The sequence below is a fragment of the Neovison vison genome, chromosome X (assembly GCF_020171115.1).
Source record: "Neovison vison isolate M4711 chromosome X, ASM_NN_V1, whole genome shotgun sequence".
Taxonomy (NCBI): Eukaryota; Metazoa; Chordata; class Mammalia; order Carnivora; family Mustelidae; genus Neogale; species Neogale vison.
The window spans coordinates 19,499,429-19,571,517 of NC_058105.1; the positions used below are offsets into that span (position 1 = coordinate 19,499,429).

General features: G+C 42.9%; 1 protein-coding gene across 2 annotated transcripts; it reads right to left on the reverse strand.

Moving 5' to 3' along the window:
• Window positions 1-27,918: 27,918 nt before the first annotated feature.
• Window positions 27,919-58,045, reverse strand: ARHGAP36 (Rho GTPase activating protein 36). 2 transcript variants are annotated; one of them, XM_044234989.1, is made up of 12 exons: window positions 57,988-58,045; window positions 34,939-35,097; window positions 33,692-33,757; window positions 32,922-33,157; window positions 32,469-32,661; window positions 32,202-32,257; window positions 31,797-31,947; window positions 31,195-31,343; window positions 30,818-30,994; window positions 30,485-30,582; window positions 30,243-30,349; window positions 27,919-28,214 (listed from the first exon to the last, which is right to left on the reverse strand). In XM_044234989.1, exons 1-12 carry the CDS (start codon window positions 58,043-58,045, stop codon window positions 28,057-28,059), a joined length of 1,608 nt encoding a protein of 535 aa, XP_044090924.1. In that variant the 3' UTR covers window positions 27,919-28,056. The 2 variants fall into 2 exon arrangements, with proteins under 2 accessions (XP_044090924.1, XP_044090923.1); XM_044234988.1 differs by lacking the exon at window positions 57,988-58,045 and having other exon boundaries at window positions 34,939-35,374.
• Window positions 58,046-72,089: the final 14,044 nt, after the last annotated feature.

Sequence of the window (72,089 nt, forward strand, 5' to 3'; positions counted from 1 at the left end):
CAATAGCAAAACTGTGGAAAGAGCCAGGATGCCCTTCAACAGATGAATGGATAAAGAAGATGTGTTCCATATATACAATGGAATATTACTCAGCCATCAGAAAGGATGAATACCCAGCATTTGAATTGACATGGATGGAGCTGGAGGGGATTATGCTAAGGGAAATAAATCAAGCAGAGAAAAACAATTATCGTACGGTTTCACTCATACATGAAATATAAGGAATAGCACAGAGGACCACCAGGGAAAAGAGGGAAAACTGAATGGGAAGAAATCAGAGAGGGAGAAAAACCATGAAAGACTCTGGACTCCAGGAATCAAACTGAGGGTTACAGAAAGGAGGGGATTGGGGGGATGGTATAACCAGGTGATGGGTATTAAGGAGGGCACATGTGGTGATGAACACTGGGTGTTATATGCAACTAATGAAACATTGAACACTTCATCAAAAACTAATGATGTACTATATGCTGGCTAATTTAACATAATAGTAAAAAAATAATAAAATAAAATAAAATTTAGTAACAGCTATAAGACTGAGAAAAAGAAAGAAAAGGAAGCCAGTTAAAATCTTCTGAAAGACCATCGACAGATGAATGGATAAAGAAGATGTGAGATATATAGATGTGAGATATATAGATGTGAGATATATATATATCTATATATAGATATATATATAGATATGAATACTATGCAGCCATCAAAAGAAATGAAATCTTGCCTTTTGCAATGACGTGGATGGAACTAGAGGGTATTATGCTTAGCAAAATAAGTCAATCAGAGAAAGACAACTATCATATGATCTCCCTGATATGAGGAAGTGGAGATGCAATGTGGGGGGTTTGGGGGGTAGGAAAAGAATAAATGAAACAAGATGGGATCTGGAGGGAGACAAACCATGAGACTCTTAATTTCACAAAACAAACTGAGGGTTGCTGAGGGGAGGGGGGTAGGGAGAGGGTGGTGGTGTTATGGACATTGGGGAGAGTATGTGCTATGGTGAGTGCTGTGAAGTGTGTAAACCTGGTGATTCACAGACCTGTACCCCTGGGGCTAAAAATACATTATATGTTTATAAAAAATAAAAAAAATTAAAAATCTTCTGAAAGAGTTCAAACAGAGGATAATGGAGCAGAATCTGTGAGGTTGAAGAGGAGATTGATCAAAGACGTGTCAGAAAGGTAGAATCTAAGAAGCTATTGACTTTCTGTATGTGCAATAGACATCAAGAATGGATTCTAGAGCCGCCTGGGTGGTTCAATCAGTTAAGCATCCAGCTCTTCATTTTGGCTCAGGTCATGATCTCAGGGCTGTGAGACTGAGCCCTGCATTGGGCTCCTTGCTAGGTGTGGAGACTCCTTAAGATTTTTTCTCTCCTCTCTCTGCCCCTCATCACATCTCTCTCTCTCTCTCTCTCAAAAGAATGGAGTCTAAAGATAATTTTCTTATTTTTTTCTACAGAAATAACTTAATGGCACAATTTTATTTATTTTAGCAACATTTACATGAGGAATAACATGGAGGACATTAGGAAAAGGAAAGGAAAATTGAATTGGGGGAAATCAGAGAGGGAGATGAACCATGAGAGACTGTGGACTCTGAGAAACAAACTGAGGGTTTTGGGGGGAGACAGTTGGGTGAGCCTGGTGGTGGGTATTCAGGAGGGCACATATTGCATGGAGCACTAGGTGTGGTGCATGAACAATAAATCTTGGGGACGCCTGGGTGGCTCAGTTGGTTAAGCAGCTGCCTTCGGCTCAGGTCATGATCCCAGCGTCCTGGGATCGAGTCCCACATCGGGCTCCTTGCTCGGCAGGGAGCCTGCTTCTCCCTCTGCCTCTGCCTGCCTCTCTGTCTGCCTGTGCTCCCTCTCTCTCCCTCTCTCTCTGACAAATAAATAAATAAATAAATCTTTAAAAAAAAATCTTGGAACACTGAGGAAATTAAATTAAAATTTTTAAAATTTTTTAAAAAAGGAAATTAAATTTTTTTAAAAAGGAAAAAAATTTTTTAAAGAAATAGCAAAAAAAATTGAAAAGAAAATTTAGTAACATTGCAATACAGTTCTGTGTCCACTTAGCTAAGTTATAGTCCCCAATTATTCAAACACTAAATGTTGCTGAGAATGTATTTTGTAGATATGATAAACATATATAATCAGTTGACTTAAAGTAAAGAAGCATATCCTAAAAATGAGTGGGCATGACTGAGTCCACTGAAAGGTCATAAGAGTAGAACTGAGGTTTCTCTGAAGAACGTATTCCACTCTGGTCTGCAACTTCAGCTGGTGCTGACAAATTCCAGTCAGCCTGTCAGTCTTCCCTGTAGACTGCAGAATTCCTAGCCCCATTTTATTTATGTGTGTGTGTGTGTGTGTGTGTGTGTGTGTGTAAATATATAATGTATACAATTATACTATATAATTAATATTTATATGAATGAATTTATATGAATTTATATAAATATATATATATGGAAAGAGAGAGAGTGAGAGAATTCCTTTTCTCTAGTGCAACCCAGACTGATAAAAATATTTCTAGAAATAGATCTGATGACAGATGCAAAAGACCTTTATACTGAAACTTGAATCACATTTTAAGAAACATTCTAAAGACATAAATGGAGAGGGAGACTGTATTATGGACCAGAAATTATTGTTGGGGGGGTGCCAGTGTGGCTCAGTGGGTTAAAGCCTCTGCCTTCAGCTCAGGTCATGATCTCAGGGTCCTGGGATCGAGCCCCACATCGGGCTCTCTGCTCAGCAGGGAGCTTGCTTCACCCTCTCTCTCTGTCTGCCTCTCTGCCTACTTGTGATCTCTCTCTCTCTGTGTCAAATAAATAAATAAATAATCATTTTTTAAAAAAGAAATTATCGTTGAGATTAAATATTGTTAGGATATAAAAATCTCCCTAATTAATGGTACAGATTCAACATTATCTTAATGAAAATCCAGTGTGTTTTGGAGAAGTTACTAGGTGATCTTAAAATTCATAAGGAAAAACAAAAGATAGGAATAATAGGGGTTTTGTAGAAGAGGAGCAAAGAAGATAAATTCACTACCAGATAAGAATACCTATTATATAGGGTTATGGACATTGGGGAGGGTATGTGCTTTTGGGTAAATTGGAAGGGGAGGTGAACCATGAGAGACTATGGACTCTGAAAAACAATCTGAGGGGTTTGAAGTGGCGGGGGGGTGGGAGGTTTGGGTACCAGGTGGTGGGTATTATAGAGGGCACGGCTTGCATGGAGCACTGGGTGTGGTGAAAAAATAATGAATACTGTTTTTCTGAAAATAAATAAATTGGAAAAAAAGAATACCTATTATAAAGGGATAGTAATTAAGAAGGTGTAAGTTTAGCAAAAGGATAAGCAAACTAATTAATGGAACAAAACTAGAGTCCAGAATAAGACACACACATATATGATTATCTGATTTATGAAAAGAAGACTGATTCTGTAGTATTTTAGAGAAAGATTGGTCTGTATAATAAATACTTCTAGGTATGGTGAATATCCATATGAAAAAAAATCAGTTTTGAATAGACTTCCAGAATCATAATTTGAGAAGCAAAGAGGACACTATTCCCAGCAAAGCAACCTTCTAACTACTGGAAATTATTTTTGGAAAAAAAACATTTAAAGCCCCTGCAAATCTCTTAAGTTCCTAAAGCAAATGGTGAAACATCTTATTAAGAAAATCATCGAAATCTCAATAAGAACGATGAGATTTTGTGGCATTTGAGCCTTGATATGTTTATATCCCTTCCACTACCAGCTCAGTGGGATGGAAACTCTACTCCAGGCATCTGCAGTCAAGAAGATGGGCTCCCTCTCTACTTAGCCCCCAGTGTAGGACCACAGTTTTATCTTGAGAGACATGAAAAACCAGCATCACTTATCACCCCAAGCTCCATATTACAGAAATTATATTCTAGGTAGTCATGCTAAACCAGTTTTCCTTTCCTCCACCAGTCTCTACTCAAAGAATGGAAACTCTGTTCCAAGCATGGCAGGCAAAGTATGTTTGAAGCTGAACAAACTGGATCCAACTCTCTAGAATGGCATAGGTTACAAGCTAAAAGGGTCAAGGAGAGAGTATCAGGACCCTCTCTGCTTCATGCCCAGAGCTCTGTTCCTTGAGTTGGGGCGAAATTCTAGGAAAAGATCTTGTTCCTACCCCTTGCTCCCTTGCATTGGCACATAAGTTCTCCCCAGGGGGAAAAGGCAGACAGAAGAACAAAAAGCTACATACATCAGACTAAGGGGACTAATTGTTTTGGAAAGAGTGTTGGGAAGTTCAAGCACAATAACACTGTTGAAAAAATTTAAACTTAACTGGTGACCAATTAAGGGAAGACTGGTAGCTCCATGATACAACAACAAACTAAAAGGTAGACCAACTACAAGTTTATCAGAGAGAACCAGAAAAAGGTACAAAAAGAGTCTCCCTTCAGTCCTACAGCAAATGAGGTTAGCTGTGGATTTTAATAGATGCCCTTTTATCAGATTGAAGAATCTGCCTTCTATTAACTGCTTGTCTAGTGTTTTTCTTATGAATGTTGGATTTTGTCAAACTTTTTTTTTCAACAACTAAGTACATGGCCATGTGATTTTATCCTTCATTCAATTAATATGCTGTATTATATTGATTGATTCTTACATGTTAAACAAAGCTAGAATTCCTGGAATACGTTCCACTTGGTCCTAATGTATAATCCTTTTTATATGTTACTCAATTCACTTTGCTAGTATTTTGTTGAGGATTGTTGGTCTATATTCACAAGGAATATTGGCCCATAGTTTTATTTTCTTATACTTTCTTTTCTTATACTTACTTTTTCAAGGTAATATTGGTTTGAAATAAATTAGTTTGGAGTGTCCTCTTCTATTTTTGAAAGAGTTTATGAAGGATAATTTTTTAAATGTCCAGTTTTCGATAAAAAATTACAAGGCACACAAAGAAGAAATTATGGCTTACTAAAAAGAAAAAAAATTAAGAGGGAGCATAGATATAGAACTTCCTAAACAAATACTTTAAATCAAAAGTCTTAAATATGTCACTTAAAACGATGGATAAATATCTAGAATGAAGATCAGTAAGGAAATAGAGGATTTGAACAACATTATAAACTATGTATCTATAGAACACACACCTATCAAAAACAGAATATACACTCTTTTCAAGGGCACATGGAACATTTTATATGATAGAGAACATATTGGGCCATAAAATCAGGCTCAAAAGTTTTTAAAGCTTAAAATCTTACAAAGTACCTTCTCTGGAAACAATGGAATAAAACTAGAAATCAATAACAGAAGGAAGACTAGAAAATTCACAAATACATAGAAATGAAACTATGGACTCTGAGAAGCAAACTGAGGGTTTTGTAAGGGGGAGTGGATGAGCTTGGTGGTGGGTATTAAGGAGGGCACATTGCATGGAGCACTGGGTGTGGTGCATAAACCATGAATCTTGGAACAGTGAAAAAATAAAATAAAAAAAGAAAATAACACACTCTTCATCAATTGGTCAAAGAAAAAATCAAAACAAGAATTAGAAAATACTTTGAGGTAAATGAATATAACATACCATATACCATATATGACATGCCAAAACTTATAAGCAGTCTTGGAAGAAAATGTTTAACTGTAAATACCTACATTAAAAAGAAGGAGATCAAAAAATTTAACTTTTCACTTTAATAGACTAGAAAAGGAAGTGCAAATTAAACAAAAGTTGGCAGAAGGAAATAATAAGTATTTTTTATTAACATACAATGTATTATTTGCTTCAGGAGTACAGGTCTGTGAATCATCAGTCTCACACAATTCACAGCACCCACCATACCACATACCCTCCCCAATGTCCATCAACCAGCCACCCTATCCCTCCCACCTCTCACCCCCCCCAACCCCCGGCAATCCTCGTTTATTTCCTGAGATTAAGAGTCTCTTATGGTTTGTCTCCCTCCGTGGTCCCATCTTGTTTCATTTTTTCCCTCCCTACCCCCATGACCCCCCTCCCTACCTCTCTCATATGATAATTGTCTTTCTCTGATTGACAATTGTCTTTCTCTGATTGACTTATTTCACTTAGTGTAATACCCTCTAGTTCCATCCACATCATGGCAAATGGCAAGATTTCAGAATTTTTTGATGGTTGCATTTTATATATATATATATATATATATATATATATATATATACACACACACACATATAATCATATCTTCTCTACCCATTCATCTATTGATGGATTTCTAGGTTCTTTCCATAGTTTGGCTATTGGTGGACACTGCTGCTATAAATATTTGGATGCACATACACCTTCAGATCACTACATTGTATCTTTAAGTAGTAATACCCAGTAGTGTGATTGCTGGGTCGTAGGGTAGCTATATTTTCAACTTTTCAACATACTGTTTTCTAGAGTGTCTGCACCAGCTTGCATTCCCACCAACAGTGTAGGAGGGTTCCCCTTTCTCTGCATTCTCGCTAACATTTGTCATTTTCTGACTGGTTAATTTTAGCCATTCTGTAGAATTGGAAAAAAAAAAAAGAAAAATTAAAAAAAAAAAAGAAATGGGTATTGGACATGAACAGACATTTCTGCACAGAAGACATCCAGATGGCCAACAGACACATGAGAAAGTGCTCCATATCACCCGGCATCAGGGAAATACAAATCAAAACCACAATGAGATATCACCTCACACCAGTCAGAATGGCTAAAATTAACAAGTCAGGAGATGACAGATGCTGGCGAGGATGCGGAGAAAGGGAAACCCTCCTACACTGTTGGTGGGAATGCAAGCTGGTGTAGACACTCTAGAAAACAGTATGTTGAAAAGTTGAAAATATAGCTACCCTACGACCCAGCAATCACACTACTGGGTATTACTACTTAAAGATACAATGTAGTGATCTGAAGGTGTATGTTCATCCAAATATTTATAGCAGCAGTGTCCACCAATAGCCAAACTATGGAAAGAACCTAGAAATCCATCAATAGATGAATGGGTAGAGAAGATATGATTGTGTGTGTGTGTGTGTGTGTGTGTGTATTATGCAACCATCAAAAAAATCTGAAATCTTGCCATTTGCCATGATGTGGATTTGTATTTCCCTGATGCCGAGTGATGTGGAGCACTTTTTCATGTGTCTGTTGGCCATTTGGATGTCTTCTTGGTAGAAATGTCTGTTCATGTCTTCTGCCAATTTCTTGATTGGATCATTAGTTCTTTGGGTTTTGAGTTTGATAAGTCATTTATAGATTTTGGATAACAGTCCTTTATCTGATATGTCATTTGCAAATATTTTCTCCCATTCTTTTGGTTGTCTTTTGGTTTTGTTGACTATTTCCTTTGCTGTGCAAAAGCTTTTTATCTTCATGAAGTCCCAATAGTTATTTTTTACCCTTGCTTTGCCTTTGGCAATGTTTCTAGGAAGAAGTTGCTGTGGCTGAGGTCAAAGAGGTTGCTGTCTGTGTTCTCCTCAAGGATTTTGATGGATTCCTGTCTCACACTGAGGTCTTTCAACTCGATGGTCAACTAAACTTCTGCAAAGCAGGAAAGAATGTCCAATGGAAAAAAGGCAATCTCTTCAACAAATGGTGTTGGGAAAATTGGACAACGACATGCAGGAGAATGAAACTGGACCATTTCTTCACACCACACACAAAAATAGACTCAAAATGGATGAAAAAGTAAATGTGAAATAATGAGAATTAAAGCAGAGATAAATTAGATACTACAAAAATAGGTAACACAACCAACAACAAGTATATTGAAAAGATCAACAAAATTGACAAAACTTTAGACTGAGGGGAAAAAAAGACACAAATAACTATAATCAAAAATCAAAGTGGAAATCAGAGGGGGAGACAAACCACAAGAGACTGTGGACTCTGAGAAACAAACTGAGGATTTTAGAGGGGAGTGGGTGGGGGATTGGGTGAGCCTGGTGGTGGGTATTAAGGAGGGCACATATTGCATGGAGCACTTGGTAAGGTGCATAAACAATGAATTTTGGAGCACTGAAAAAAATTAAATTGAGTTAAAAAAGATAAGTGGAAGTGGAGCTTTACTATTCATATTATGGAAATAAAAAATTATAAGAAAATATTATGAACAACAGTAAACTAATAAATAACCTTAATAAAATAGGAAAATTCCTAGAAACACAGAAACTACCAAAAGTGACCTCAAGAGGAAATAGAAAATCTGAACAAAGGAAACAATCAACAAAACTAAGAGGCAGCCTATGGAATGAAATACTGTATTTGCAATGACATGTCTGATAAAGGGTTAATAACCAAAATCTATAAAGAAATTACGAAACTCAACACCCCCCAAAAACAAATAACTCCATTAAGAAATGGGCAGAAGACATAAACACTTTTCCAAAGGAGGCATCCAGATGGCTAACAGACCATGAAAGGATGCTCACCATTACTCATAATCAGGGAAATACAAATCAAAACCACAGTGAGATACCATATCACCCCTGTCAAAATGGCTAAATTTAACAACACAAGAAACAACAAGTGTTGGTGAGGATGCAGAAAAAGGGGAACCATCTTACACTGCTGGTGGGAGTGCAAACTGGGGCAGTCAATGTGGAGAACAGTATGGATGTTCCTCAAAAGGGCAAAAGTAAAGCTACCATATAATCCAGCAACTGCACTACCCTGTGATCCAGCAATTCACTAAATTGTGTTTATCCAAAGGATACAAAAATACAGATTAGAAGCGGTACATGCACCCTGATATTTATAGCAGCATTGTCAACAATAGCCAAAATATGGAGAGAGCCCAAATGTTCACTGACTGATGAATGGATAAAGAAGATGTGGTGTATATACAATGGAATATTACTCGGCCACCAAAAAGAATGAAATTTTGCCATTTGTTATGACGTGGTTGGGGCTAGAGTGTATTATGTCGAGCAAAATAAGTCAGATAGAAAAAGACAATTAACATATGATTTCACTCATACGTGGAGTCTAAGAAACAAAACAGATAAGCATAGGGGAAAGGGGGGGGGAAGAGAGAGGGAAAGAAACCATAAAAGACTCATAAAGATAGAGAACAAACTGAGGGTTGATGGAGGGAGATGGGTAGGGGATTAGATGGGTGATGGGTATTAAGGAAGGCACTTGTGATGGGCACTCGTTATTGTATGTAAGTGATGAATCACTGAATTCCACCCCAGAAACCAATATCACACTATATGTTAATTAACTAGAATGTAAATAAAAATTTAAAAAGAAAACTGAAAATCTGAACAGACTTGTGACAAGTAAGGAGATTGATTCTTTTCCCTAAAAAAAGAAAATCCAGGATGAGGTGTCTTTACTAATGAATAACATGGGTGTTCTGCAAATAAAAATAAAAATACGATCCAGTAACTCCACTACTGGCTATTTACCCAAAGGAAAGAAAAACCCTAACTCAAAAAGACATATGAACCCATATGATTATTGCAGCATTATTTATAATAGCAGAAATATGGAAGCAACGTAAATGTCCACTGACAGATGAATGGATAAAGAAAATGTGATATATACATACCATGGAATATTACTCAGTTATATTATTTTTATTTATACCATAAAAATAAAATGTTGCCATTTGCAACAACATAGATGGATCTAGAAGGCATTATGCTGTGAAAATAAATCAGGCAAAGACATATACCATATAATTTCATTTATGTGTGGAATCTAAAAACCAAACAAATAAACAAACAAATAAACCAATAGAGACAGAATCATAAATACAGAGAACAAATTGGTGGTTGCCAGAGGGGAAGGAGCTGGAGAATGATCAAAATAGGTGAAGAGGATTAAGGGTACAAGCTTCCAATTACAAAATAAATAAGTCACAAGAATGAAAAGTACAGCATAGAGAATATGGTCAATAATATTGCAATAACATTGTATGGTGACAGATGGTAACTACACTTATCATGGTGAGCATAGCATAATGTATAAAACTGTCAAATTGCTATGTCACATACCTAAAACTAATATAACATTGTAAATCAAGTATAATTCAATAAAAATAATTTATTTGAAAAAATGATGTAGAATCAATACCAATTTTTTTCAAACTATTCCAAAACACAGAATAGCAGGGCCCACTTCCTAACTTACATTATAAGACCAGCATTATCCTGATACCAAATCCACACAAAGACATGACAATTTAATAAAACTGCACACTAATGCTCCTGATGAATATAGATGCAAAACTCCTCAACAAATGAAACATATGAAAGACAGCTAATGTAATACAGCACATTAATAGAATAAAAAAAGAAAAACACATTATTTCAATTGATGCAGAAAAGCATTTGACAAAATCCAACATAAAGGTTAGTAGACCCTACACTTTCAATTATAATGTTAAAAAATCGCAAAAGGCCATTTCTCCCACACTATGAATGAAACCAAGCTACATAACATTAAAAAGTATGGTGTTTTTCCAATACTGTCAGAAAGTTGAGGTTGCAAAGTAACAAAAATGAACTATTTTCCAGAAAAAGATAAGCTATTCCTGAGAGACCCGTGGCCATTTCATCCCTATAAGAATGTGGATAGGACTAAGAAGAAATCAGTTAAACTCCTCAAAGAAATCTTATTGATTAGTGTGACATTTTGGATTCCCAACGAATCTCATTCGGTGAGTTAATTTGTACCCACGCATCAACTGCTTCCCAAAGTCTTCCTATGCATAGAGGTAATAGAGTAAAATCTGGTAACAGTGTTAAAGATGACAGAGATATCCCACCCCAAGTTGTGTTTTGCAGGAGAACTGAGAGAAACTGTTACAAGTCACAGCAGGTCTTCTAGGAGTACAAGCCAGAGGCTGACAGGACTAATAATAGTTGAAAGACATCTCTCCACAACACTCCAAACCTTGAACTAGTACAAGATAGCAGCTAAAGTAGTTCTCTGAAAACTGGGGGCAGGGTATCAATGTGATGTAACATCTGAAGCACAAAAAAACAGAGGCAGGACTGGAGAGCTTAGAAAACTAACCAAAGAACTAAAAAGTTATCCAAGCTCTGAAACAGAAAGAAATCTTCCATAGTTCTTGAAGTGGGCAGCAAGTCGTAGAGGACAAGAAAATATCTTCACAGTCCCATCTGTGCTCAGATCCTCAGCTCTGATATAGGAAGAACCTGCACACAAATGTTTATAGCAGTTTTGTTCATAATTGTCAAAACTTGGAAGCAACGAAGATTCCCTTCAAAAGGCAAATGAATAAACAAATTGTATTATATCCATATTATGGAATGTTAAACAGTGTTAAAAAGTAATGAGCTATCAAGCCACAAAAAGACATGGAGGAAACTTAAGTGAAAGAAGCCATTCTGAAACGCTATATACTATATGATTCCAAATATGTGACATTCTGAAAGGCAAATACATGGAGATTGTAAAAAGATCAGTAGTTGACAGGAGTTCTGTAGGAGGGAGGAAGGGAAGTATAAGTGAAGCAGTATAACAAGGGATTTAGGGCAATAAAACTATTATTATGTATGATACTATAGTGATGAATAAATGTCTTTATATATTTTTGTCAAAATGCAATTTGTAACACAAAGAGTGAACTCTCGTGTAAATTATGGGCTTCATTTAATAATAATGTACCAATACTGGATCATTCATTGTAACAAGTATATCACAGTAATGCAAAATATTAAATACAGGGGAGGGGCACCTGGTTGGTGCAGTCAGTTTAGACTTCCACTCTTGGTTGCAGTTAGGTTCCTGATCTCAGGGTTGTAGGATCAAGCCCTGTGTCAGGCTCCACACTCAGCACAGTCTGTTGGGGTTTCTCTCTCCCTCTTCTTCTCCCTCATCCTGTGCATTCTCTATCTCACACACACAAAAAAAGTAAATAAATCTTAAAAAAATAAATATAGGGGAAATGGGGGGTTGGCTTGAGGGGTAAATGGAATCTCAGTATATTTTTCACTCATTTTTTTCTGTAAACTTAAACTGGTAAAAAGAAAATATAGAGACTATCCATTAAAAACATTTAAAATGCAGTGAAAGTAAATCTTAGAGGGAAATTGAGAGATGTAAAATACACAATGAAAAAGAAGTAAAATCTCAAGTGAACAACTTAAACTTCCACCTTCAGACACTGGAAAATGAAGCAAATATAAGGAAAAGATAAATATGGATTAGAGCAAAAAGTAGTTATTAATAGAAAAACAAAACCAAAATTTTATTCCATGTAAAGATCAACAAAATTAACAAACATTCAGCTAGAATGACCAAGAAAAAAAGAGAGAAGACTCAAATTACTAAAGAACAAGGAAGGGGCTATTACTACCTACCTTACAGAAATAAAAGGGATTACTATGAGAAGAGAATATTACGAGCAATTGTTCATAATATTGATCACAAACTAGATAAATAAGATAAAATAAACAAATACCTAGAAAAACACTAACTATTGAAAATGACTCAATGAAAAATAGAAAAATATGCATAAGAGTAAAGAGATTGAGTTAGTAATCAATAAATAATTATAAATCAAAGCCCAAGACGCAATGGTTTCACTGGTGAATACCATCAAACTTCTTTAAAGTTAAAAAGGTATTTTTTAAAGAGTCAACATCAATCCTTTTCCAACTCTTCCAAAAAATGAAGGAGAATCACTTCTTTCCAACTAATCCTGAGACCCATATTACTCTCATACTAAAACCATAAAAATATAACATGAGAAAAAAACTACAGACTAATATCCTTTATAAATGTGGGCAAAAATTCCTCAACAAAATGTTAGCAAACTGAATCCAGAAACATATACACAAGAATATGCAACATTGGATATAAGATGGATTATCCTAGGAATGCAAGCTTAACTCACATTCCAAAATTGAATCAATGCAATATACCATATTTACAGAATAAAAGACGAAAACCACACAGTCATAGATGAACAAAAAGCATCTGACAAAATCCCACACTCTCTTATGCTAACAGTACTCAAAAAACTAGGAACAGAAAGGAACTTCCTCAACCAGTCAAAGGACATCTATGAAAAACCCCAACTAATACCTTACTTAAAGGTGAAAGATTCTTAAGTTTCATCCTAAGATCAGGAACAACACAGGATGTCCATTCTTACACATCTGCACAGCATTGTAGTAAAGCACAATCTAGGACAATTAGACAAGAAAATAAAATTAAATTCATCTAGATTGGAAAGTAGGAAGTAAAGCTATATATAGTTGTAGATGATAGAATATTATATATAGAATATCCTACAAAATACATAAAAACTCTTGAAATAAACAAATTGGATGTCAGAAAAAGATGATGATACAAATTTCAATTGTATTTGTACACACAAATTATGAAAAATCTGAAAATGAAATTAAGAAATCAGTTCCATAAGTGAAACAAGATGGGATCAGGAGGGAGACAAACTGTAAGAGACTCTTAACCTCACAAAACAAACTGAGGATTGCGGGGGGGGGGGGGGGGCGGGAAGGGGATAGGGAAGAGGTGGTTGGGTTATGGACGTTGAGGAAGGTATGTGCTATGGTGAGTGCTGTGAAGTGTGTAAACCTGGCGATTCACAGGCCTGTACAATAATACATTATATGTTAATTTAAAAATAAAAAAATAAAAGAAATCAGCTCCATCCACAATGGTACCAAAAGTAAGAAAATACATAGGAATAAATTTTAACAAAAAACATACAAGATACATGCTTTGTAAACTAGAAAACTTTGCTGAAAGAAATTAAAAGAGATCTAAATAAATGGAAAGACGTTCCATATTCATGGGTAGGAATACATAACATGTTATCGATATACAAGTTCAATCCTCATCAAAATTCAACTGACTGAAAGAAGTTGCTGTGGCTGATATCAAAGAGATTACTGCCTATGTTCTCCTCTAAGATTCTGATGGATTCCTGTCTGACGTTGAGGTCTTTTATCCATTTTGAGTTGATCTTTGTGTACGGTGTAAGAGAATGGTCGAGTTTCATTCTTCTACATATAGCTGTCCAGTTTTCCCAGCACCATTTATTGAAGAGACTGTCTTTTTTCCACTGTATATTTTTTCCTGTTTTGTCAAAGATTAATTGACCATAGAGTTGAGGGTCCATATCAGGGCTCTCTACTCTGTTCCACTGGTCTATGTGTCTGTTTTTATGCCAGTACCATGCTGTCTTGGTGATCACAGCTTTGTAATAAAGCTTGAAATCAGGTAAGGTGATGCTGCCAGCTTTATTTTTGTTTTTCAACATTTCCTTAGCGATTCGGGGTCTCTTCTGATTCCATACAAATTTTAGGATTATTTGCTCCAGCTCTTTGAAGAATGCCGGTGGAATTTTGATCGGAATGGCATTAAAAGTATAGATTGCTCTAGGCAGTATAGACATTTTAACAATGTTTATTCTTCCGATCCAAGAGCATGGAATGGTCTTCCATCTTTTTGTGTCTTCTTCAATTTCTTTCATGAGTGTTCTATAGTTCCTCAAGTACAGATCCTTTACCTTTTTAGTTAGGTTTATTCCAAGGTATCTTATGGTTCTTGGTGCTATAGTAAATGGAATCGATTCTCTAATTTCCCTTTCTGTATTTTCATTGTTAGTGTATAAGAAAGCCACTGATTTCTGCACATTGACTTTGTATCCTGCCACGTTGCTGAATTGCTGTATGAGTTCTAGTAGTTTGGGGGTGGAGTCTTTTGGGTTTTCCATAAAAAGAATCATGTCATCTGCGAAGAGAGAGAGTTTGACTTCTTCATTACCAATTTGGATACCTTTTCTTTCTCTCTGTTGTCTGATTGCTGTTGCTAGGACTTCTAATACTATGTTGAACAAGAGTGGTGAAAGTGGGCATCCTTGTCTTGTTCCTGATCTCAATGGGAAGGCTGCAAGCTTTTTCCCATTGAGGATGATATTTGCTGTGGGTCTTTCATAGATAGATTTGATGAGGTTCAGGAATGTTCCCTCTATCCCTATACTTTGAAGCGTTTTAATCAGGAACGGATGTTGGATTTTGTCAAATGCTTTTTCTGCATCAATTGAGAGGACCATGTGGTTCTTCTCTCTTCTCATATTAATTTGTTGTATCACATTGATTGATTTGCGAATGTTGAACCATCCTTGTAGCCCAGGGATGAATCCCACCTGATCATGGTGGATAATCTTTTTAATGTGCTGTTGGATCCTGTAGGCAAAGGAAACAAAAGCGAAAATAAACTTCTGGGACTTCATCAAAATCAAAAGCTTCTGCACAGCAAAGGAAACAGTCAAAAAAACAAAGAGGCAACCCACGGAATGGGAGAAGATATTTGCAAATGACAGTACAGACAAAAGGTTGATATCCAGGATCTATAATGAACTCCTCAAACTCAACCCACACGAAACAGACAAACACATCAAAAAATGGGCAGAAGATATGAACAGACACTTCTCCAATCAAGACATACAAATGGCTATCAGACACATGAAAAAATGCTCATCATCATTAGCCCTCAGGGAGATTCAAATTAAAACCACATTGAGATATCACCTTACACCAGTTAGAATGGCCAAAATTAACAAAACAGGAAACAACATGTGTTGGAGAGGATGTGGAGAAAGGGGAACCCTCTTACACTGTTGGTGGGAATGCAAGTTGGTGCAGCCTCTTTGGAGAACAGTGTGGAGATTCCTCAAGAAATTAAAAATAGAGCTTCCCTACGACCCTGCAATTGCACTCCTGGGTATTTACCCCAAAGACACAGATGTTGTGAAAAGAAGGGCCATCTGTACCCCAATGTTTATAGCAGCAATGGCCACAGTCACCAAACTATGGAAAGAACCAAGATGCCCTTCAACGGATGAATGGATAAGGAAGATGTGGTCCATATACACTATGGAGTATTATGCCTCCATCAGAAAGGATGAATACCCAACTTTTGTAGCAACATGGACGGGACTGGAAGAGATGATGCTGAGTGAAATAAGTCAAGCAGAGAGAGTCAATTATCATATGGTTTCACTTATTTGTGGAGCATAACAAATAGCATGGAGGACAAGGGGCGTTAGAGAGGAGTAGGGAATTTGGGTAAATTGGAAGGGGAGGTGAACCATGAGAGACTATGGACTCTGAAAAACAGTCTGAGGGGTTTGAAGTGGCGGGGGGGTGGGAGGTTGGGGTACCAGGTGGTGGGTATTATAGAGGGCACGGCTTGCATGGAGCACTGGGTGTGGTGAAAAAATAATGAATACTGTTTTTCTGAAAATAATTAAATTGGAAAAAAAATTCAACTGACTGCTTTTTAGAATTTTACAATCTCATCATAAAATTTAAATGGCAACACAAGGTATTCAATGCAGCCAAAACAATTTTGACAAAGTAGACCAAAGTTGGACAACTCACAATTCCCATTTTCAAAATGTACTACGAAGTTATACTGATCAAGAGTATGATTCTCAAAAAGATAGACACATAGATCAATGGAAAAGAATTGAAATTCAGGAAATAACTCTGCACATGTGGTCCACTGATTTTGATGAGGATTCCAAGACTAAGTAACAGACCTAGAATAGTCTCTTCAGCAAATGTTACTGAGACAACCAAATATATATATACAAAAAAATGAAATTAGACTACCACCTCACACCATACACCAAAATTAACTCAAATAGATCACATACATAAACACAAGTTAAAACTACAAAGCTATTAGAAGAAAATTTAGGATTTAGTTCTTATTATTTCGGTGTTAACAGGTGGTTTTTTATTTCTGTTTTTTAAAAATTATTTTAAAATTTTCATTCCAGTGTAGTTAACATACAATGTCATGTTAGTATACAATGTCATGTTAGTTTCAGGTGTACAATATAGTGACTCAACAATTCTATACATTACTCAGTGCTTATTATGATAAGTGTACTCTTAATCCCCATCAGCAAGGGTTATTTTTTTAAAATAAGAGGCCTTCTAAAATACTTAGACGGATTCAGCAGAAATTAAACTGAATATCTACTGATTTTGAATTCCAGTTTAATCACTTGCTAACCTTATGACTTTGAGTAAATTAGTTATCTTCCTGAATCTTGGTTCTTCATTTGTAGAATGTATTTTTTTAATTAATGACGGTTTTTAAAAAATTAAATGAGACCATATATACAAAGTACATAGCAGAGTTCCTGGAACGGGAATGAGTACTTAGTAAGTGTAGTTTTCTATATTGTAAAAAAATAATAATATGAAAATAAAGTACAGGTGACAAAAGATAAAACAAATAGACTTCATCAAAACTAAAAACTTGGGTGCCTGGGTAGCTCAGCGGGTTAAGCCGCTGCCTTCGGCTCGGGTCATGATCTCAGGGTCCTGGGATCGAGTCCCGCATCGGGCTCTCTGCTCAGCAGGGAGCCTGCTTCCTCCTCTCTCTCTCTCTGCCTGCCTCTCTGCCTACTTGTAATCTCTCTCTGTCAAATAAATAAATAAAATCTTTAAAAAAAAAACAAACTAAAAACTTTTGTAGAGTTAAGTATTATCATAAAAGTGAGAAGATAACCCACAGGTTGGGAAAAAACACATGAAACTTATATTTTTTATAAGATACATATATCTACTATTTAAAAAGAATACTTATATCTCAAAAAAAGAATACTGACATCTCAATAATAAAAAAGAAAATAAAATATAAAAATATTCCGTTGCATATGTATATAACAGTGTATACATTTGGGCTGTTGTAGATAATGCTACTATAAACATGGGGATGCATGTGCCCCTTTGAACTAGTACTTTTTGTTTCCTTTGTGTAAACCTAATAGTGCAATTGCTGGTTCTTAGGGTAGTTCAATTTTTGATTTTTTAAAGTTGTTTTTTTTTTTATTTATTTGACAGAAAGAGAGAACACAAGCGGGGGAGTGAGAGAGAAAGAAGCAGGCTTCCTACTGAGCAGGGAGCTGAATGTGGGCCTCTGAGCCAAAAGCAGATGCTTAACTACCGAGCTACCCAGGCACCCTTATTTTTAATTTTTAAGGAACTTCCATACTGTTCTCCACAGTGGCTGCATCAGCTTGCATTCCCACTAACAGTGCAGGAGATCTCCCCTTTCTCTCCATCTTTGCCAACATCTGTTGTTTCCTATGTTGTTAAATTTAGCCATTCTTACAGGTGCAAAGTATCTCATTGTAGTTTTCATTTATATCTTCCAGATGATGAGTGACGTTAAGCATCTTTTCATGGTCTGTTGGCTCTCTGGATAGCTTCCTTGGAAAAAAATGTCTGTATCTTCTACCCATTTTTTAACTGGATTATTTGTTTATTGGGTGTTGAGGTTTGATAAATTCTTTATAGATTTTGGGTACTAACCCTTTACCAAGTATGTAATTTACAAATATTTTCTCCTATTCTGAAAGTTGCCTTTTAGTTTTGTTGTTTCCTTCTCTAGGCCCAAGCTTTTTACCTTAATGAGCTCCCAATAGTTTATTTTTTTTTATTTCCCTTGCCTCTGGCAACATGTCTAGTAAGAAGTTGCTACAGTTGAGGCCAAAGAGGTTGCTGCCAGTGATCTCAAGGATTTGTATAGCTTCCTGTCTCATATTTAGGAGGTTTTTTTTTTATTCATTTTGAATTTATTTTTGTGTGTAGTATAAAAAAGTCGTCCAGTTTCATTCTTCTGTATGTTGCTGTCCAGTTTTCCCAGCACCATTTGAATGAAATCTTGCCATTTTCAACAACGTGGATGGAGCTAGAGTGTGTATTATGCTGAATGAAGTAAGTCAATCAGAGAAAGACAAATACCATGATTTCACTGATATGTGTAATTTAAGAAACAAAACAGATGAACATAGAGAAAAGGAAAACAGAGAGAGAAGCAAATCATAAACTAAATAATAAAATAGACTCTTAGCTAGAGAGAACAAACTGAGGGTTGCGGCGGGAGGGTGGTGGGTGGATGATGGGTATTAAGGAGGACATTTGTTGTGACGAGCATTGGATGTTTTATGTAAATGATGAATCCCTAAATTGTACTCTTGAAAATAATAGTGCACTGTATGTTGACTAGTTAGAATTTATTTACTTATTTATTTATTTATTTTTACTTGAGAGAGAGAATGAGTGAAAGAAAGCACAAGAAGGGATTGGTCAGAAGGAGAAACATACTCCCCACTGAGCAGGGAGCCAGACATGAGACTCCATCCTGGGGCTCCAGGATTATGACCTGAGGGTAAGAAGTTGCTTAAACAGCTGAGCCACCCAGGTGCTCCTAACTAGGTAGACTTTAAATAAAAACTTGAGACAAAAAATATATTTATGTATAAATAGGCTGAAACATACTCCTCACTGAGCAGGGAGCCAGATATGAAACTCCATCCTGGGACTCCAGGATTATGACCTGAGCAGAAAGAAATTGCTTAAACAGCTGAGCCACCCAAGTGCTCCTGACTAGGTAGACTTTAAATAAAAACTTGAAACAAAAAATATATTTATAGGGCGCCTGGGTGGCTCAGTGGATTAAGCCGCTGCCTTCGGCTCGGGTCATGATCTCGGGGTCCTGGGATCGAGTCCCACATGGGGCTCTCTGCTCAGCAGGGAGCCTGCTTCCCTCTATCTCTCTCTCTCTGTATGCCTCTCAATAAAAAAAAATATATATATATATTTATATATAAATAGGCAGACTTTAAAAAGACATTTCTTTAAAGAATATACGTAAATGGCAAACACATGAAATGATGTTCAGTATCGTGAGTCATTAAGGAAATGTAAGTCAAAAGCACAATGAAATGTCATTTCACACCTACCAGGATGATTGTAATTTTAAAAAAAATAAGAAATTACAATATTGGCAAGAATATGAAGAAATTGGAAACCTTGTACATTGCTGGTGGGATGAGAAAATGATGCAGCTACTTTGGAAAACAGTGTGACATCGCCTCAAAGTATTAAAAATAGAGTTTCTACTTGACCCCTACATTCCTCTCCTATGTATTGACCCCAGAGAAATAAAAACATGTGTCCACACAAAAAATTGCACTAAAGTGTTCATAGTAGCATTAGTCACAGCTGTCAAAAGTGGAAACAACTCAAATGCCCATAAGCTATTGAAGGGATAAATAAAGTGCAATATGTCCATGATATAGAATACTTACTGCCCATAAAAAGCGAATCTAGTACTTATATATAATCCAATATTGGTCAACTTTGAAAACATTATGTGAAGTAAAACAATGCAGTCACAAAGGACACATATTGTGAGGTTCCCTATATAGAAAATGACTGCAATGGGTAAATTTATAGAGATAGAGCTTAGGTTAGGAGCTGCCTAAGGGCTGAGGGCTAAGGAGAAATGGGGAGTGTCTGTAAATGTGTATAAGTTTTCTTTTGGGGGGAGATAAATGTTCTAAATGTGAAATGTTTACAGATAAATCTGACAGAAAGGCAAGGCTACTGAAAACTAAAGCTATATCTATAATACATATAAAACTAAAAATATATATTAAATTATATATTATGTATAATAATGTTTATTTTCTATATATGTGTATGTAAGTATATTATATATAATATATAATTATATATTAAATATATAATATATGAATATATATGTATAAAAATTCAGCCATAAGAAAAGTAGGAAATCCTGCCATTTGCAACAACACAGATGCACCCTGAGGGCATTATGCTAAGTAAAGTAAGTCAAACAGAGAAAGACAAATATTGTATGATCTCATTTATACGTAGAATCTAAAAACATCAAACTCATAGAAACAGATTAAAATCATGGTTGCAGGAGCTGAGGGGTGGAAAATAGGGAGGTACTGATCAAAGGGCACAAACTTCCAATTATAAAATGATTAAGTTCCAGGGATCTATTGTACAGCATGATGCAAACAGTTTATACAGTTTATAATACTCTGTTGTATACTTGAAAGCTGCTATGAGAATAGAGCTTCAATATTCTCACCACCACAACCACCACCACACAACAACGAAATGGTAAGTATGTGGTGTTAAGGATGTGTTAACTAACCTTGTTGCGGTAAATACTTTGCATTATATATGTATCAAATTACCACATTGCACTCCTGAAACATACACAGTGTTATAAGTCAGCTATATCTCAATAAAGCTGGGGGGAAATTCTACAGCAATCAAGAGAGATGATACTGGGGCGCCTGGGTGGCTCAGTGGGTTAAGCCGCTGCCTTCCGCTCAGGTCATGATCTCAGGGTCCCGGGATCGAGTCCCGCATCGGGCTCTCTGCTCAACAGGGAGCCTGCTTCTCTCTCTCTCTCTGCCTGCCTCTCCATCTACTTGTGATTTCTCTCTGTCAAATAAATAAATAAAATCTTAAAAAAAGAGAGAGAGAGATGATACTGACATAAAAGAAAACAGAACCATCAGACACAGGAAAAAAAGCAGAAAAATACACAAAAAGAATGAAAAATTATTATTGTAGTCGTTTCAATAAATGGTTCTAGAAAATGTGAATACATGTGGAAGACAAAAAATTGAACTTCAATCCATACCTCACAGTACATACAAAATCAACTAAAAATAAATTGTGGACAGAAAAATAAAAACTAAAAACATAACTTTTATTTTTATTTTCTTAATATGATATATTACACTAATTAGTATCACTAGACTTTGGAGAAATACAAATCAAAACCACAATGAGAAATGATTCACACCAATAGGAGGGCTGTAATCAAAAAGACATAATAAAAATAAAATAAAAATGGCTGGCAAGGATGTAAAGAAATTGAAAATCTCGTGCATCACTTGTAAGAATATAAATTGGAGCAGTCACTTTTTAAAAAATTGATCCACATATGAGTGAAACCATATGATAATTGTCTTTCTCTGCTTGACTTATTTCACTTAGCATAATAAATTCTACTTAGAATATTAGCTATAGGTTCACAACTGAGAAATTACACGTTAAAATAAATGTTTGCCATGTCTGAAAAAAAGTTTGATAGTTTCTCAAAAATGTTAAAAATAGAGTTGCTTTATGACCCAGAAACTCCCTTCCTAGGTATAATACCTAAGAGAAATAAAACCATATCTTCACACAAAAATTTGTACATACATTTCATACCAGCCTTACTTATGATAAGATAAAGGGGAAACAACTCATGTGGCTTTCAACTGATGTTGGATTAATAAAACTATAAAACTTAATGGAATAAACATACCAGAAAACAGTAGGGGGCCTAGGGTGTAAAACTGAAGGATCTTCTCACTCTCTGGGATTTGCACAATTTTCAAGTGAGATCCTCCTATATCAAATATTTTGTGCCCTAGGCTCCTCATCTCCTCATTACAGTGTAGGCTTTGGAAGAAATGCTTAATGATTTGAAGATAGGCAAAATTCTTACAAATGACACCAATAGTAAGATCTTAAAAATTTTTAACATGATGATCAGAACTTCATTAAAATAAAAAACTTCTGCTCTTTGAAAGATTCTGTTAAGAGATTGAAAGATAATTCACAGACCGGAGAGAAATAATCCAGAATGAATAAAGAATTTTCAAATCTCTATCAAAAAACTCAGTCAAAAATAAGGAGAATATTTGGACAGAAATATGATCAAAAGATGGGGCAAAATATGAAAAATGTTATTTAGTAGGTATGTGCAAATTAAATATGGTACATCCATATAATAAAATGTTATTTGGTATTAAAAAGGAATGAAGTTCTGATGCCTGCTATCATATGGATGAAACTGGAAAATAATGCTACATGAAAGAAGCAACATATCACACATTCTATGATTCCATTTACATGAAACGGCCAGAATAGGAAAAGTATGCAGAGATAGAAAGTAATTTAATGTTTGCCTAGGGTTGGAGAGGGGGAGTATAGAGAGTGACTGTCAATTGGTATGTAGTTGCTTTTTGGAGTGTTGAAAATAAGACTAAATAAATTATGGCAACATTTGCACAGCTCTGTGACTACACTTAACATAGTGAATTATAAACTCTAAATTATAGATTGTATAATATGGAAATTATATCTAAAAACATTTTTTAAAAAAATATCCAGGAGACTTCCGCTCAGGACAAGATCACATGGACCTTTTTGCCCAAGCTCCTTCCTGCTAAGTACAACTATAAACCCTGGAAATAACTTCAGAGCAAACTGAAGGCGAATTCTGAAAGATGAAGGAGGAAGGTGTACTGTACTGGTTTGGGATCCCAGGACTGGAGAAACAGGACAGTATCAAGACATCCTATGTCTTCTCACCCAACAGAAAGAGGTAACCCAGACCTGCCAATTCCTGAATGCCAGCTTCATTTTAGCAACAGAAGGTAACCTAGGAAGGCTCATTCTTCCTCTAGATCAAAAGGAATTCCACCTACAACAGGTCAGCCAGACAGCACTACAAATCAATAACAGAAAGATAAGAGAAAGCTTTTAAAACACTTGGAAATGAAACTAACCTTCTAAATAATCCATGAGTCAAGGAGAAAGAAAGTCTCAAGGGAAATAAAAAATACATTGAACAGAATGAAAATATGACATATCAAAACTTGTGGTACACTGTGAAAGTACCAAATATTTACATTAGAAAACAGAAAAACTGTAATGTAAGTTCCTACCTAAAGAAACAAGAAAAGAAGAGGAAAGAAACCCAGAAAAAAGGCAGAAGAGAGGATGTATTTGAGGTGAGTTAGAGTCAAAAGGGCTGTTATTTAATGGGAATAATGTAGAAATGGAATATGAATAAGAAAAGAATTAGAGAAGGAGATGACCTGGGGCATATGAAAAGATTGCTGAGTGGCCTGAGGAACCAGCTCATGCTGGAAATTCTATTAGATGCACCACAGTGGTCATTATGAGATTGAAGAGATCAGATTTTCAGAGGACCTCAAAGTTGAGACTAACTAACACAGATGTGGTATTTGGAGGGCAAGGGGTTGAAGATGTGGTCAACTCTATATCAATATGCCTTGACATGTGGCTGGATAAGAAACTAAATAGAGGAAAGAAAAGGCTTACGGTATTGGGCACCTCAATGAGGCCAAATAACAGATGACACAGGACCCAGCCACTGTTAGGAAATTCGAGTCACAGTGGGATATTGAACTTGAGTCTTCAGAAGTCCCGTTATCCCCAGTGACGCCAAGTGGCTGGGGGTGGTTGAAGTGCTAAGAAGTGAAAGGGCAGGGTGGTGAAGTCAGAGTGTGTGGGATCGGTCTTCCATGTGGTTATTGATGAGGTCTACCTAGGATGAGGACAGGACTTGGAGTGTTGAAGAAGCCTATTAAAATTGCCCTTAGAGTATGGGGAATAGTGGAGATAATACCCACATCTACTCACCACTCTCAGCTCATACCCTCTGGTTAGCAATCAGCACCGGGGAAGAAAGTAAGGAAAACAATAAGATTAGGAAAAAACCTGGTTTCAGGGAAGGCCAAGCAGTAAAAGGGAATGTTTTGAAACAATCTATTTTCCTGCTTATTAGCTGGCTTGTGTGTTGGTTTTTAAGCTGAGTGGGGACAGAACAGACAAACTCTTCTGGGGACACATTTTACTATGTAGTCCCATAAAATTCTGGGTATGGCAGTCAGGATGTTTATCTGAATATTAATCCAGATCTCTGACCTCAAGCAAGTTGTTTCCCAATAGAAGACCTTGTGTGACCATTTATGTAACAAAAGAGTTGAAATTCATGAGCTCTGTATCTCCCACTGGCTTTAATATCTATGGGCCCTAGATAGAAATGCTAGGATCCACCTGACATAGCAGTTATTGTCTAGCATCTTGTCCTATCTAGAGAGAAGGACCTTGGAGGAAAGAACATGAAACTTGCTTCTTGAAGTGCAAATCCCATCCAAAAAAACTGCCCAAAGATATCACTGTGCAACTTCTTGTCAGAGGAAGAATTCTAAAATAGATGCCCCAACACGATCTAGTGGTTAAACACTCCAGCTTTGGACACTGGTTGTTTTCCACTAACCAGATGTGTCATTTGGGCAGATTATCAGCCTCTCTGTATCTCATTTTCTTCAAGACAAAAATGAGGAATACAGTAGCATGTATCTCATAGATTAGTGAATATTAAATAAAATGAAGCATGTAAAACTTCAAACCCAGTGGCAGACACTTCGGAAGAACTCAATATGTGTCAACTATCATCATAATGATTATAATTATTATGGGAGGGAGCCAATATGACATTTCTGCTCTCTGTAAAACTCTACACAGGATATATCCTAAAGCGAAGTGTACAAAAATAAAAATACACAACACTTCACTTTCTGGGGCCCTGTCCCAGATATGGGAATTTTCCAAGCATGTCATGAAGCCTTAAGTTTTCAAAAAAGGTTGGAGGTTCCATCAATCAAACCGCTACATGTTCTTCTCTTACCCCTAAAAATCACAGATTTCCAGATGTTTTCAGGTTTTCATTTTTCACAAGACCAAGGGGAATTTCTCAGTGGAGAACATCTAGCAGTCTTTATTCCTCTCCTTTCCCCCTTTAGAGGTCCTCCTCTTAAGCTTCATTTTGCCCCTACTTCTCCTTCATTCTTCCTTAACCATTTATTCTACTTGAGCTTTTCAACTACACTTCTTCCCCTGTCTTCCATTTTACTCCTTTTTACTCCCCCTTTCTCTTTATCCCATGTTTCCCCTCCCTTTTATTCCCCATCACCCCTCCCTCCTTTTATCCCATGTCCCTCCACTTTATTCCATGTCACCTGCCCATCATCTCCAGCTTTTTATTCTCATCGCCCCTTCTTTTTAATCTTCATAACCCCCGTTTTGTCCTCATCACATCCACTCTTTTATCCCACATCACCCCTCCCCTTTATCCCTTAACACCCTTCCCCTTCATAACCTATTACCTTTGCCCCTTTATTCCCTATCACCCTCCCTTTTATCCCATTTATTCTACTTTAACTCTTCCATTCCCTTTATTCAACAACACCCTGTCACACCCTGTCACCCTCTTCCTCTCCACCCATATTCCCTCTCCCCTTTATTCTCCATCACCTCTGCCTCTTTATTCCCCTCTTTATTCCCCATACCCCCGTTTGTCCCCATCACCTCCATCCCTTTATCTCACAACACCCTTCCCTTTCATACTCCATCACTTCCTCCCCTTTACACCCCATCATCCCTCCCTTTCATCCATATCCCCCTCCCTTTTGTTCCATGTCACCTTCCTCTCCCCTTTATTTCCCATCACTGCTTCTTTATTCCCCATCACCCTGGCTTTTTATTCACCATAACACCTTTTGTACTTATCACATTCACCCCTTTATCCCACATCATGCCCTCTCCTTTATCCCACATACCCTTTCCCTTCATACCCCATCACCTCTGCCCCTTTATTCCCATCACCCCTCCCTTTTATCTATTTATTCTACTTTAACTTTTCCATTCTCTTTATTCAACCACAACTCTTTTCCTGTCTTCCATTTTACTCGTTTTTACTGCCCATCACCCTCTTCTTCTTTATCCCATACTACTCACCTCTTCATTCCATGTCACCCACCCTTCCCCTTTATTCTCCATCACCACCTCTTTATTCTGTATCACTCCTGCTTTTTATCACCCATAACCTTCCTTTTTCCCATCACATCCATCCCTTTATCCCACGTCACCCTTCCCCTTCATACCTCATCACCTCTTCTTTATTCCCCATCACGCCTCCCCTCTTGTCCTTATTACCTCCATCCCTTTATTCCACATCATCTTTCACCTTTATTCATTACCCCTCCCCTTTATTCCATGTCATCTCACCCAGTTAGTCCTCATTACCCCTCCCCTTTATTCCACATCTCCCCCTTTGCTTTATTCCATTCCTCTCCATCCCATTATTCCATGTCACCCCTCTCTTTTATTCCTCTTCCTACCTCTCTTTCCTTTTCAGCTCCAATCAGAGCTTCCCAACTCACCAACACAATTTTCAAATTAAAAAAAAGACACACACAGAGTAAGCCATGAATATGCTGCTGTCACAATACAGATGTTTATTAATGATTAAATGCCAGAGAAGTTTTAACAATCACAAATCTTCGAGCTCTGCGGTTGTTACCCATTGTGTGATCAATTTCTATCCCTCAATACAATACATTCTCCATTCTATGGACCTTAGCAGTTGTTACCCATCAATATCAGCTATAATTTTGGATGTCGTACATAACCCATATCTGTGTGTTACCAGAGCATGTCCCGCAAATTTGTACCGTCCTGCATAGAGGAACTACAGAGACGATAGTTAAGAACATTTATAATCAGGTGACTTTAGCTACTTGGAACTATGTGTTTCTACCTAACTAGTTGTTTTGCTGACAACAGGATGTTAACTCCAGTTGTCTGTAAAACAGATCTAGGTAATAAAATCAAATTTTTCCTCTAACTTTTGATCCCAGAAGGCTAGTTAGGCTTACACTTGAGGTTTCCCTGTTAGCATGACCTGAGCCAAACTGCACAGAATTTTGGGATTGGCTGTTGTATGAACCATTGGTCTAAATAATTTAGGGGGAGGAAATCCTGAGGTGGAGTTGCTGCGGGGACATGGCTATGAGTTGGTGTGACATGGTCTAGCATTAATTTTTTTGTCAGCTATCAATAGGCTGACCTACGTCCTAGCATGCCTCTTGAGGGCCTTTCCAATTGAGCTCTCGGGAGGAGGGAAGGAAAGTCAGGAAAAACATGCAATTCCCTTTTGGGGGGAGGGAAAGCACCTCGAGATTTGTGAGCTTCTCTGGGAGAAGGTATTTACCACAAATGTCACATCAATTAAAGGAAGGGCTGCACTGTGGAAAAGCCAAGATCAGGGGTAAAAGAGAAAGGCAAGGTAGCACCAGGGAGCCTGGGCATGACACGGAAACATCTCTGCTTTTGCTGGCTAAAGGGACCAAACATCCCCAGTGAAGGGGCTGGCAGTGTGTTTGGAATTCTCAGCCTGACCCGAGCATCAGGTGGAAATCCTTCTTACCCTCAGATCTTTACCTTCAACATTCTCCTCAATGTTTCCTGTGACATCCCAGGTCTACCCCCACCCTTTTCCCCTGTCCGGCACCTTATAGAAGGAAAAACATCTAAGGAAAGAAGTAGCCGATGCCAGTTTTGGCCTCCTTTTCCCGGGGCACACGGAGCAATGGGCGGTCTTGCTCTGGAATGGGGGGGTTACCCGCTCCTTCCTCATCGTCATGGGAACGGGCAGTGCCGGGAGGCACAGCTGGCTCCTCAGAGGAACCTGGAAAATAGTAACAATGTTAACTCCTTATGTTTCTAGACTTTATATTTTGCACAGCACCCAAGGGACTAAGACCTAATTTAGCCCTTCAAATACAATACAAGGCAAGAAATTAGGATAGGAATGAGTATCCCCATTTGACATGTTAAGGAAACTGCAGCCTAACAGTAGAATATAGATCTCTAAATCTAGGCCCACTGTGGAAGGTGTTGGGGGTAGGGGTGAGTTAAAGAACAGAAAGAGTGAGACAGATACCCTGTGCTCAGAGCAAACGGACACCACCACCAGGAAGGCGGGGAAGAGGGTGGCCTCCTAACAACCACCACCACCCTATAAGCAACCTGACTAATTTCACTAAGCAAATGAGTAACAAAGTTGGAGCTGGAAGTTTACAGCACTTCATGGAGGGGAGAAAACAGGTGTCAGTCATCAATGACTCTGGGGAAGACTTGTGGTTCATGACTTGGCCAGGCCAAGACTTATTTTTAAGGAGGGTTGTATCTTCAGGAAATGTAACATCTGCATCTTCTTTATGGATTGCCTTTGGACTCCAAAATTGTTTGGATCCAAGATCGTTAGGCATTGGGACAGCTTCCACATTCATGATTTCTGCAAGACTGACGGCCAGGTCTGGCTGAGGGTCTGGAATTGTGCTGAGAATGGACATTTGTTCAGGTTCTGGAACCAAATTGCTAACTTCATCCTCTTCAAAGGTGTTGGCTTTGTCTTTCTGAGAAATGGAAATTTTGTTGTGAACTTGAGCATCCTCAGGTTCTAGAACCATAGTAAGAACTAAGTCTTTTTCAAGATTGAGGCTTTCTTTAGAGCTTGGGATTGCACTGGCATCAGAGGCTTCTTTGTGTTCTGAGATTTCTTCAGCATCTGAGGCTTCTTCACTGTTTGGGACCTCACTCACATCTGAAGATTCTTCTTGGTCTTGAATTTCATCAAAATCAGACACATCTTCAGGGCTTGTTGCCACATGGAGAGCTGCGACCTCTTCAGAGTTGGAGTCTTCTGGAGTTTCTTCCTGATGTGGAATTTCTTCAGTAACTGAGGTTTCTTCATCATTTGGAACTCCATCAAAAGTTGGCACCTCTTCAAGGTGGGGATCTTCTTCAGAGTCTGAGAGTCCATTACTCTCCAGGGATTCTTTGTGATTTAGGATTTCATGACCCCCAGGGGCTTCTTCAGGGCTTGGCACCACTTGAAGAGCTGGGACTTCTTCAAAATCAAGGTTTTCGTCAGAATCTGAAATCCCATTGAGCTCTGGGGTTTCTTCATGGTCTGGAATTTCTTCAGCATTTGAGAATTCATCATTTGGGATTTCGTCAAGAGCTGGGACCTCTTCAAGATTGGGATCTTCTTCAGAGTCTGGGTTTTCATCATTACCTGAAGCATCTGTGTGGTCTGTGATTACATTGGTGTCTGGGACTTCGTTGTTTGGGATTACATGGAAATAAGGAATTTGTGCGAGGTCAAGACTTTGGTTATCTTCAAAATTTGGTCCTTCTTCAAGGTCAGAGTTTGGGTTTTCTCCAAGATTTGGGATTTCTTGCATATCTGGGGCTCCTTCGGGGTCTGGGACCATATCAAAATATGGTATTTCTTCAAAGTCTGGGATTTCAATGAGTTCAGGAACTTCATCATCAGGGTCTAGAATATCTTCAAGGGGAGGAAGATCATCAAAATTCAGGGTATCATCATCATCATCATTGTCATCATCGTCATTGTCATCATCATCTTCTTCATCAAGCTCTGGGATGCCTTCAAGATGTGGGCCTTGAATCTCAAGGTCATTTGGGATCTCGAGACCTTGAACTTCCCCAAAGACTATCCCTTGATTGAGATACTCAAATACTAGCTCTTCATGGACTGACACATCTTCCTCAGAGGACTCATCTTCCTCAGAGGACTCATCTTCCCCAAGGAGCTGATCTTCAGCAAGGAACTGGCCTTCAGGAAGGGCCTGACCTTCACCAAGGGACTGACCTTCACCAAGGGCCTGACCTCCAGCAGGGAACTGACCTTCATCAAAGGGCTTGCTCTGAGCAAGGACAGCAGCCCGGACTTCAGCAGAATTTTCCACTGGATCAGATAGTAAAGCATCCTCTTCCATCTTTATGCGTGCACTCCTGGATGGGAATGAATTTTAAAAAGCAAGTCAGTTTTTTATACTTAGATTGTCTAACACGATGGTGGTCTGGGATTAGAAACCCCACAGGCAATGCTCTTCAGGCTAAGCTTAAACAAACCAACAAAACACTCACTGGATCTTCCTCAAATTCCTGCGTCTGATAAAATCCAAGGCTTCAGGACTGGATTTCCACACGCGCTTAGCAACCTGCTTCTGAATATGGGGAGGCACCTGAGGGTAAAATGAGCAATGTTAGCCTTTATTATATGACATTTTAAATTTAGACTCATCTCTATCAGGTACCTAGGACTGAAGGCACCATAACCATCTAATGCAGGAGGAATTTCTAGAAAATTTGGTGGCTGCCTGCTTTGGCTACCATCAAGGATGCATGTACATCTCTCCCTTGCCTCGTGAATAAGAGAGAGAAAGCTGTGAAGTAAGTTTGTCCAGAGGTTCCATTTACCTGGAAGAGGATATCCCAATTATCAATCATGGCACGGACCACATTGACAGAAGCAACATAGTGGTCAATCCCCAGTCTTGTCTTCCTGGACTCCCTCTTGGCAAATCTTCCCTTCTTCAGCAGAGCAGATCCAAACACCAGAGCCAAATTGGTAGAAGTCATACGGTTGCCTGAAACCTATGAAAAGGAAAACAGAAAGTGCTCAACCCTGAGGTGCTGATGGAAATGACAAAATTATAACTGTCTCTTTTTGTTCTTGTTTCCCTCTCCTACTGTATGTCTCTGTCTCTCATATACTCCCACACACATCCCCTACTACTCTCATAACTCTTTTCCAGAGCCGTTTTTTGTTGTTGTTTGTTTTGTTTTGTTTTTACCAATTGTCCATCAATGCCAATGGAGTCCTCGCAATTCTCAGTGATTTTATGCAGGGCCTTCAGCAGACGCTCCAGGGTGTCACTATGGCAAGGCGGCATCAGATAAACCAGCAGTTGCAGGGCAGAAAGCTGATCCTGTGGCTTTAGAGCTAGAAGAAGGAAAACAAGGGCTGGCTCAGGGGTCTAACCTTGGCAGCAACCTGGTATCAAGAGAGATGTGATGATGCTTGAAAACTAAGGAAAGCTATGGAGAAAGAACCCAGGCATCTTGTCTTTGCTCATTCCCAAAGTACTTGAGCTCAAGAACCCTAAAAGCAAGAAAGTGATCCCATCAAAATCAGACCCCTTCTATAGAACCTAGGTTTTTCTTTGCCCTGAGAGGCACACAAAGCTTCAAGAAACTCTAGAGAAATTTCCAAACAATAGACTTACAATGGAATATGAAGAGATGCAAGAAAAGCAATCTGGATAGGTGTTTTCATCTTCTGGTGTTTATTCTGTTTTAGTTCTTTGGGGTCCTGCAGCCAGAGCTTTGTCCCGAGACCCCCACACCCCCATACTACTTACTTTCCTTGCCTGAAAAGGGAAAGCAAAAGACTTACTTGCTGTCAGAAGGAAGGACATATACAGATCATCTGGCAGCAGAGAGTCCTTCATGTCACGGAAAAACTCCTTGAGGAGTGCAGCCACATCATGTACGTTCTGAGTGTCATCCAACACGACGTCAAGCCCTTGATCAAATTCTTCACGGAGCTAGGAAAAAGGGAGAGAATACATGGATCCTCTGACCTGCCCACCACAGGCCACCTTCTGCCTCAAGCTTCAGTGGAAGTAGCTGGCAATATGGTGTGCCTGAGGGGCTAGAAAGAATAGTTTCATTGGCCCCCAACACACACTCCAAGCATGAAACTCCCCCAGGTCTGGGGGGGGGGAGGGAAGAACCCCACACACACCCCCACCTGCTTTCCCTCAGTCAGGGAACATAAGTATAAACATAACCAATTTACCTCACGCACTCTCTCCTCTGAGTATTCCAGGGTGAAAATCCCCACCGTGCTTAAGCCTGAAAGAAAAGACCAAGGGATGCTAAGTATCTCTGGTCCCCTTCCCCACCGCATTTCCCCTTTCCCCAGCTGAATCCCAACACCAACTGGGGGCAGGGGAATGTTCCCATCCTTGACCACATGACCTCTTTTTTCTCCCCTTTTCTAGAACACCATTCTTTCCCTTTAATTGCCTACATTGATTTAGACATCATTTCCAGGTCCCCTTACCATGTTTTTCAATGAAGCTGCAGCAAGCCTCAACAACCTGGGGGATTTGTTTAGCAATCGGATTGAGGCTCATCTTCCTTTTGGATCCTAGAAGTCGCTGGCCAATTGGAAAGGAAATCTTGGAAAGTTGCAGGGTCTGCAGCAGCAGAGCCCCGTCCTCCAGTTCAGCCAGGCTGTCCACAGAGACTGCACCCTGTGGAGAAACCCAGACTATCTTAAAAATGGGGGGGGGGCAGGAGGGTCCCTTCAGACCTCCCGGAGGATTGCGTTACATTCATAACAGGAGGCAGTCTCTCCGTGGCAAGCCAATTACACCCCTCCAACATGTCCCGTTCATCTCCCGCCTTCCTCTGAGGACCCAGGTCTTGATCTTCCTGCCGCCCCCTCCCTCACCCCGCATCTCTGGATGCCTTAGGGCCACCGCCTGAACCACGGCCTGAACCTTTAACTCACTCGACGCCCACGGCGAGTAAACTCCCGGGGCAAGGAGGGCTCATCCCGCCTGCGACTGAAAAAGCGCCTGATGCGGCCAAACATCCTTTGCACCACATTTCCCCGACGACGGCCCGCAGCCTGGCCTGTGGATTCTTCAATCTGCATCGCGGCTGTTAGTTCAAGATGCTTGCGGCGGGTAAGCTCATTCACCAGCACCTCTTCCAGACGAATGCCAAATGTCTTCAGAGATACGACTGGGAAGCCAGGGAGAGAAAGAATGAGAAACGTCAACGCTCCGCAGCGCTTAAATATGGAGGAACTGCAGGGGCTGTGGCACCCACACTTCTAAGCAACCGCCCGCCGCCAACCCCACCCCTCCAGACCCACAGCGCCCCTCCCCGGGGAGCGACAAAAAAAAAAAAAAAACAAAAACAAAAAACAAAACCCTGCAATGGTGTGGCGGAAGGACGCAGCTCCACTCAAACTACCCCGACGGAGCTCAAGGTCCCTGCCTTGAGCCCTGCCAGGAGGGGCCAGCCTCGGAACAGTGAGGGCAGTTTCTTCTAGGCGATCTGTCTGGAGTGGGTGCACCGGGAAGGCTTAGGCAGATCAGCTAGGACCGCTGCGTGTCTGAAGCTAGTGCGCCATTTCCTGAAATCATCCCCTAGGGGGTTGGGGCGGTGGACCCCCAGCAGCAGAGGGCACCGCCCAGCCTCCAGTAGCGAGGGGCGCAATATGGGGGGTCAGCAGCCCATTTAGTTCCTAAGAAAAGTCAGAAAGCCCCTCACCCCTCTGCTGTCCTCTCAGAATCAGAAACCACTTCTCAAAGGTGTTTGGACGGTCAATAGGTAGAGCTATGGAAAGAGAAAGAGAAAAGACACGCACGCTCACACAAAAAGGATTTAATAAATGTCGAAAACATCTCAGTGTATGGATCCGCCGGGAGGAGGATGGCAAACAGTCCGATCCAGCACGCTCCAAGTGTTGTGCTTTCTCCCAGCCTCAGTTTCCCCGTCTGACAACGGGAACAAGCCTATCTATCACACCTGGGTCTCTAAGAATTGAACCGGATCAGACGACTGGAGGCGCCGCGTGCGCACCGCACACCGTGTCGAGCACGGCAGTAGCTCCACACCAGGCTTCAGGCATCGACTGCGGGCTCTGAGGCGCCGGAACCGAGCAACAGGCTAGGGGAGGGGCTCCACCTGCGCCGCGGCAGCAAGTAGGGGTCTCCAAGTTCCCGCGCGCGCGCTCGCGCCCCGGCTGCCGTCGGCTTCACGAGCCGCAGCCCGAGAAACCCCGACTTGCGCCATCGCGGCGCTCAGACCCCCGCGGCGGGGTCTCCTCGACCCTCTCGTGGCGCCCTGAGGCCGCTCCCGCTGCGCGCGCCTGGCGAGCCCACCGCCCCCGCCCTTTTCACCGCCGCAGGGGGGGGCCCCTGGGCCCGCGCGCCTCCTCCCACCTCCCCTGGGCCACCGAGTCCGCAAGTACCCCTGACCCGCTCCCCACACGCTCGGACCCCATCCAGGGCTTTGTCCCGCTCGCTCCCCCGCAGCGGGCTGAGGTGGGCAGCGCGCGCAACGCACCTCCCGCCACGCTCCCGCGCCCGCACAGCCCTCCCGCTCTGAGCCGGGATTGGCGCTGGTCTCTCCCACTGTCTCGATGTCTCCCTGAACTCGCCGTCTCTCGAGCGCGCGGTCTCTGTGCGTATTGGTCCCTTCTCAGAGTGTCCCTCTGCGCCACCGCCTCCCTCTGACTCTTTCGCGCACCGCACCTGGTGCGTCAGGCTCTTCACCTGCCCTCCGTCCACCTGGCTGTCTGACCGCCCCTCGAGCCCCCCAGGCTTCAACCCAACTCAACTAATCTTGCCCTCTCCCACTACTCAAACACCTCTCAACTCCCGCTTCCTCGGTGGTCTGGGCGCCGGCGATGGGAGCGGGAGCCCCTCCCACCCTCCTGGGCCCCAGACTCTGCCCATCTCGCCCGGGGGTCCGCTCACCCGAAGGCGGGGACGCCACGCTCCGGGCCGGCTCACCTCTGTCAGGTTTGAATTCAGAGAGGAAATGTCTGGCCACGAGTTCGTGGTAAGCAGTCTCTTGCAGCTTCAGACGCTCCAGCTCCGACAGACTGTGTATTGATATCATCTTCGTCCTGCGGTCCGGATTGTGTCCTGGGGCTCCTCCCAGGACGTTCACTAAAAAAATGAAAGCGGGCAATAACAGCAAAGGGGGCATAATTCTGGGACACAGTGTCCTTGCTGCCTTCAGAAAAGGAATGCAGCCACCCATTCTGGAATCGGATGATTATCAAGGCTGCATCATCCAATTGTCACTGGACCTGGTGGAAGGAACTGTGGGGGGTGGGGAGGGTGGCAAAGGGGGAGGGAAGACTGGGAGGCGGCTTCACCCTCAAGGAGAGCTGCCTCTGGTTGCTTATTTAAAAAAAAAAAAAAAAAAAAAAAAAAAAAAAAAAAAAAAGCTTAAAAAAAAAATTCAGCCCTGAACCGACAGTCCAGAAAAGAGAAAACCTAATTAGGCAAAAAACCAAAACCAAAAAAAAAAAAAACCCAAAAACCAAAAACCAAAACAAAAACCCACCAAAAAACAAACGAAAAACAAAAGAAAGAACAGGAAAAAAAGAAAAAAGAAGAGAAAAAAAGATTAGAAAGAAAAATCAGCCAACCTTATTTATAATTTTAAAATGTACCCTGAGACAAGAATAAGGTAATATTTTCCATCAAATAATTAGAACAGTGATGGAGTTCATTTTTATTTTTTAATGATACTATTCTATGCTGGCCAGGTTGGATGAAATGGGCACATCCATCTAGGTTAGGAGCACTGAAAATTTGCACAGCTCTTCCAGAAAGCAAACTGGACACATAAGTATGGAGCCAAACATCATCCCCAGGCCCTTTGACCCAGTAATTCCCTTCTAGGAATCTATCCTAATGAAATCTTACTTCGGACAGTAAAAACTATATGTACATGAGCCATAACAAGAAAACAGGTAAGGGGGAAAAGCTAGGCCAGCAACAAGACTAGTTATATAAATTATGGAATGACCACAGTCTGGAAAATTATGTAATCGTTAAAGTGAGGCTTACAAAGAGCTTTTAAACAACAAATACAAAATATAGAACTGTATTAATTATGATTACAACCCTGTGAAGGAAAACATGCATAAAAATAAAAGACTGAAAGAAATGCACCCCAATAAGAACAGCATCCGTATTAAGTGGTGAGATTTTGTTTGCCTTTTGCCTTTTTTCTATTTACCAAAAATTGTACTACTTGATTATATGATTTTTTTCATGAACAAAACATCAGTTTGTACCAAAACAAACAAACATCATTTTGAGGCCATTTCTAGTGGAACTCCCTACTACAGGTTTGGTGATCAGACCGAAGTTTGTCTTAGTGTATTGGCAAACTTGTTTTATATGTCCCTTCTCCATGGTTTCCACTATCTCAGACTGCTCCCAGGCTACCTAGGATCCCCCAGTGGGGATCTCCCTAAACCCCATACAGCATTCTTTCCTGCACATCCTGGCCTCCTTTACTCACTTGTTCTTTCATTCATTCATTTTTTAAAAATCTATATGAACTGCCCACTTTGTGCCAGGCACTAAAGATTCAACTATGAGCAAGATAATACTACTCTTTTCATAAAAGATCTAACAGTGCAGTGAAGGAGACACACAGGGTGGCAACAATTTACCAAACTTTGTGATAAGTCAGTGGCCAAGATATAAACAAAGTACTGTGAGAGCAGAAAGGAGGAGACATGTAAGTCTGCCTGGAGACAGGGATGGGGTGGTGGTGGGGAACGTCCAGAAAGAGATCAGCTTGTGCAAAGGCAGGGAGGTTTTACATTCTTAAAGCTGTCTAAAGGGGATGGAAGGAGATAAATCTGCTTAGGCAGGGATGAGCTCAGGAATGGCCCTTAAGTCACGTTGTGGAGCTGGACCTTCTCCTGAAGGCAGTAGGGAACTACTGCAGAGTTTTTACTGGGGAGTGACAGAGTCAGCGCTGCAGATGGAAAAAGCACAGGGAGCAGTGAAAAGCCCTGGTTTGGGTAGAGTCTGAAGTAGGTAGATCAGCCAAGACGCAAAGGGATGCTGATACAAGTCAGTGTCACTGGGCTGGGGCAGGGGATGGATTTTATGGGTAGAATTGAGGAACGTAGGGAAACTGTAATAAAAAGAAAAGAATTTGGAACAGCTCCAAGAGCTGTTCCAAATTCTTTTCTTTTTATTACAGTTTCCCTACGTTATGGTTTGGGTGAGTGAGTGGGTGCTGGTTCTTGACAGAGAAGATAATTTGGGGGAATTAGACCTTTTGACAATAAAGGAAGTGGTCACATGCCATCTTTTTTTCTGAGCTCCCGTTTGCCATGGAGTTTTATGGTAATATTCTATATATTATAATTGAGTTGGGGGAAACCTTAAATTCCAAAGAGCAGGGAATGTGGCTTTAACAGAGAAAAGTAGGGAGGAGTTTGTCATCCAATAATCTAATAAATGAGCTCTGTTCAAAAGAAACACACAAACCTACAGACCCACAAAAATCCTACCCCTCTTCTGTTTCCAAAATTCTCTTTTGCCCACTTTCCTTAATGGCCAAAGTCATGCATGTCAATAATAAATTCCTGCCAGGTAACTGAAGTGCAGTATGAGAAAAGACAAGGAGTCTTTCTATGGCTTCAGAACTGAGTTAGGAGGAACATCCTTAGCATGGATTTTTTTTTAAAGCTACTTCAAGTGCAAAGCACCATCCCCTGGACCCAAGGTGAATGCCTAAGCCCAACCGCCAAACTGTATCCACAAAAATGATCATTTTAACCAAAGAGACATGCACCGCACCCACCTCAGCCCCAGACTGAATCTCTAGCAGGTCCAGAACCTATTAGCCCAGGGTCTTATCCTGACACAAACAACCTCACTCTGAATTTTTCTGACATTACTCCCTTTTTCCCCCTTTCCCCCTTCCTCCCTCCTTCTCTTTCCTCCTTTTCTCCCTTCCTCCCTTTTCCCCTTACCCCTTTTCCCCCATTGCTTCCCCCCCTTTTCCCCCTTTCTTCCCTTTCCTCCCCTTCCCCCTTTTCCCCTTGCCCCAATTCAGACATTTTTGTACCTGCTTTGGAGCTTCAGCTACTTCTTCTAAGGCTTCCCAGATCTGGTCATCCAAAGAGTAGGCTGGTTCTTTAACCCAAAAATCAAGATGAAAATCAATCCCTCTCTCCCCCCAAAATAAGGTAAGAACAAACAAGAAAACCTCAAAACAACACCAGCCAAGAGAGAGAGAGAGAAAAGCCTTTGAGAGATGAGTCAGCCTGGATGCTTACAATTACAAAGGAAATCAAAGGCCTTAGAATAAACCGTTTGTCATTGCCTCCTGCTCAAAGATAGAGGGCTAAACTTAAGAGCAATCATATGCTGCAGTTTTGCCAGTAAAATTGACACTGTCTTGCTTGCCTTCAAGTCTCTCAAGGCACCAGGAGAATTCAAGACAGAAGCAGAGTTAGCAAGGCCAGTGTGCCCAGACAGGAAGCAGATGGAAAGGGTGGGGAGGAGGACAAGTAAGCAGGCTTCAACACCACCAAGAGACGTGGGTACATAGCAGGTTCTTGAGATCTGAATACTTGTCCTTGGACTTGGTTTTCCAAGCTCCTCATAGGGAACAAAGTGCCAAGAAATCTCTCTGGCTCCAAAGTGTCTTCCCCTTCCCCCTTCAGCATGTCATGGGGCTGGCCTGAAGTGACCATGACATCCAAAAATACAGTAGGAAGGGGGAAAGCAGGACCTCTAAATTTCAGCCTAGAATTCAAAACATTTGCAAAAACAATATCCTTAGACATATATCTGTAGTGGCCCCCAGAGTTAGAGCTAAGTGCAAAGCAGAGCTTTGCAATTTCTTAGCTGTGTGACCTTAAGAAAATCAGTTGAATTCTCTGAGCCTCAATGACCTCCTCTATAAAGTGGGGAAATGATACAATACCCATTTCAGTTGTTGTGTGAGAATTAAATGAATAATATATGTGTGATATTTAGCATTGGCTTTTAATAAACATGTTGCTCTTGAAGATTATTTGCAAAGGGCCCGAGTTTACCAGAAAATATCAGGTATCAAAAGTAATTACATAAAATTAGAATTTGCATCAATGAGTACATCCTACTCTGTCAAGCTCTACTAAATTTGAATTAAATTAAAACAGGTAAAGTGATCTTGGGAGACTGTTGGGAATAGATCTTTCTTCTTCAATCCCCAATGGCATCAGGGGCAAGTCGTCAAAAAAAAACAACAACTATCTTACAAAATTTTGGAAAACTAACTGCATAGGTCCATTTTTCAAATGCTATTATTCAGGTTAGTAAAGTGCCTATATGTCTCAAAATGTATTTTTCTTTCAAACATCCAATTTTACATTGTCACTGGCAAAAGAAGGCATAATTATATTTAGATCAGTCAAAGGGCTAGGATATTAGCAGATGCCAAAGGAGAGAGTTTGAACAAAGAGCAGAGGGACACCCAGAGCAAGTCTCCAACAATACAAAAAAGAGAAACACACATAAGTGGCACCAAGCCTGTTCCTCACGTCCTCTTGAAACACATAGCACAGATGGAGAAACAAATTAACGTCAGAAAGGTCACCCACTTTGACATTGTGAGGACAGAAATGCTTTCAGGGAAGCATAAATCCACAGCCCTCACATTTTGGAGGACTAATTTACTCCATTGCTACCATCAAATAGTTGGGGGTGGCAGAGTGCTCACTAATAAACACCTATGAGAATAAAAGCAGGGACTGCACTGATTACATCATTTGAATCCTTATAAAGTAGACACTTTATGGCACCATCAGAATTTTGTTCCAAGCCTCTGATTGCTCCTCAGAGTTTGAGGAATCAATAGTGGATGAGACAGACATTGCGTCTGGGTTATTCAAATGTCCACAGGCAGTGACAATGGATGAAGACATCCACCATTAACATATCGCAACATGGGAAAGAGATACAGGTTTTTAGATGAAAACATTTGGGCACCACTTTGGTTTGCTGGCACAATACCTCATCCATTCCTGAGCATTAATGAGTTAGTCTTTAAGTTGTTATCCTATAACCTCCATTTCAGCAAAGGCTGCAGTTGTGATGAACAAAATGGCTCATTTTCTCCTATGCAGTGATGGTGCCCCAGGATAATTAAATTTGGGGACAGTGTTCTTCAATACGTAGAGTCAGCCCATCATACCATAGCAGAAGCTCATAAACTGGAGGTAGTCTGTTAAAATATAGTGAAAAAAGCTCTGGCTTCAGAAGAAGAAAAAAGGAATTTTCAGGAACTACTTAGTGTATTAGACTGGATCAGAGAGAAAAAGGACCTTAGCCACCACCTAGTCCAAAGCTTCCGTTCCACAGTTCAGAAAACTGATGTTCAGAGAGGGACAGGAATTTGCCCAAAACCACACGGCAATCTGACAGCAGAATCTAGACAAGAAGCTACCTCTTCTCAGCCCTAGAGCTTTCTCCACTGGTCCATCCACCCTTACTCTTAATAGCTGCCAAATAACACATGGTTAACTACCCAAATCAAAATAATGGACACATAATCAAAGTTTGATTCCATAAGCCAGGGGAAGTCACCTCTGAAGGCAGACAACCACCACAAATCACAATCTTTTTGTAAAAAACAGTACAGTCATCATTCTATAGAGTGTGGGATGCCCTTTTTAAAATGTTATTGGCTAAAGAAACCACTACAGCCCAGGATGGTGAAAGTCAATGTTTACGCTACAAATATCCCAAAGTGTAAACACGGTGATGAGACACCAAATACAAGGAACTACAGGTATTCTCACTATTATCTGCGGAATGTGTCAGAGTGCATAATAGTGCTGGCATCACAAGCCATGTCACTGTCTGTTTTCCCCTTTCGGTTGCTGCTTCTTGTATGTCATGGCCAAAAAAGTAAAACATAAAATGTTCCATCAATAGGAGGCAACCTGCGTTTAAATGTCTAATTTGCCTCGTGTTTTCATTTTCTCAAAAGCTTTCAATATGCCCATTATCTCCGGGCCCTATCACACAGTAGGTGTACAACAAGTGTTCCTTAGGTGAATCATAGGATTATGAACTTTGAGGGATGTGAAAGAACATAAAAGTCTTGTAATTAAAACAGAAACAGCTACTCGTGATTCATGGATAAATGAATCATGCTATTTTATTCTCACAACAACCTCTGGAAAGGAGGGAGGTGGGGTATTATGTTTCCCCATTTTACAGATAACAACAAACTCGGGAGAGGTTGTGACTTGCGTGAAGTTGCACAAAAAAGCTATGGAAGAATCCAATCTGAGAACCAACTGTCCCTACTGATCCTCAGGCCAGGTCTTGCCTTTCCCACCAAATCATGGTATTTCTTGGTTGTTCATCTGCTGTCCAGAACTGGGACAGTCTGAACTGTGACTACATTCTTTCCTAAGAACGCAGCTAGATTTCTAAGGTCTTATTTATACACACTATTCTTGGGAAGTGAGAGTAGAGATAGATTAGTAAGATCAGTTGATCGACTGATTGTTGGCTATGATAAGTAAATAAAATGATGATGGTGATAGTGAAAAGACTATTACGAAAGATAGAGGAAAAGAGTAAATAGAGGGAAAGGGCACCAAAGGTCCTGTGTGTTCCTCCCATCACATCCCTCACACTGGCCTACTCCTGAGCTGAGAGGATGCCATCCTGGAAAGGTCCTGAGATATAGACTGGAACTTGGGTTCAAATCCCAGCCTCGCCACATGTAAGTTCACGCACTCACTAACCAAGGGACCTGTAGCAGATTATCTCATGCTTCCGAGCCTCAAGCTCCATCACCTTACAAAATAAGAATCATCATAATTATTAGCTGTGACTGTGGTAAAGATTAAATAAAAGACAGGGCAGAAGGAAATAATCCTCCAAAAGACACAGTGCTGTACCGAGGTGAGGAGTTGTCTTCCAAAATATCTGAAAGTGAAATCTGAGAGGAAGACTGAGCAGAAGTGTCACTATCTGGAATGAGGCAGGCAGTGTCCCTCCCTTGCACCCTCCTTTGAAGGCAAATATGGGTACTGACTCTCAGTCAGCAGGAGGCACACTTTTAGAGGGGATGCGTTAAACTGCTTCTTCACTGTGTCTTTCAGTGATCAGAGAAGCAAGACAACTCTGCGTGAGGGGGGCACAGGGGTTAGTCACGGCTGTGAAGTGTAGAAAAAATGAACTGGTCCACAAAAAGGATTTAGGCCCCACCTTTGGCTTCCACAGCACAGAGTGCAAGCCATCCATGCTAGGTATGGGAGAAGAAAGTGGGGAGTCATCTGGAGTGGAAAGCCCCAGTTTCTGCCCTTGGGATCTTGCAGGCTAGTTGGAGGTCACATAAATGTTAAGATCCTGCAGGCCTGTCAAGAAAGGCCCATGGGTCTAATATCACTCTTCCCTACACTGTTTTAAATAGATTTCCTCTCCTTTTTTCCTTTAAAGAATATTAAGAATTGGCTATTTCCTCAGGTCCACTAGCACTAGGACGACGACTCTTTAGGACACACTCCCTTTCAAACACATGCATTCACTCCCATAGACATCCATGCACACACACACACCCTCAAGCTCTTTCACATATGTATATTTAGACACACAGAATGTATTCGCTACAACAGAGAGAAGGAGAGAAATAAGACTCTGCCATCAAGCATTTGTATCTGCAGACCACAGCTGGGGCTTCTACAGAGTGGGCATGAGACAGAAAAGACCAATGGAGACACTCCCTCACACTATCTGAACAGACTCCTAGGAAGGAAACCTCTAGAATAAAGTTCTCAGATTCTGTGCTGAGAACTACCTTTTCCCCATCTTTGTTTCCCCACCCCCACCTGCCTCTCATCTCCTTTGATCGTACCCTCCCCCCAATAAGCACCCAATTTGCTGCCAGTTTTCTTTCTCAAAATCCTGAGTGGCTGTCATAGAGAATTGGGGCTGTGGGAGATGTTTTCTCAGGTAGCTGTCATTCTAAGAATGGTATTTTAAAACTACATTAAAATAACCATATTTTTTAAATGTCTAACTATCTATCTCCTCTTCCAAATTAGACCACCCTCTCAGCTATGATGCAGTGAAAACAAAAACAAAAACAAAAAACCCTCGACCAGGAATCAGGAGGCCTGTCTAGTTACTAGGCAGCTGAGTGGCCTTGGGAAAGTCGGTGAGCATCTCTAAGCCGAAACACGACTGGGGTAATTTATTATCATCCTGTTTATCTAAGAGCGCGGCAGAAACACAACTCTCAAGTCTGCAGAGTCCTTGATACTTCCATAGGACTTCACCAACTCCGGGACACGGGGCCATACTGCCGCTGTCCACAGCTGTGAAGCAAGGGCGCCCCTAGTCCTCCGCAGGCCTAAATGCTCCAGAGAGCAGAGGAGTCTAAGCGGGTCTCCCAGTCTCTCCCTCCTGGAGCCGCAGCTCCGCTGTCTGCCCTTGACACTCACACCCCTTGCCCCCCCCCCACCCCACTCACCACCACCCCCCCCCGCCCCCGTGCTCGGTGACGGCGGAGGGAGGGGGAAGAGGACAGAGAGGAGACCCGGCCTGGCGTGGACTTTGTGCCCTCTGCCTGGGCCTCCGGCTGCCACCGTGCCGCAGAGTGCGGCCTTCTGGCCGGGGGGTGCACCACACGCGTCCCGCCCCGATGTGGCTTGAGAGAACGCAGAAGCTACGAAGTTAAACAAAGCCGCGCGGCGCGCAAAGAACCCTCTCAGCTTCCACTCCCTAAGAATGCGAAAAATTAAATCTTGCTCTGGAGCTCGAGGTCTGAACATTGAACGCGAAAACCGAGAACTTGTGAGCACTTGCGGGCTTCCTCTCCCTCCCTCACGTCGGGTCCTCCCTTGGACGACCCTCGCCTCCCACTCTAGCCCCTCGTTGGGCTGCATTCAAGCCCCTGGAGCTCTGCCCCTGCACTACCTCTTGGCGACTCTCCTGGTCCGGCCAGGGAATGAGTGGCTGCGTGACCCGCTGGTCAGTCCTGCGGCTCGGCCACAGCCCGTCCTGGGACGAGGAGCTGCAGGCTCAGCGAGCGCTAAGCTCTGCGGCTCGGATTCCCCCACTCTCTGTAAAGCCTTCCGCGGTGGGGCAGGGGCTGATTCATAGCAATTTTCCACGCAGCAGCCAGCTGATTGCCTTACGCATACCTGTTTGCTAAATTCCCTGGGCTACTCCCACTGTTTCTCCCTGTACCCCACAATCTTCTCTCCCTTAATTCAAAGCTGATCTCTCCTTCAAGATTCAGCCCAAGGGTCCCTTCCTCTGAGTGCTTTGCAAATTTCCCCTCCCCTAGCCATGCCACACAATCTCACATTACAGGCGAAGGAAAGGCAGAAGTGGAGGTTTAGATGGCTAAGAAACTTACCAAAGGGCACAGAGATAATTAGTGGCAGAATCAAGAGGAAGACCCAGAACTCCAGGATCGAAGCTCAGCACACTTTTTGCTCCCTTTCATTGCTTCCCCTCTGCCCTTATTTGTCTGGCACTGGAGGGCAAGGAACATCTCTTCTTGGCCCTTTGCACTCAGGGACTGCATCAGCAATAACCCCCTCCTCTCCTTGCCTCATGCTTCCAGCTCCTTGTTTCCCATCTTGTCCAGGGCCTTTGCTCTTGCAACCTCAGAGACAAAAAGGTCATTTTGTTCAAAGTCCAGTGCAAGAGCAAACAGAAGCTGACTTTACAAAATCCTCTACCCACCTGGATGAGAATGGTCTCAGTAACGCCCCCCCCAACCCCCACAACACACATCCACAAAACTATAGTCTTCATCTTTCTTTCTGTACCTCCTTGGCACCTTGCAAAATCAGAAGGCACTCACACCTGCCCAAAACATCTTACCTTCTAATACCTCTTCCAAAAATGCTGCCCTTCCAATCTGCAGCCCAGCACTTATATGTACAAATCACTGTTCAACCAAGCAAAAATATAATATTCCCAAGTACTAAATTTTCACATCTGATGCAACAAGGATAATTCGATCTTATAAACACAAGCTCTCAAGTGGGGAGAATTTCAAATATGCAATTACACCCCCTCCCAATTGGATTTTCTCCTCTCCTGGACAAAGTAAATGGACAAAGGGAAGGTGTTGTTGATGCAGAGGGACAGGAATGGAAAAAGAAAGAGCAGAGTCAAGAATGCCAGAGACTATGGGTGACCCTGGCAAGAGGGAAGGAGCAGGAAGCAAAGCCTGGGCAAAGTAGAGAAGGAATGAAAGAGAGGGGAGAGGAAAGTGGGGAGATGCTGACTCCAGGTGTACACAGATACTGGGGCAGACCAGGGAGACAAGGACTGACTCCCCAAAGGTTCAGGGAGGTTGCTCTCAGGGACCTGGATTGGAAGTGAGATCCAGAAGCCCAGTGGCAAGTCTCTCTTATGCCCTAGCAAAGGGAGAGAGCTTCTGGCTCCAGTAGCAGCATGGGTGGCGCTCTTTGTACTTGAAGTACCACCTCACCACCATTAGGACCAGGAAGATGCCCTCTTTCCCTCCTCCTCCCCCCTCCACCTCCTCCCCCCCACAGTTATTCAATAAATCTTACCCCAAAAAGGAATGTAATTTGAATGCTCAGGGTAGTTTTCCTTTCCGTAGAAGAAGAGGATCTCTCCCTCTCCTCCTGCAGAAAATGGGTTGGGTGCTACCCCTTTATACATTCTAGAGCACCAGATCAGGAGAGGGGGAGAAAGGGAGGGAGTGGCAATTTGAGGCTGGTCCAAACTGTCCTGGCATCTCCCTCTTTCTCTCTTTCTCTCTCTCTCTCTTTCTCTCTCTCCCTACCCCCCGTTGGAATTTTCTGTAGCCCCTCCTTCTAGCCCTGGCAGCTCTGCCCCCCTTCCCCACTGCAGCATCCTAAGCCACTTCCCCCACCTTTGTGATACAGGACTGATATTGGGGTGCATCTTCCTGGTGATGCTTGCTTTCTAATGTGGGATCTTAGACTAATACACCACAGAAAAATTTTAGTTAAGAGTGGGTGGGTGTCACAGAAGATGAAGAGAGAAACCCATTCAGATAGCCAACTGCTTTGTCAGGAAAGCATCACAGGTCGGTGTTGGGAGCAGTTGGGAGACATGATTTGAACCCGAGTGCAAACGGAGCCAATTTATGCAGAAAAATAGCAGATTGTGTGCTTGGGTTATAGTGATCACCTTGGTAACATAAATACATAAATACTGCATGATATATTAGTGAAAAGGTAGATCACTGAACATCACTCGGTGTCCATTTTCTCATGTGCAAAATGGGGGAGTAAATGCTCACCCTATAGCTTGTGGGAAAGAGCATGTGAAATAACATCAGTAAAGTACTTAGCACATGGCCTGGCACAGAGACCCTTACCTCATGAATTTCCTTCCGGTGTTGGACACAGGAGGGAAAAGAGATTTCCCAAGGTTGCATAGCAAGCAGCCGACTCAGGATTGGAACACAGGTATCCCAAACACCCCCCTAAGAAGGGTGCTTTCCACTTTACTTCCTCCTCTGAGAAGGCTGCCAAGGCTCTCCTTGGGGACCCGGCTGGAGTGGAAGCAGGGAAGTGGGTTAGGAGCCGATTCTATGCGTCTGTATATAGAGACTACCACTTAGCACCAGTCCCAAGGGCTCGGGCTTCTGCTTCATCCACCTGCTCATCCTCACTCAGGTAATCTCCCCATGTCATCTTGGACTGATTCATTGCCACTTTAGCGCCACCTCTGCTGCTCAGCTCTGAGACAGTGACTCACCCTCTAGCTGGCCAGGGCCTCTGCCCTCCAGGAAAGAGGCTTTCTTCTTAATTGACCGCAGAAACCTCCGAAGCAGTGGAACAACGCCCTTCCAGGCAGGCTTAGAAATGGACCGCTTTGAGGAGGAAAGGAAGAGCCCCCTCCCCCAAAGCCTTCATCCTCTTCCTCCCCACAGTGCCTGGGGTGCCACTTCAGGAATCCTCTCTCTGGATTCCTTATGATAACTCCTTTGGTGCCCTCAGGTCTCGGCGTTTCCAAAAGATTTTACCCAGGACATGTCTTTGCTGCCTGTATACAGCCACAGCGCTGTGTCGCGCACTGTGCTAGGCACCCAGGTAGGAGGAGATGTCCCTGGCATCCAATGAGTGCTCACAGCAAGTTTTTTGAAAAGAGTAACACAGCTACTTGGAAGGGAGGAGAACAGGGGTAGAAATAAAATAAGTAGTACCTGTGAGGAGTGGAGGTGATGGACAGAAGGGCCTCACCGCTGCCCCAAGGACTGGGTCTGTGACCTGGAATGTCTTAAGACTCCCAAGTGGCGTCACTAAAATCACTGATGCAAGCATTTCCCTTAAACACAGACCGTGGCTTAAATAATTGAATGCCACTGTCCGTCCTGGCTTGGGGGCATCATCTGGGGGCCACCTATCCCTCCCTCTGAGTTCTCGATGCCTCAAACTTTCAAATCTTTATCTTTGATGAAGGTTGGGGAGAGGAGGAGGGCCTGGAAAGGAACGGAGATCTTCCAGATCTTATCCGGGATAAGCACTTTGCTTGCGTTTCCTCCTTCCAACTTCACAACCACCCCGCCGACCTAATTCAGTGACTTGCTAAGCTAGTCAGCTACCCCACAGAGTAGGGATTCGAACTCTAACGAGTCTCGGAAGCCTGGGCACCGCGCTTTACACAATGCGCGGCAGGGGGCAGAGCCTCTTCCTCCACCTCTCCTACACCCGCTGCGCATCTCAACAGAAAGGAGGAAAGCAGGCAACGGGAGCCAAATGGTCGTCTGGCCGCGAGCCTTCTGGAGTGACCCCTGTAGCCTGTATCCCAGAGCTTCCTGCAGGGGCTACCTTGCCCGGAGTACAAAGCACCTTTGGCGACTCTACCGCCCCCTGCCGCCAGTGGCTCCCTGGCCTTGGCCGCCGTCCTCAGGAGGGCTTGTGCACTAAGAAAACAAAAAACAAAACACAAAAAAACTCACCGGTTGCCCAAGAGCTGTAACGGGCTGGTGCGGGCTGCAGATAGCTCTACCAGATTTGGTGACAGAAGCGGGAGGGAGGAACATTTATGTGTCCTACTATGTGTCCAGCGCGGGGTCAGTGATTTTTATGCAGAAAATTAGTTGCTTTGCAAAATAGTGAGTTCTCCATTAAGAGACGTCTTCAAGTTAGGTTAGGACAGGTTTCGCAAGAAGCTTCTCTGCAGATCTCAACTCCTTACTTCTTCAAACCATTAAAGCCCTCCACCCCTAACAGTTGTCCACTCTTTCAGGGAGAGGAGTTAAAAACACCCCTTGGGGGGCAAAGGTCAATGCGGTGTAGGGGTCTGGGGGATGGTGCAGGAGGAGGAGCCTCCCGGGGGGTCGTTTATACGCGGAAGCAGGGTCCCCGCGGAGCCTTCACGCTCTCCACCCGCCGGCGGATTCCCCCGACCTTCCAGTTTTCCTGGGTTGCGACCAGATCCTGCCTGGACCCAACTCTACCCCTTTGCTTGGGACGGGGGATCAGGCGCGTTAAGGGGCGTGTTAAGGGGGCAACACCTCAGGTCAAAGGGAAAAAAGCGTCTATGCCTGCACTGCCTGGCCAGCCCATCCCTCCCCGCTCCTTCCTTCCCCTCCTCCCCTCCTCGCCCCCTACTCTTCCGCCCGGCGGGAAGCAGGGGGCGGGCTGTGTGTGTGTGTGTGTATGCATGTACGCGTGTGTGTGCGCGCGCGCGCTGGTGCTGTTCGTCTGTGTGTGCGTTCGGTATGTGGCTGGTTGTGGGGTGTGTGTGCGCGGCGCACGTTTTAACCCGAGTGCTTGGTGTGGAGTGTATTTGCTTTGCGCTAGGACATGGAGTGTGTGTTTTGTGCGGTGTTTGTGTGTGCACGCTTGTAGATTGTACGTTTCTGCTTGATTATAGTGTGTCTATGTGGGTGCGATCTGGTTGTGGGTGTGTTTGATGTATGGTTTCTGCCGGAGTTTGTGGCCGTGCTGTGGTGAGTGTGTATATGTATGTAGTGTGCATGTGTGTGCCTGTTGAACCTCGTGTGCATACGTGTGTTTGGTATGTGTTTACCCTTAGATGTGCTATGCAATATGAGTTTACAGGGGGCCTTTGTTGGAGTGTATAGCGTGTGAGTTCATGAGCGAGATGTCTTTATGTGGGCTTACTTAAGGTGTGTGTTCAAAGGTTCATGTGCATGAAGGCGTAGGGTGTGTGGGTCTTTGGGTGTGATGTGTTCATGTGTGTGGTGGGGACGCATGTGGCTAGTGTAGGTGTTCAGATGGAGGGTTGGAGACCATGTATATTTTGGAGTGGGGTTGCAGCCTGAGTCTGTGAGTACGGTGTGTGAGAGAACAGGGTTGTCTAGAGAATCCAAGTGACTGTGTCTAGAGAATCCAAGTGACTGTGTGCTTGGTGTTTTTTTTTTTTTTTTAATTGGGGGTGGGGGACAAGGAAGGAGGACGGGGCCCGCGACTGGGGCAGGGTCGTCCTCTGGCCTGACCTGTCCTGTCTGGGTCTGCCTGCCCCTGGCTGGTGCCCTCCAGGCCCGCTGGGGCAGGGTGTGAGCTTACCTGGCTGCTTAGAGGAAAGAAGAGGAGGGCGCTGCACGTGACTGGCCAGGTAGGCCACCTAGGGGCGAGGTGCAGGGGCTGGTGGGAGTAAACTGGAGAGATTCTTGGTCACTTGCCCAACAACCCTTCCCCCACCAGGACATCCCAGTCCTTGCTAGCTGAGCCCAACTATTTGCTCAGGGCCTTGCTGTTTCACACCTCCTTGGCTTTGTGTGGGCAAATCCAGTTGCCTGTTATCCCTTTCCCCCTGGGCCTCCTGACAAGCTCCTACTTAATTTTTGTAAGACTTAACCTAAGAGTCACAAATCTTTCTCTGCTTTTCTGTACCCCTCCCTCCCAGTTGAGGGCTCCCTCCTTTGAGCCACCACAGTTACCTCTTCTTATTTCTCACGACATGATCGTAACTGCAACTATTGTTCTCTCCTTTTAAACTCTGAGCTCCTGTAGAGAATGCCCGGTATATAGTAAGAATAATAGTAGTGATCATCATAATAATGTTACCATTTATTAAGCACTTACTGTGCACCAGGCATCAGGCTAAGTGCTCTTACATGCATTACCTTCTTGAGTCCTCCCAATGACTCTGTGGGGTACGTGGAGCTATGATTATTGCTATTTTACACATCACACATCAAGCTCAGAGAAGTTAAGTAACTTCCCCAAGATCACACAGCCAGATGAGTGAATACCAGGTGGAGCTGGTATTTAAATACAGGTTTGCTATGTTCCCCAATCCTTTCTTCTATACCAGGCAGCCTCACCAAGAGCCTCCTGATTCCTGCTAGGCATTGAAATCTCTATCAAACAGTATCGTTTCCTAACAAATCTTTCTTTTGAGTTTACTGACAGCACCAAGAGTGTTCAGCATAATTACTTTCTTTGTCTCTCAGACAGCTGATACCTTCTCCACCTAATTACCTGCTTTGTTGACACCTCAAAATCTTTAATTACTCTAGGCTCATAAGCATCTCACCAGTTCTAGTTCTGGGAGCTCTCCTTAGGCTGGTGCTGAAAGAAAGATCAGAGAATGAGTATTTTCTAGCCATAAGATCAGGAGAATTGGGTATGGAGAAGGTGAGGGGTCAGGATGGAGTGAGGGAACAATTTCACAGCTCCCCCAGATCTGTTTTTACAGCATTACCACCAGAACTTGGTATGCAATGAATTGCAAACAGGACAGACATCTTCATATGAAGCTGCACATAGAAAAACAAGCAGACCCCCCCCACCAGAGAAAAGATTCCTGAATGGCCCCATTTTGTATTATTCATGTTTGGTGGGGAGCACTATACTGGCCTAATGGGGTTCATGCTGGTCTAATGCTTTCCAAGCAGCTTCATATGAGAAATCCAAATTAAAACAATACATTGCATTTGGGGAAACACATTTATTGGGGGGTTTCAGGCCAGTCACGGCTTCCAGCTCAGCCCCCAGGGAACCAGCCTAGACTGCTGCGAAGGGGTCAGGGGGTGGATAGAGAGGGACAATTGAGCTGTGGTGAGTCACTTCACCACTTTTCAGGGGGGGAAAGAGAGAAGCACGATTTAAATTGCTGCTGTTATTATTGCGCCCTTTCGACTGGCACAAATGAGCCTGGTGTGCGCTGGGAAAGCAGCTGGAACACCCATAAAGCTTCCGCCAAGCTGGGCCTGGGTCAGCACCTCATCCTGGGCAGGCAGGAAAAAAAAAAAAAAAACCATTGCCTAAACTAATACGTAGCCGGAAAGTTTCCTTCTGAAAAAAAGGGAAGCAGGGATGATAGAGAGGCCAGTCTAAGTCACTCACCACCCATATGAGGAGTTGATGGAAACTTCGGTGTCTCCCACTATCTAGTCTCGGGCATTTGGCTTTTCTGCTACTGCGGGCCAGTCTGATACCTCTTCTAAATATACCGGCTTCACCTGCACTTCCTCAAAGTCACTCCTGTGAGTCTCTCCCTCTTCTAAGGTTCTCTTCCTGCCTCCCATCCCAACACACACACACACACACACACACACACACACACGCGCGCGCACGCACACACACTACTTGGAGCTTAAAATTTCCACTATACATCTCTCTCTCTTTGGAGTTCATAACATGAGGATTACATGGGGAATTGTAAAGGTGGAAAAGTGCTCTAATAACCCCCATTACTCTCAAAGGTAAACAGAAATTTGCTTGTTTTCATACTAAAATAACCTGTAGGGGCAAGGCACTAGTGTGAATTTTATTGAGGAGAGAGATCTTAGTTTCCCCATGAGAGTAAAGCCCTTTACCTATGAGAATCTTCACCTTTTCCATGGGAGCAGAGGAGATTAGGAGTGAGACAGCTTTGAGTTTATATCCCAGCTCCATTGCTTACTTGCTGTGTGATCTTGGGACAGCTAGTTCATCTCTCTGAATCTGTTTTTTTCATCTGTAAATTGGAGATACTATCACCTGCTTTAGAAATGCTCAGATGACTGAAAGGGGTAGACTGTGGACAGTGCCAGCCGATGCCTAACACGCACAGTAAACATTCAAGAAGAGGTTAATTCCCTCCCTGTACCACCCCTCCCCCCGTTATATACCCCTGAGTGTCTCAGCTACTTTGTTCAGAGACTGAAGCTGCCTGACTGAGCTGCCAATTGTCCTCATTACTGATGTGTCTGACACTCTTGAAATAGTCCCTCTTCTTTTAGGACAATGTTTTGATCAGCCTACTGCAGCCCGGGAAGAACTGGACCCTTAGTCCAATTCTCACTCTGCAGTTTCTCCTGGCAGTGTTAATGAGACCAAGGTTTCAGTGGTAATACTCTATGGAGGAAAGTTTCAAACTACCTGCCCAATGTCTAGACTCCCCTCCCCACTGCCTCCAGTTATGTCCTGAACTCCCCAACCCTCACTGCAGACCCAGTCCTGACCCTGTCTCCTAAATATGTGCCATGGTACTCAAGGGAATGACAGCGTGACTATTTCCTGGTTAAACTTCCCCCCCCACAATTCCTGTTCTGTTTATTCACCGCTGCCTTAGAAATTAAAAGGGATTTCAAAGGCCACCTTTTCTCTAGTAGCCACCAAAGTTGGGAGGTAGATGGGGTGATGAGGAGAGAGATGATGGGTCTTTTTCTGAGATAAACTTTGCAGCACGCAAATAAAGTTCCAATTAGTTGTTTATCTGTTCTCAGTTAAAGGGAAGTAAAATCTACCCTTTGCCAAAAATGGTAAAGTGAGAGAAGAAGACCCCCATCTGTGCCCTTTCCTCCCTGGTGCTGTTGCCTCCCTCTAGAGACAAAAGCAAGTCACTACAAGCTAAAGCTGCATTTTAAGCAGGAGGTGTTAGGGGAAGGTTAAAAAGTTGATGGGGGGGGTCGATATAATGCCAGATAAGTATAATAAGCAGAGAAGTACTGAGATTCGAGGCCAGACAAAGCTCTGAGAGACTGGGCTCCAGGCGTTCCCTGTCTCTGGAAGATGCTTTCACCTTTTCCCCTCCCCCACCCCTCTTAATCATCGTGCATGCTACCACTCACTGGCCCCCAGACTCCAGCATGCAGCATTATTTCTTCTTGAGTCCCTCTGAGGATTTAGGAATTTAGAAAAACTTCTCCAGTGCTTACTCATAGCTGCTTCTGAGGAGGCCCTGCCACCTCTGCTTGGAGGAGGGAAGAGGGAGCGCAAGCAATGAAGGGTCAGCCATACCATACCTCTGGCGACCCAGGGGTTTAGCATAGTCCCTGGCTACTTTCAAAGCTTCCCTGAGTGCAGGGACCTATTGGTGGCTGGGCATTGGGTGCCCATGCTGAGCAAGCCGTGTGGTTTCCAAGAGATGTATCTGAGACGTGACAGTAGCTGCCAAGGCTCATCAAACATGCCATCTACCTACTTCTGCTGATACATGTGAGAACAAATGATACTGTCAGGAGGAAACAGAAAGCGTTTCCTAGTGACTCAGAGCCCCTGCAATGAGGACACAGGTGGTATTTGCACTGCATCTTCTTCGCAGAAAGCAATCTATAAGTAATCAAATAGATCGAAGACCAGAATTTGGACTCTGGGCAAGGGAACAGTAGCAACCTCATACAGACCACCCAGTAATTGTCTGTTGTATATCAGCACAGGGCTAGGAGCTTTACAAATGTTCTCTCTTTCAATCTCACTCAAGCTTTGAAATCACATCAAACAGGGCCAGAATCCTTGCTCAGCCACTGTGTGGCAGTGAACAAGTTACTTAACTTCTCAGAGATTTTGTCGTCTTCTTCTTCTTCTTTTCTTCTTCTCCTTCTTCTTCTTCTTCTTCTTCTTCTTCTTCTTCTTCTACTTCTTCTTCTTCTTCTTCTTCTTTTGGTTTGTGTTTGAGCTTTTGTCTTTAAAATATTGGTAATAATACTTACCTCATAGAGTTGTAATGAATTTTAAATGAGATCATTTATGTAAAATGACTGGTCCATGGTAAATATTTGGAGAAGGAACAAAGCACATCTTTGATACCTGAACCATAGAGGATATTTAGTGTAAGTGATATTATTGTATGAATATGATTACTCTTATTTATAACCTGGAAATGTAGGCATTATTATATCATTTGAAGAGAGACTAAATAACTTGCTCGCAGCAACATTACAAAAACAGGCCTGGGACACAAACCAGCTCTGCTTCTTCCCACCCAGTTTTAGAGGACACTTCATGGTCATTAGGGAGACCACATTTAGCTGACCTGATCTAGAAATTCCATTTAAACTAAAATTTGAAGGAAAAAAGCCCTTAAACACTTTATAGTGGGATTCTAGGTTGTCATCTGGACTATCTGCATATCATAGGCCCTGTAATAACCTTTTGAAAACATTTTTAAATTACAAAAGTGACGTAAAAACAAACCTGATAAAGATTTTTAAGAAACAGAAATAACTATTTTGACCCCCACTTAATAGAATCTCTTACTTGACCTTGTTGCTGAATTTTCTTCCAGTCTTTCAAAAATGCATACTTGACACAATTGTAATCATACTGTTTCCCACATTGCTACCTAGTCTTCATGAACACCATCTTTATGGCTGTAGACTAGTCTGATAAGGGGTATGTCTTCTAGTCTGTTTAACCATTCCGCTAGTGTCGGATGTTTAGGTCATCTTAGTAGATAAGTGTGAACAAGGGAACAATGTTGCTTTCACCATTGCCATAATCACCCTCAGGGACCTGGTGTCCTTCTCTATCAATGCCCACTAAGCTTTTTGTCATTTGATATTTAAGCTGGATGAATGTCAGCTCTTCTGCTGGAGTCTGAGGTACTTTTTGCAAGTTTTATTTTCAGCCAGTTTTCATCACACAGATTCTGTATATTAGCCTCCTGGTGGGTAAAGTGTGGGCTCACCCAGGAACCTAAGCTCAAGAGCAGCGCATTTTTTTCCCTACAGATAAATGTCTTTTGAGGTGCAAATAAATGATTTACAAAGGAATTTTGGGAAGTCCTGCTACTGGTGAATGGGGGTGCTAGTCAGAAAGAATGACCAGGGGAGTGGGGTGTCACACCGGCAAACTTGCCCCAGCTCTGAAAAATTATCCTGTTACAGCTCAACCAGGCCTGGTCATAGCAAATTGATTGGGTCCCATCTCCAAGAAAAGATCAAATTTGTATATAAAGTGGGCCCCAAGGTCCCTTCAGCTCAAGAGTTTTGGCTGCTTTACAGAAGCCCAACTGTCTGAGACTAAATCCAATGCCAAAAGCAAACTGGAAGAGACAAGTTCAAGTGGATCAATTTTGCTGTCCCTTTCCCTGGGAATGAAGACCTTTCTAAGCCACCATTCTTCCCAGATCTCAATGATAACTTGTCCAGATGTCTTCGTATGGTTGTCCATTGTCCACTGACAACCTCAAAAGATTACTCTGACATACCAACTATCTCCTCGGAAAGCAGGGATATGTGGTCTAAAGAACATTTCGAATACTTCCTCCACTCTTTTCAGTCAGTGGCCAGCTACTTTCCCCCACCTCTGATGCCAGAGGATTTCTGGAAGGCATCTGAAGGGAGCACCCTGGGCAATTATAACCCTATGGAATATCAATAATTAAGCTTCATGTTACATGGCATTTGTCAGGGGGGAATGCAATGAATGGGTTCTTACCTGGTCAAAAAAAAAACTGTACTCAAAGACTAATTACTTATTGCAGAGTGATGTTGTGTGACTTAAACGAGATCATACACATAAAGGATTGAGCCTAGGGCCCAGCATCTTGGAAGCGCGTCATAGATAATTGGCTGCTATTGGATGAGTAATAGAGCTGGGGTAGGCAGTGGTGTGCCACCAGCATACATGGGGACACAGGTCTTACCAGACTGGAAATTCAGTAGCAAATCTAAAGTCTTGCACTTGGGTTCAAACACAAACACCTACTAAATACAAAATGGAGACTCTAAAAAGAACTTGGGTTTTCCTCTTCTTTTTTTTTTTTTAAAGGAAGCTTCAGTCGAAAGTACTTCCAAAATAAACTATTTGTGTGAACTGTGTGGCATGTCCATGGGATTTGTGTATAGAATGTGCATGTGTGGTGTGGGCATATTGTACTCTGCGTGAAAAGTACGCTATGCATGTGAAGCGTGTGTGTTTGCACATTCATGATTTGTATGTGGGCATGTGTTAAGTGTGGAAGTGTGTATATATGTGTGAATTTATGGCTACGTATCTGTGTACCATGAGTGTAATGTACGTTTCCAAAAGAGGGAAAGTCAGCCATCCAGGACTCTATTTACAGGGGCACAGCTGGAAGTCCTCTTTTGGCCAGATCACTAGGCATTCACAAGTTGGAGAGTGTTCAAAGAAGAGCAGCTAGATGCGGGTAGGAGCCTTGTAGCCATGTCACATGTTATACAGATGAAGGAACTAGGGAGGTTTGGCCTGGATAAGAACCGGGGTGAGTGGGGGTGGCGGAACAGGGAGGGCTGGCGCTGTTCCCTTGGAAGGATCATGAAGGTCAGCGCCAGGGCCAGAAGGACATAGATTTGGGTTTGGTTTAAGAAAAAGCCTTCAAATTCTAATGGACAAGAATGTTGTTAGATGGGAGTGGGCTTCCTTGTGTGATACTAACCCCCTCCCAATAGGGTATTCATGAAGGAACCATCTTATCCTTGATCTCATTGGAGTCACACCACAATCTTGTAGACCAGGTAGGGGTGGAAGGGTCCCCCTTACCCCTTTTTAAGTATTGGGTGCCTGAGCCATATGGCCTTAAAAGGCATTTATAAAACTCCCTCCCCCTCTTTATTCCAGTTTATCAGGATCACATAAACCTGAAAGAACCTACAGAACAAAAAGTTAAACTTTCTTTCCTTCTCAGGCTTGCCAGAGACTGTACTTGAATTTGCTAAGCATGCTGTAGTCCCTTAACAGTATGTCAGACTCCTGGGATGATTCTCAGCAGGGTGCTGAGGCTGACAAGAACTAAAAGCAAATTTTTGCTGAAATAAGTTAGCTGAGGCCCACCCTCTCCCTGCCTTTCCTCCCCCGCCTGTGAGGGGGCAGAGGAAAGAAGAGACAGCCCCAGGTTTGGTCTATGGCTGGTGACCAATGACGCACTCTCACCAATATAGATTTTGGAGGTGGAGACTATGGAAAAACAGGTGGCAGTGGGGGCAGGTGGCAGCCTGGAAGGGGTGGGGCCTACCAAGGGGGAGTGAAGGACAGTGTGGGTGGGGGTCCTGGGAAATCTCAAAAAGAAAAAAGTCAGTCTCCTGAAACTTTAAGGAAAAATAAAAACAATCGGTTTCCAAAATGTGCCTCATAGAAGCCGTTCCAGGAAAGAGGTGAAATGCCACCCACACATTTTGTTCCGTGCTGTGATCTTTGCACACCTATGGCCTCGATTCCCCAGGCAAAGGGGAACCGAGCATTGATTTCAGACACCCAAGGAAATACCCAGACTAAAGACCCCCGGTCTTCGACCCTGGGCTGTTTGGGGCAGTGGGCAGTTGGCAGGGCTTCAGCAGAACCAGATTTGCTGCCTACTCCTTATATGACCTTGGGCAGGCCTTTGCCGTCTCTGGGATTCAGTGTCGCCATCTCTTAAATGAAGGGGTTGAATTCGACGACTGTAAGGGGCCAACCGTGATATTCTGTAGTTGAGATTGGGATGCGAGGGACAAGCTTCAGACGAAAGGACACCCCCTCCACTCCCATCTTCAGAGTCCCTGGGCCCTGACCGCCCTGCCAGGGACGTTCCCCCTCGGGGCTTTAGGGCCCTTGGGTTGCGGGACGGCGCGTGGGGCCCCAGGACTCCGCAGTCTCCCTGCGCGGCAGAGCCAGCGACTCCGCCCCCGCGCTCGCCCAGAGTCCCGCCGGGCCATTAGCGGGATTGCTCGCGGTTCCCGGCAAAGCTGGTGATTTATGCGGGGCCTCGACGGGGCAGTCCCTGGAGCCAGGAACAATTAGCTAAAAGCCAGCGGGGAAGGGAGGCGAGGGGGCGGCGAGCCAAGCCCCAGGGCGCCCTGCCGGGGCTGCAGCGCCGGCCGCCCGGGGCCAGAGCACCCCAGCCCCCCTAGTCGTGGGCCCCACTCACCACGGCGGGGGCGGGGCTCAAAGGCCGAGGCGAAAAGGCAGTCCAGGATCCACGCCATGACCCGCGCCGAGTGCCGGCCGCCTTGCAGCTGGCTTCCGCGCCGTCCCCGCACAGGGCCGCCCTAAGTAGCCCCCGGTGACCACGCCCTGAGCCGCACCCTGCACCCAGCTCGGAGTGTCTTGGTCACCGGACACCTCGGGCTTGTCACGAAGGGGGCAGGGCCTCAGGGGAGCACCCCCACCCTCCCTCCGGAGGAGAGGCCGCGGATCCCACAGCCCCTTCCCCCACCCGGAGGGAGGCCAGGATGCAGCTCCGGTCCCGGGGAGCTCACTCTGAAGGCGGGACCCTGCCCCTACCCCAGGGAGCCCCGAGTCTGAGGGGAGACGCTACCTCAGCCCCAGTGAGCCCCGAATCTGAGTGGGAGGGGAGATCTCTGCCCCCAGGAGCCCTCGATCGGGTGCATAAAAGCCAGCCTGTCCCCAGGAGTTTGCCGGCGAGATGGTTGAACTGTCCCAGGGAGCTTCAGATCTGAGGGGGAGGCTGTATCCCAGCCCTACAAACTCCCACGTTTGCGGGGACACATCATCTCTGCCCTCGGGAGACCCAGTCTAGGGGGGAAGCAGTGTCTGCCCCGGGAGCCCTGAATCGGAACCTTCTGTTTTAGGGGAGGCATCACCTCAGCTCTTGGTAGCTCCAAAATTGATTTTAAATCACTGTTCCATTCTACAGAACCAAGAATGTAGTAGGAGAAAAAGAGCTTTGTCCCCATGGAGCCCCGAAGCTGAGAGTACTTTTACTGCCCCTGCCCTGCGGTTCCCTCAGGGAAGAGGGAGATGCTATGCTTCCTGAGAACCTCCGTTTTTAGGGGGTTGATCTCCAAGTGAGAATAAAGAATGCATTGTCAAGTATGTATAAGTATGGGGGGGTCTCAGTTGCCGCTGACGTACAGATTCCGCTGCCTATACTTTTTGCTCAGGGCACTGGCATAGGAGGGGCACCAACATTTATTTTTAGAAAGAATTTGATATTTGATATTTCAATGGGGGGTGGTACTGTGTTGGATTTTATTACACTTCTTCTGTGACCTTGTATTTTTAAATTTTAAATACATATGGGGGCAAGTACCATAAGGGGTTCAGTGTTTAGGGCATCTGGTAGTAGTAGACCAGCCCTGAGTTGCTTAAGTCCATGAAGCCCAAATTAATTTCTCCCCCAATCCTCCATTGGTAGTTGTAGGGACGTGACTCTGTGCCTTGTTTTTCTCCACTGGGAAAATGGGGCTCTGTCCATCAAAATTCTAGTGAGGAGGTAGCAAGAAATATGAAAAATCCTCTTCCAACAGCTTGATTGCCAGCCTGAGGAGTGCAAACTGCAAACACAGGTCCTTTGGGGAGAGGAGTTATTACATTTGCTTTGTTAACCACTGATATTAGCATTAATGCAGCAGAAGGGGAGCATAACAGGCAAGAATAACCTGTACTTTGTCATGCAACTCTTAGCAAAGCTGTGCTCTAGTCAGTTTAAAGGGCTTCCTTCCACTCATTTTCCTGCCTTTCTGGGAAACATGGTACTTCCATGCCTTTGCACCAATTTTTAAATCATTTCCAATTTTCTCTGTTTTCTAAAAGCAATCAAAGACAACAAACACTCACCAGACCTGCTCTTCTACCAATTTCTGTTGTATAAATACCCAGTCATCTAAGCCAAACAAGTCTGACATCTAGAAATGTCCAGTTTCAGGCCTTGGATATTGAAATCTTGGCCTTACCTCTTCCCATGAGCTTATCCACCACCAGCTTTTGTCATGGCATCAATGGGTTTCTTTTTTTTTTTCCCCAGCTGAATGAACTTTTTTTTTTTTTTTTTTGGCTCCCACATGGGGAGGCTGCCTGCCCAGTCCCATCCAATGGGACTCAATAAATGAAGTTTCTCTGCTTCCAGAATAGCTCTACGAGAGCCACAGACCCATGACAGCTATGCTTTGTTGCCTTTTTCTGCAAGAGATGTGATGTGGTAAAGGGACAAAGCTAGGGACGTTCACAGACCTAGACTGGAAGCCCAGTTCTGCTTTGTACTATGTAATCTCAGGAATATTACTTAGGAAGACTTTCTGAGGCTTGGTTTTCTTCATCTGTAAAATGGGGATATTAATAGTGGTGAACAAGCTTCAGACAAACCAAGGCCAACTCTTTGGGGGAAAAAAATAGAGAGAGAGAGAGAGAGATGTAAGTTCAGAAATCTTAAGAAAATGTACTTAATAGTTGAATTACCAATTCTCACCTGCCCTCCTTTTCTCTGACCCACCTCCTCTGCCACTTAATTAATTAGTGCTCAGTTACCTTTGAGAATCTTTGCCCTTAACTAAATGTCACATAAAAGGGGAATATATCCACTCATTCGACAAATATTTATCAAATATTCTCTGTATGCAAGATATTGAGCTATGTATATAATGTCGGTTCACTCAGTGAATGATTGCAGTTATTTTTAAGTGTATAATTTGAAAGCCTATATGATAACCTGGAAATACACTTTTGATTATTTTAAATGAAAAAGTAAAAATGCAAAATGTGTGTACATTATTACATAAACAGTACAAAGAAATAATAAGCCTATACATAGGTGGAAAAAAGCTAACAGGAAACACACCAGAATCTTAATATTGATTGTATTTAAGCAATGCAATTATGGACAATTTTTAACTGTTTTATTATTTCCATATTTTAATATTTTCCAAACTTTTTTTTAAATTTTCATATATTTTTATTTAACCCTAAGTGTCTGAAATATCATTTCAGTATCATTAATATAACACAATGATTGAGATAGTTTACATTCATTTTCCAAACTTTCTTTAATAAACATATATTATTCCTGGAGTTAAAGAAAATACAACTTATATAAAAGAAAATCTGCAGCCTTGTCTCTGCTAAAGAAAGGATAGGGGAGTGACTGGTAAATTTTGGCTGGGATTGTACTATTGGTACAGGGCACTGGGGCTGGCTTTCATGACCCAGAAAAAGCTGAAGGTTGCTCTGTGAGTAAAATGAAGGACTCCTTTGCTGTGCAGAGGCATATAACCAGTTATGATACCTCATTCCCAAGAATGCAAAGGCCCTTAGCATCCACCTCACACAATCAGAAGCCTGCTAGCCTGGACTCGCAACCTCTTACCCTAAGGTGTACTCACAAGGGGCATGTTGGGTGTATCTGCCTTCACGCTAACAGCCTAGAGCCTGACAGCTTGTTGCTTCTGGAGGGTCTTTTGTTCTAATTCCAATTAAGTGCCAAACACCCTGCTCCTTACTTAGGTCGTTGTCTACCATGAGGTCCTTAGCAGGAAGAAAACATATTTTAACTGAGAAGAAAGCACGAGATGAAATCAAACTAGGGGCTTGTTGACTGTGAGAAGGAAGACTTCAGACCGTCCTATCTTTTTTCCCTAAAGCTCAAAAGTAGTTGTCAACCAGGCAAACAGTTGCTAATTAAATGAGATTCCAAGAACGACAGCTCATCGTGAATTGGGGTTTCAAAAATATGGCCCATTGCACCGATGTGTCAGAATCTCTTTGGATGTGTTGTAACGATGCCAATTCCCTGTCCCCACTTGAGACCTACTGAATGAGAATTTTTGGGCATGGGGACCAGAAAACATTTTTAGCAAGCCTCCCAGAGAGGCTCTTATAGCCAATAAAGTTAAAGAAACTCTAGTATAGTGGGAAGATGTCTTTCGCCGAGAACCCTTGAACATGATGTCTCCCTGTTGCTCTCCAGCTCCAAGGAGCACTGGGGCAGCCTTTTGGGGAACTTGATCCCTTGAACCCCACTCTACTTCCCTTTGGGGTGTGGGTAAATATGTAGCAGGAAAAATGGAGCAAACCTCAAAACTTGATGGGGTCCAGTGGTATTCAAAGTGAGCATAAAAGTCATCCATTTGGATTTTCCATAAGTTATCCATTTGGATTTTCTGAGAATCCTGGTGTATGTCTATATAACATTTTTCAGTCTGGTTATCTCATTTGGACTCCCTACTTGTTGGGTTCCTTGAATTATGTAAAGGCAGCTGGAGGGCATTTAAAGTTAAAATACCATTGTATGCTAATAAAAATATAAAAACTTTTAAAAATTAAGTTAAAATATCAGGTGGGAGTCTGAGCATGTTGACTGACTGGCTGAATGAGTGCAAGTAGGTCTGCTACCCAACCTGAATACTGGGCTCCTCCTTTATGTAATGGGGATCCCCATCCCTCAACAGGTTGTTATGAAGGTCTTTGCAATTTTAGGGGTGAGATGACAAAGGACTCTGCCTCCAGGGCCCTGGACAGAATTGGTAGGTTAGCAACCTTGTCTCCCAGTACCCCCTTTTGAGGAGTCCCATTAGAAAGGTTTACATGGTGTGCACAGGGATCATATGTGCTCTTGCAAAGTGGCTGTTAGCCTTAGGACCCCAGGACTTTGTCTCTCTGCTTTTCTGTTTGAGAAATATTTATCTGGGCTCATGGTAGCACAACGAAATTATGGGGGTGGGGCGAGCTTCTTCATATTTCTCAAATGGGGTTATACAAGGGAAACTTGAAGTTCCTTTCTAGCTACTTAGAATTCCTAGGATACACTGCTTCCATAGCACATTTTTCCTTCCAGAACTCTATTGCTTCCAAACATTTTCATATAGCCAAAGCCTGACAAGGTCCTGGCACTATCTTCACAAGGTAGAAATGGGAGAAAATTATTCCCATTTTTTTCAGTTAGAAAAGCTGAGGCAAAAGACAGTAAGTGGCTAGCCCAAAGCCCGGCAGAGGAGGAGAGATGAGCCAAGACCAGCCTCCAGATCTTGTCCCCCACCCCCGCTCCTGTCACCACCCCGTTCTTTTCCAGTACCCCTCACTAGATCCCAGGAGCTGTCTGTCAGTGTGCTGACACCACTCAGGAAAATGCAGGTTTCATCCTGACACCAGGAAGACAGAGCTACGATTACGCTTCAGTCCCCAGGGAGGCAGAGAAATTGCTTTTAGTTGACAAGTGCATCTCCCACACACATACCCCCTCTGGTTGAATGAAAAGATAAAATCAAGTTAAAAATCCCAAATGTTCACTTAATTTTGTAAAGCATTTTACTCTTTGAGCTAGGGGTAGGCAGAATGAGAGAATTTTCTAACTCTAGAAGCTTCAACAAGGTTGGGGGGAATAGTAGAAAATAAGGGGGAACACAGAAAGAAATGGCAGAAAGAAGAAAAAGTAGAGAAGTGATCTTTCAGGTTTAATCAATACAAGAAATGGATTTATCAAAAAAAAAGAACTAGAAAAACTGAGGTGTGTGTTAAGGTCCTTGAAAAACAGCAAGAGATGCAAGCCACGGAGATTCCTATTAGAGATGAAAATTCTGGGGCTTCCAGTAACAAGAGTTTGGGGGTTGAGCAAGGGGACTATCCACTTCCATGTGTTAACAGAGTCTTCTCGGCTTGGAGCCAGGGAAGTATTGCTCTGAAGCTTTACTTGCTCAGAGGGTCAGCTCTGCAAATCACTTGCCCTTACATGTTAAAGTGCGGCAGCTCCCCATGTGCTCTCATAATCTATTTTCACATCCAAACCTCATAAGGCTCTGGAAGGTTGGCAGGACCAAGACTAGCACAATTCCCATTTTATAGATGAAGAAACCAAAGTTCACGGAAAGGAAGTGACTTTTAAGGTCATTCTGCTTTTTCCTTTTTTTTTTTTTTTTAATTTGGAAACTGTACCTGAACCATTGTTTGTACCTCCTTCTCCTATGCTTGGCTCCTTCTCACACACCCACATCTGGACTGAAATCTGGTCTTTAGACCTCATATACTTTCTGTCTCTACTTTGTGCTCTAGAGACTGGAGACATCCCCCTAGCTGAGAATTGCAGAGCCCTTAAAAAAAGCTTCCTGGCTAAGAACATCCTTATTCTTAGGAGATATGTGCTGAAGTATTTAAGAGGGAAGTGTCATATCTGCAATATACATTCAGAGGGAGAGCATGGCGGAGAGCAAGTGGGGGAGAGGGAAGGGAAAGAGAGCGTGCAAACATGGCAAATTGTTAATGAGGGTATGTACAAGTTTTCATGTACCATTCTTTCCATTTTATTATATGTTTAAAAGTTTGAAAATACAAACTTGGGGGAAATCTCTCCGTCTAAGTAGCCACCCTAACTGCCTATCCTAAAATCTGGGGATCAATGGCACATCCCCTCCCAGAGGGTCCCACCTCAGGACTCCATGAAGATGACCGAGCGTCAGGAACAGAACTAGCTCAGCAAGAGAGGCAGGCAGGACCTATAAACAGTTTTGATGTCCTAGTTGGAGCTTGGGTGCTGGGAAATGGCCGTGTGTGCTGAGGGGGAGTTTAGGGTGATGGATTTGGTAGCAAAGCAGCTAAATGAAAGCCCTAGAGAAGGAATCCCCCAAAAATTCAATTCAGAATTTTTCCAAAAATAGACTTTTTTTAATTTCAGAGTTTGATTATCAGAGCTGACAGTGTTATTAGAGATAATCTAGTCTGACCTCCTCACATCCAGGGCGGACACTAAGATTCAGGGAAGGAAAGTGACTTACCCAACATCGTCCAGCAAGTTAGCAGCTGAAATGGGACTAGAAGCCAAGTGTCCAGCCCTCTAGTCCAGGGCCCGTCCCATTATATCACTCTGTCATCCCACCTTGGGTTCATGGGCTCTTGAAAGGTCATCTGCTCATCCTAAGGCTTGCTCTCTTCAGACCAGCATGGCATTCAGGGGATTTGTAGTCAGCAACAGTCTCTGCCGCTGGGAGCAGAGCCAGACGCCTGAAGATGGCACCTGTCACATCCCATTGGAATGAATGACCTCCCTCTGAAACTGAGATGGGCCAGGGAGAATCTGGAAGCGGTACCTTGAAAGCAGAGTCAGTCCAGGCCTGTGTGGCTGGTGAGCCATGGACATTTGAGGCAGAGGAGGTCACAGAAAATGTCCTGAGCACTGTTTGCTGAGGAGTTTCCCATCTTTCTTGGACCCCAAGTGATTTATTGGTCATTCGCAGGGCAGCCACTCTGGTTCATTGGTTTAGCTGCCATTACCCCCTGAGAGGGTGGGGTGTTGGGGGGGTCTGCCTGCCACTTCCCCTGGTCTGTCTGCTCACAGGATTGGTTCATGGGACAGCTTAGCCAAACCCTCGTGAGCCTGTCAGGATTAATGGCATTTGACTGTAGATCATGAGAAATCACATCAGTAGCTGTGGGTGGGAGTGGATGGAGCAAGCTGGAGGAGGGCAGAGGAAAGGAAGGGAGAAGAGCCAAAGCGGGTGGGGGGAGGGAAGAGGAGGGAGTAGGGGAGAGGAAAATGCAAGAAGGAATTCTCTGACATTTCTGAGCCTGTAGCTTCTCTCACTTTTAATCACCTCCTTTGTTAATTGCCATTTGTCAATGCAATAAGTCTTCTCCACCATAACTCAATCCTGAAACAACTCAGGTCTAAAAAAGGGACTCAGATCTAGCCACAGAGCCCGAATTTTTCCTCAAAGAGCCCTAATTTTTCCTCACTAGCGAGTTGTTTGTCCTTCTCCCCTGCATTCCTACCTCCTGGGCACTGTGGAGGCATATATGAGCACTAGAGCTGGCCCCAGGACAAAAGATGCTAAGGGCTGGCTTTATTTGCCAAGCTGCTTTGTGTCTGGAACCAGCCCAAGGCTCCCCTCTCCTGCCTTCCAGGGCCCAGAACCCTCTTCTACTTTTAGTCATCCACGGCTCATAACTGCCCTGTTGTTCCACCTTCCAAATCCCAAGAGACTTATCAGACTGTAAGCTAAGGTGCAAAGCAAGGAGGGCCCAGAGACACTGTGTCTGCCTAGGACCAGAGAGGAGCCATGCCTGAGAGGAAGGGCCATAGCTGGAGCCAGATCAAATGGCAGTAAGGCCAATATGACGCATTCAACAGGCTGTGTGTACATGTCCAAAAGCTGAAGACCAGGCTACATTCAGAAAGTCCTTTTCCTGTCCTCAAAGGAATAAATATTTAGCCAGGTCACAGGACCCTGGGCCCCCCGGTGCCTTAGCAAATAATAGCAAAACTTGAACAAACCGCTAAGTGACCATGGGCCTGACTTTGTTTCTAAGAGGGGTTCTGATTTCAGGAAGAAAACTAGAAGAAGAGACTGTGTGGCATGGATACAGGTCCTAGATGGTAGGTTCTCTCAGCTGCGCCATGTTTGGGGCCAGTTTTCTGGGAATGGGGCCATAGCTTCCTTCCACCTCCCCAGGGAGAAATTCACCAGTATATCCACCCATATCGCACATCTTGCTGTTGTCAGAGATTGCCCCTGAAATCTACTCAGTGATAATAAGAAGCTCTGAAAGATATGGGGTCAGGAGTGGTGGTATTAGCACCCAAGGGCAGGTTCAAGGAATGAATGTTGAACCTTGGCCTCTCTGTTCTTTTGTCTCTCTCTCCTGCCTCCACAAAAAGAAGGTACCTTCCCTGGGCCCTCCTCAGTGTTGCTCAGCCCCTCTTACTACTGCCACTTCAGCCACCAAGGAGCCTCTCACTCCCTTGTCCCTCTACTTGTCTTTCCCTCAGCCTTTCTCTACCTGCTTTTGGGTCTACAAAGCTTCTTAAATGGATGGTCTCTGCTATCCACTCACCATTTTATTTCTTGTGACTCCACACCCACTACTGAAAGCCCTCATTACCTCCTACTTCTACACGTGGTAGCCCCCTGTCAGTGCTCAGTACTCTTGACCACATGGCAAGTCCCTCTTCCCAAAACTGCACCTCCCAGGACTCACTTCTCAGACTTCTTCTGCCTGTTCAGTATCACTGTCTGTCACCTGCTTATTCATTTTCTTTTTCCCCCATGAGCTTCTTCTCCATAGCCCACACAGACACTCAAACTCTTCAGTATGGCTTTGAGGATACTATGCTATACTAGTGTTCTCTTACTATGCTACACTAGTGTTCTTATTAATGATTTCTCCTTATCTCTCTGCATTCTCCTCTGGCACCCCAAATGGGACCATCCCTCAAGATCCTGTCTTTGATGTTCTGTTCTTGTGTGGAGGAGCTCATCCAGTCCCATGGCTCTGACCCCTCTGGATTACTCATAACATCTAAAACAGTGTCATGTGTACAGGAGACAATTTATGTTTACCTAATTGATTGATTTTGTTAACTGCACAGTGCCTTGTAAATAACAAATGTTCCATAAAACTGGTGTTGGGAGTCTTAAAGTTTACCAGCATTCCCTGAATATTTACCTGGCTTCCTCCTTATAATAACCCAGTGAGGCTGATTCTTTATTATTCCAATTTTTATAGAAGAGAGCAGGGGAGTGGAGTTAACATGTGTTTTCTGCTTGTTTTATACCAAATGCCTTCTACACATTTTCATTTAATTTCTGTGACAGCCCTCTGAAATATCTGTTCTTAGCCACATTTTACAGATGGGAAAACTGAAGCTCAGAGAGATGAATGAAAACTGAAGCTCAGAGAAGTCCTTGAGATCTCAAGGACTATGTAATTTACCTCTTCTGCTATTTCATTGTTCTGTAAATTTGATCATACCAAATTTAGTGAGCAATACTGGAGAGGCATATAAAAGATATCATGAAGCAATATCATAATTATTGTTTACATATAATGATTTTTTTTGAGTTTGCATTCCTATGAAATGTAATGTCAGGCATATAAAGAGCTGAAAAGGAAAATAAAACCCTTCTATTTCAAAACATTCCCTGCCTTTCCCCCTGCATATAATAATAGGAACAGATTATTGCATGATTACCATGTGTCAAGCATTACATTCAGTGCTTTACATGCATGCTTTCAATTAGTCCTCACCACCACTCTGTGTGGTAGGGGCTACTATTGTATACCCCAATTTATACATAAGGTAATTGTGCTTCATAGGAGTTAAGTAACTGGTTCAAAGCCTTCTAGTTAATTTGTAAAATAATTGAAATTTTAAGTTAGGTTGGTCTGACTCCAAAGTTAATGTTCTTTCGATGCCACTAAGCTGACTTTCTAAGAGGATAGAGAAACCAAGGCTCCAAGAAATTAAGTGACGTCAAGTCTCCTGACTCTGTATCTTATATTTTTTTCCACTTCACCTCAGCTCCTTGTATCTCTTTGTTGAAGGGATCACTTTGTATTGTCAGTGAACTTTATATGTCTCTGGTCTGTCTTCTCAACTACATTGTCAGCTCTGCCAACCCTCTATAGATCCCCCACATAGGGTTCTCACTAAATACTTGTCAATTGATAAGCACAGGGCTCTCTTCAGTTGGGAGAATTATTAATAAACCATCAGGCTTTGACAAAGCCCTTCTCATCTCCCAAGGAGTTGAGCCCTTGGTGCTTAGGAGATGTATCAGTTCCTCGCCTTCCCGCAGCTTGAAGTCAGAAGCCCACACTCCCCGCCTCCGCACAGCATCCATTCTCCAGGGAGCCTCAATAACGTCAGAGTCATTCCACTGAAGGCTGAATTATGTGTGTGACTCTGAGAGGATGAGGTCCCAGTAAAGTGGGAGAAGAATGCGGGCTGTGATTCTGCATGCAGGTGGACTCTGGGGATGTTTCTTCCCGTCTGAGATGATGTGTCAACATCTAGAAGCAACACTCCATGAAATGAGCTCTAAAGATTGATTGTTAGTGTTATTATTGAGAACATTAATAATCATTCTTACATTTATTTGTACAGTGAACTTCCGTTTATGCAAAAGGTTCTGCTCAAGATTTCATTGTTTTAGGTTGTGCTAGCTTTCTGCAAAATCTTTTTGGCTTCGGTATTCCCCAGAGGGGGGAAAAAGTCCTCTGTCTGGCTTTTGAGGAAGGGAATCACCCCAAGGAAACTAACAGCTGAGACCCTGAAAGGGGAAAAACTAGCTGCCAGGAATTGAAGGACAGCAACTGATGCTTCTGAGCAACATACTGCTGAGACATGTCTAGGGACTGAACACACATCCCCAACCTCCTCCTCCTTCTTTTTTTTTTTTTCTTGGCCTGTTCCCAGTAAACCAGAACTGGCCCAGTCTTTCCAGCCCAAACAAATCCTTAGCTCCTTCTGCCATTAGAATTCACCCCTCCAGGTCCCTTCCCCCATCAATGACCTCAAGGACACCTCTGTGGAAGCTGGCTCATCAATTATCTCTTCCCCTCCCTCAGACCAATTTTCTCATGCATTTGTATGAGTAGACTCAGCATCCCACAAAGAGACAGGCAGTAGTAATGATCATAACTAACACTCATGGAGATTTTACTATGAGCCAGGTGCTATATTAAGCACTTTACATGCATAATCTCTCTTTATCGTCATAACAGTCCTATGAGAAAGTCTTATTAGGATTCCCATTTTATAGAGGAGGAAATTGAGGTTCTAAGTGAGTAAGCAACCAGCCCAAGACCACAAAGCTGGCTAATGCAAAACCAGAATTCAAACCCAGGATTCAAACTCTCTGACAATGAACCTCTTCAATGGACTGTCTCTCCATAGTAGCTTCTACTTTCCAGATAAGAACAGTGAGACCAAAAGATCAGAAGACCACTTAGCATTCAGAAGAAAGAGTCCCAGGAAGCCAGAAAAATAAAGTTTTCCTCCCATTTCTGCCAGTAACAGGCTAGATGGCTCTGGGTGAGTCACTTAAAAGCCCCTGCTTCTGAATTTGCAAGCAGGATCCAGTGTGTGGGATTCAAAAGTGATGGGCCAAGAAAGGTTCGTCTCCTCCAAATTTATAAAGTTTAAAAGCACAATGCAAAAGTAAAGTGTTCTTGATCATAATCCTTAACATTATTATTCCAGCCTACTCGTCTACCAATGAACCTGGGATAGAGTTCTGGCTCTGCCCCTGGATTCTGGTGCCATTTAAGTGCCAAGACAAATGGTCTCCGGGAGTCGGGGTGATCCATTATCTGGATATGGATTATTTCTCAGGAGTAAATCGTTAGCCCTGTCGGGCGGCTGATGAATTCTCCCACCGCACCTGGGGGCTCATTGCTCTACATTGGACGTGCTGGGAATGCAAGCAGCGGCTGGAGTCACAGTGTGACTCTGCAGACAGGGCCCTGAGGGGCAGGGAACAAGGATATTTGGGTTAGATTCCAAGGAGCAGCAAGGACCTCACCCACCCTTAAGTGAGAAGACAGAAAATTAACCTCACCCACCCACAGCCCAGCCCAGGGCAGAAAAGGACCACTTCTCTCTCCTGATGCTTGCAGCATCCTTGGGGACAACAAAGCACAAAAAATAAACAGAGAAAGAAAGAAAAGGTTTTTTTGTTTTTTTTTTTTTTAAGGGAAAATATACGGGGAAGGGTGAATCTAGAGAGAAAACAAATAGAAAAAGAAGAAGAGAAAGAAGAGAAATAAAACAGAAAAATAAAAAGGGGCTCTAAAAAATAGAAAAATGAAACAGTAAGAGATAAAAAGAGTGGGAGAAAAGGGGTGGGGGAGGGAGGTAAAAAAAAAAAAAAAACAAACAGATAAAGAAAGAGAAAATTGAAAAATGAGACTGCGGTCTTTAGAGCACCAGAACTGGTTTCTTGTTTTTCTTTTACCTATTTGTGTCTTTTTGCTTTGGCTGTGTGGTACACATGATTTCAATGTGTTGCCTCAGGGCTGGTCTTAAGAATGATCAGAGTCACCAGGCTTTCCTCCTAGCTCTGAAATTTCACTTCCTCCCACTTTCACCATTACCATTCTTGTAGGGTAAATCATTGAAGGCAGAACCAGAAAGGCAGAGACAATTACCTACTGAAATAAAAGCCACGGATACAGAGTGCTGAGCACATAGAAGAGCACATGCACACACACACATACACACACACATGCACCTGTGTGCATGCACACATGTTGGCAAAATCAGATGACAAATAGAAAACAGTCTGAGACACATAGGCATGCGGATGCCTTGAAAGACTTGAAACAGGCAGGGGCAGACTCAGAACAGACAGGTATCAGCAGAGCCAACCTGAAAAAAGGATGGACATGGGCAGAAAGTGATAAGGAACTAGATACAGTGCTGCAGAAGATGACACACAGGCACAGGAAAAGATGGACACACGAGCAGACAGGTGCAGAAGCAGACCCCAGCCAGGGTGGGAGGAGGAGTTTCCATCTTAACTGTGCTCTTCCTCTCTCTCTTCTTTGCCTTCCAGAAGTACCCTAATAAAGGGAGTTTACCTCCCTGTGTCTCCTCCCCTCAGGATTTCCCTCTGGGCTTTGTGACAGCTGGTAGCAATGTGTTTTATTTAAATAAAATCACTTCTGCTAACGAGTCTGTTCCTTACAGTATCATCCTTCCCAGGGAACAGATGTCCCTAAGCAGTTTAAATGCCTACATCTAAAAGGTCCCCTCAGGCATGAGTTTCAATGGTAGATTATCATGTCCTGTGGCTAGGACAGCCTTGAGGCCTGCCTTGAGTCTTTCTCCAAGACTAGGACTTCTCCCCTGCCCCCCAGTATTCCATGATCCTTTGTAACTTTATTAGACTTTCCTCTTCTCCTTTGCAGTTTGAGGCAGATGAGAGGTGGAAGCCAGGCAGGAAGATACAATATCCGCACCCCCAACTTGAATGAGAGATTTCACTGGATAAAAGTGTTTATTGCAAAAGAAAAGTTTGAAAACCTCAGGGTTACACAGGGCCAGACGAGATCTAAGGGTCCTTCCAGCTCTGACATTCTAGGATTCTATGACTAAGAGCTAATTCGTTCAAATCTAAACCCTCAGTAATTGGACAACCCTTGATTGAATTTGCTGAGCAAATGTGGCGTCACTGTCTGCCCCAATAAATATTTAGCTGTGGCCCCAGTTTATTGATTTTGTGCAGTATCAATATTTCTTGGCACGGTTTCTGACACTGACTGGTAGACCCATGATGATGTGAAACATGCAGGCTCAAGATGCCCTCCTGGGAAAGCCACAGATGGTTGTTGGTGTGTTCATCTGTCTTGGGCTGATACACAGAATGTGCCACCACCCTAGCCGGTGCTGGACACATGGAGGGATGAGATAGCTGCCTTTGAAAGGGACATAATGCTTGGGTGGGTGGATCAAGTTGACTTAGAAGGTCAGGAATAGGGGTGCCTGGCTGGCTCAGTTAGTGGAGCATGTGACTCTTGATCTCA

What these genes read in the sequence shown, in the direction of transcription:
- ARHGAP36 (XM_044234988.1), bottom strand. Translation starts at nt 35,191, where the DNA reads ATGGGTGGCTGCATTCCTTTTCTGAAGGCAGCAAGGACACTGTGTCCC. An exon ending in TGAATTCAAACCTGACAGAG is followed by an intron (nt 33,758 to 34,938) that starts GTGAGCCGGCCC and finishes CTCTTTCCATAG; the next exon opens with CTCTACCTATTGACCGTCCA. An exon ending in AGGAATTTGAGGAAGATCCA is followed by an intron (nt 30,350 to 30,484) that starts GTGAGTGTTTTG and finishes ATTCCCATCCAG; the next exon opens with GAGTGCACGCATAAAGATGG.